The sequence below is a fragment of the Ptychodera flava genome, chromosome 7 (genome assembly GCF_041260155.1).
Source record: "Ptychodera flava strain L36383 chromosome 7, AS_Pfla_20210202, whole genome shotgun sequence".
Classification (NCBI taxonomy): Eukaryota; Metazoa; Hemichordata; class Enteropneusta; family Ptychoderidae; genus Ptychodera; species Ptychodera flava.
In genome coordinates, this window is record NC_091934.1 from 10,403,681 (window position 1) to 10,475,769 (window position 72,089).

Below are 72,089 nucleotides of genomic sequence, written 5' to 3' on the forward strand. Positions count from 1 at the left end.
AGGAAGACCGTACCAACAGATGCGACTCTCACATTTAGTTTCTTTGATGATAAGAGAGGTTGGCAGGTCAAGGGTTCTTTATTTTGAACTAGGTTCAGCATGGCTCATCCGTTCACACAAGGATCGCTATAAGTGATTGGTGATACGTGCCGAAAGTCAAAAGTTAAACATGTTTCCCCACCGCTGCATTTCCTTTGTGAAATAAGCTGTAACACATACAATGACACAGGGTATAGCTCATAGGCCAATTATAGATTTTTTCCGAAGGGGCCAATATTCAGAGAGTAGTTTTTGTTGACAATAATTACATGAGTGATTTGAGTCCCGAAAGAAATATGAGTCAGACATTCCCAACAGATTTGAATATATGCCATTTTGACATTAATGTAGGTTAAACGGCTGGATATGTAATCTTTAGCATATTGTACATTACTGGGTAAATAATGGCACGCATTATGTATTCTACGGTAGACATATTCGTCGTTTAGTAACACATGCCCAGTCTTACGTCAAATGTAGCAATTTTTATCTTTGGGCCTATAAGCCTTCCGTTTGAGGATCGTGTATCGATGCTCCTCTGTTTGGAATGTCTTTGAATTTTATGGAATCACTTTGTTCTTCGTGACTTATTCTCTCAGACCTCGCGTTCATTTCGCATAAGGATACACACATCAGCAGAAGCCTTCTATCCTTACATTCAGGTCGATGCAGTTTCTTTGGATGTTTTGAAAAGGTTTTATACTATTCAGCATATCGTAAAATGGACTGTTGCAGGTTCAAAGCTTCTTTCGAGTTTGCTTATTAAGTACGTTAAAACATTTAGCTTACAACATTCACAACTTAATCCCATTGTTGAATTAAAACAAGACGACACGATATTACTCAGTCAACAAGGTATTTCCTCAACACACTGTCAGATGATGTGTCCTCAAATACGGCGAAAACCGAATGAGTGTGTACAAAAGTAAAATAAACTCGTTAATGCCTACATCTATGAGTGACGCAAGCTTTTAATTGTTTGCGTTGGTTGGAGCTAACAGTGCATGGGTCTAAGGTATAGTAATAGAAGAAATGCTTGTACATTTCGTAGCATTTTCAGAAAGATAACATGTGTGGTTTGATAACGTAAAGATGGATTGTAGTACACTGATAAAAACTGAAACCAAAGTCCCATTATCTTATACATTTTATGCATTCATTCCTAGTTCTATTTTCGAGAAAAGACATAAAAAGACTGATCGTGACTATTTTATCTTGAATAATTAGTGCCACTGTAATGTAGCTTTCAATACATTGTAAGATCATCACGTTCATCATCATCGAAGGTGATATGTCGTCAGTTCCTGTTATTAACTTCATGCTATAAATCACCATTAGAAGCGTAGTAAAATTCTAGTGACTGACCGGCAGCTGCCCAAAACTGTCCGACATACTGACGGACAGACTAACAGAAATACACAAGCAGCAAGAATAGGGCAAATAATTTCAGATGTAGACATGTAAGTTCAAAGACAGAAAATGTATCTTCATGTATTTATTTGTTGCATTCTGGACTGCTGTCTAAGCTCAGTGATAAGTGATGGATATATAGAATTACCATCAATGCTCACTGCAAAGTCATTTCGTTTCAGATAAACTGATATCGGTCGCTGCGTTCAGTCTTGCAAATTCTGACTTCTGCTTTCAGACCATGGTTGTCATGGTTTCACATTACTCTTTATCTAGAAATCTCGAATTACGAAGAAAAGGGTTTTTAGCAAGAGTCACGGAAAGCATATTTTCGTTACAGCTCCGCGGGCCCGTTCATGAAAACTGAGTTGAAAATAAATGTTTTGGTTGAAAAGCCTGCGGGAGTGTGGATGAATGATTTGCATGCACTGCTTCTGAAAATCTAAAGACACGATAAAAAATACGATCATCCCTTGTCAAATAACACGTATTCACTCGCTTATCTCAGGAACTCTTAGCGAGTGTGAAATCATCAAATGAAAAATCCAGAGTCCTGCCGACGATGTAGTTAAATGGAAGGTCTAGACCCCACAGCTACTTGGTTAGACTGTTCAAGTTTTGTAACAGATCTTGCACGATGCCTGCATATATGTAGATGATTACTGTGGGCTATAGTTATCCCAATTTCTTGAATAATTTTTTAGAACTATTTATAGAGTGCGCAGAAAATTTCTCATGACCTTTTCATGATGTTATAGTCTTTTTTATGAAAGGTAAAACCAAAATATCTTGTAGTGATAGAAAACATCAGTGTAATATTCTTACTATATGCCAAATGCTAGTGCGCACAAATTAGAAGACACGAAAACCCTGAAATATATAAAACCTCATAAGGGCGATATTCTCTCACTTATAGTGTACGTAGTAACACTTGGGCATGAATGCTAATATTCGAGGTATAGTCATTATAAGACTTCTCTTGGACGAATTTAATTTAACCCTTTGAGCGCTGTAATTTTTCCCATAAAAAATTTTTCTGCGACATTTTACCAATTTTATGAATTTTCATGTCATTTTTTTCATAATTTTAGACCAAATGGACACCATATTTCATTTACTACAGAATTTTATAAACGTTTTAGCAAAGATTAGGAAAATATTGACTGGTTTTCATATGATAAAGGCAACAAAATTTGACTTTGGCGCTTATAGAGTTAATACCTAAATTACCACAATGACTTTTTTCTTCTTAAATCATTACTTGTCCAATTTTGTTTTGGAAAGTTTTGCACTATATGGGACAATATGTTTAAGACGGGGTATCTTATTGCTGTAGAACACCGTGTTTTCAAGAATGAATAATTTTGTGCTTGAATACGTGGAATAAACTCATTGATTAATACTTTGTCTATCGTTGTTCGTGCGAAAGTTTGACACAGGTGAATGATTTTTTACTATGAGTACTTTCACAACATGTGACAAATGGCTTTCCTGTTCGCGTCATGAAGGTCATAAGTAACACGTTTCCGCAAACCAATTTTTTACAGCTCTTTACAAAGGATCCTGACAATTGAACAATGAAAACATCTGCCTTCAGCGCTTGTTAAGTATTCATAAAAGCGATGTGTCCAGGAAGAAGACTGTCACTTAAAGAGTCATTCAGAAAATAGAAAAATAGCACAAAATGTCCCTGAACCCACATGCGACATGAGACACAGTGAAAAACGCACGTCAATGTATGCAATCCCCACCTATCACCATATATTTACAGAAACATGCTTATATGCGTACTTTGCATGCCATGAAGTGTAATCGAAAGACAAGCGTGTCAGAACTTGAGTATCGGTACTGAACAGTGAACCCGACGAACACCGAGTCAATGGGGTCCCCACTTACTTATTTTAATGGATAAACGTGTGCGATAAAGCCATTTCTATTTTGAATTGGTTTTGAGGGGAGAATAATACTCTGAAAGACCACTTGTAAGTCTATTATATTTACAAGCCTGTAATTGCACTTTGGCATTCGACATTTTTTGAGCAGGCGCCTTTTCAAAGTATTGGTGGTCACGTGGTTAACAAGCTTATGAATGGCTTCGTTTCTTCACTCGCTATGGCTTTATGGGCTTTGATAATGTCCAATGACTACAGTCGCCAGCGTGTTGTGGTTTACTATGGCTTAGGTTTCTACTATACCCGTGGGAATACGGTACCACAACCTAAGCTGACACACCTATCATCCGTGAGACTGTATTTTAATATAAACGGGGTAATGATAGTAAAATATGAGTGCTTGTTTAGGAGTTTGGAACGAATTTGTTTCTATGGTTATCTCAGTGTATTCATAAATCGATAGGCAATCGAGCCAAAATGGTACTGTGACATTTGAAGTTTGGCAGTCTCTAACACAATTTGTTGCACTGAGCACGGCGACGACAACGACGACGATGACGATGATTTGAATCATTATCATCGTCATGATTGAAAAGATCATTATCGTCGTCATCAGTGTGGTCAAATTTAATGAAACTACTTATACACCTGTCGTAAATGTTTATAAAAGGCGGTGGTGATATCAGAATTGTATCTTGCATGACAATGTTTTAGTCTATTTCTCCTTCAAGCTCTTCAAAGCTGAGGTGGGCGATCAAATTTGTTAATGTGACGAGATTTTTCAAACACGTGTAATGTATTTCTACTTTAAAACAAACTAGATAGGAAAACATGGCTCGTAAGGGAACGATGATGCAGCAGCGGCTAACCAAGTGAACTGCGGCTGATCTGTGTTTTTGGAATTGGGAAGGACCGCCCTCTATCCTCGTGCACTTAGTCTATCTACGTGTGGAGAATTCATTGATTTTATTGCTTTCAACTGTGTTTACATTTGGCTGTCTGTGCCTCACTCTTACTTTCCGTCTCAATTTGTCGTTCTCTAATTGATGTCTTCAGTTAATATCTAGAGCTAGACTACTCGTCTTTAAGTACTTTTAGAGGCAATAAATACCCGACTTGTTTCCTTACAGGCAGTCTACGTCGCCCTTTCAGCGAATCGAGAGGTCATTCACCATTGGTTGATTGATGACAACAAATTAACATATTTGAATATTCATACGTCGCCGCTGAATGCTAACTTGTGTCGATGAAAGGTGATATTCAGTATTCGCGGGACGTGTTCATCCCGTCTGTACAGCTCCGTACACTGTCTGTAGGCACATTTACGTAATTATCAAGCCTGGTGTATCCAAACGAAGCCGTGAGTTCATTGGCCATTCATGCTGCTGGGTGTCTGCAACAGATTAAGGTAAATCGATATTTCTGATAAACAGTTCTCATTGATAGTACGACATAAACAGTTCATGATAAACTCGGTAGTGAGTGTTCGTGCTGCTCATTCGTCGTGATAAAAGCGCTGGGGTCCTAACGTTTGCAATAGAGACCTAAGACAAACGTACACCGTGCACACAACGGAGATACAAATATTGGAACACGGACATCGGAAGGGATATTCCAACTCAATGTGTTTGTATTGCATTCAAATGGTAGACAACTAGCCACGACGTGTCAATAGTTACAACATACGTACGTAAACAAGGAATGGATTCAAAGAATGAAAAATCAATGCTGCCTCGGTTCAACAAAGCATTTTTGGAAAATCAAATATGTACTTTTTATGTCTGAAGCTCAGCAAGACCTTTCTAAGTTTCGTATGTATTCTTGGTTGCTATTTACGTGACAGTGCGTGCTTTTCATTAAGCAAGCCATACATACTATCTATGTTATAAATACGTAATGTACTGCCTCCGCTGATATTGTATTCCGATGTGTAAATTTTATCTCTGTGTGACAATATTATTGCATGCAGTACATCACATTGTATACAATATTAATGATGTCGCGGCAAATAACGTACAACCACATCATATCTCGCAGATTACGTATTCCGAAGACGTTCTCGGACCTCCGAGTAATGATACTTTAAGATCGGTCTCCCGAGAACTCTATTCAATCCTAAGAACAATTATTATAACGAATTTGTCTGGTCTGTAATTGCGATATCCTGGGTGATTGCAGAGGGTAATCGTGTGTGGTTTAGCCGCTGACGTCACGGAAAAATGCATTCGATGTCTATCTAAGACGAAAACAGAGAGTGTCGGGAGGCATACGAGGATGGTACTTCAGATGTGTGAAAATATACGGCGGAGCCTACACAAACATTATCCGCTGTTCACTGGCAGTTTTCTGGATACTGCTATTTTATATTATCCAAAATCAGCAACGGCAAAGTTACGTTTTCTTAAGGTAGTGCATGCCTTGACATTGAAAGACTTAAACCTTTGCTCAGCTTTCCATGAGGAAACTTTAGACCATTACTTTTCAAAAATGAACATCAGGGTCATCATGAAAGATTGTGTACTGAAGAAACGAACCACTCAATATTTACTGACATTGAAATTCAAAATGGCCGCCATACCTATTTTAAATCGATGGTAAATATTTACATTTTCGATTTTCACAAAAAAATTAACCAGTGATAATTATATACTTCATAATCTTTAAAAGAGCGCACACAATTTGTACACCAAGAAGAGCCTGAAAAAAGTTTTAGAGTCAGAATACCTGTCCAGAAGCGATTCTACCTGAAAACTTTTTGAAATATCAATAACATTTTCTACATCTGGCTGAGTACAATTCTTTCGTATAGTGTACGAATATAACCTTTAATATTGAGGGAAACGAAATTTACAGCTTCACTATCGTTTTCGGACAAAAGCTCCTGAGCAATTTGAAATTATTCATCGATCAAAGCTTTTGAAATTTAGTAGACATCACCCTCTCAGGTTCTTAAATTTTTACAGCTACTTACCATTGCGGAAATGCCAGCTTTTCGAAAGGTTTCATAAGATGAGTTTAAGGAGCGAGGAAAATTAGCCCATTAGGCTGAGAATAGAAAACGTGTCTTGGATGAGTAGACGTAACTTTGTAAGTGAAACCAGGAGCTAGCATAGTTCTAACTGGGTATGATAATAATGTTATTGAGACGTTCTGACGAGTTAAAGCCCCTTCTCTTGGTTTAAGAACATCCATTCTCAGGATAGACAGTGTTATCCATCCTTGAACAGGGATAAGTAATAATTCTCGTCCGTTGCATCTACCGAACTGTTGGTTTTTCTGAGTCCTTGTAGCTTTTCGTTCTTAGACTTGTAGAGTAAATTTTAAAAAATGTTTTCTTAAATGATGTTTCAAATGTAAATTTTATAACGTCCTACGTACAGCTTGTTTTGGCTGTCGTAACAGAGGTAAATGATATTTGCTGGTCTAGTCAAAATATACTCAGAATGCTTGTTTCGTCTTGTCATGCAAATTTCAGAATATTCCTTATTGATCGCCTTAAGTAGTAGTCAGACTCGCTCTACGCATATTAAACATTCTACCTTTTATATAATCATTGACTGTTTGCCGAAGGTGACGATGAGTCAGATTGTCATTGATCTGAGGATGACCTTACAATCAACAGCAGACTTCACCTGATGATGTTCTTTCAAGTGTCATCTAAAGGTCTTCTTACCTTCACACAGAAGCAGACATCTACTTCAGTAAGAGTCAGTCATGAAAAGTTTATCCCGTGGGCGTCAGCTCCCTTCCCAGTAACTTCACTTCAACGTTTAGAAATCCAATCTTTTTTCTACGCACTGTTTAGACTTTACCGAATCTCGGTAATTTACTGAAAATTGACTTAGTTCAAAATTCGGTTTATTTCTGACCTTAATACTATCTAGCAATAGCTAGGAAAGCCTCATTATAAAGATCCCATGTACTGTATATATTTTCCAATAATTAGATCGTAGTCCGAAATAATAGTGTAAAGCTGATGCTTTTTAAAAGGTAGAGTCATGAAAAATGAGCCTCAACTAAGTGCTGCTTGCCAAATTACTGTTGATTCTCCCCTCAGAGTTTAAAGTGGTCACATTCGCCCTGACATATGCCTGATATTGCATTTGCGAAAAAGACCACATGGAAACTTGTATTCACTAGAGGAACCAGCCTGCCCTTTTGTCGATTCTGTTTTTATCAGCGATCGAACTTACCATCATTGATGCCAGGGACAGACAGCACAATATACTTGTGTAGGTTTAATGTTCACGAATTTGCACGATACCGCAGGATGCAGTGTCGGCCCTGTTCCAAATCGCTGCTCTTGCTTTCCGCTTTCTCCTGAATAACATAATTTCTGCTTCTTTTCTGTTAACATCGCTATGTACCAATATCCCATTGGCATGCATCAAAGTATATCATGCTTAAAGAGATGAATATTTTATTTCAGATACCGGAGACTTTTTAGTGTTCGTGTTGTGAAACAAAGTACAGAGGTCACATGTTGATGAAATGCGTTTAGCTAGTCTACTCAAAACTAGACAATGTAGCGGTTATAGTCTACTGCAAACTAATCAGCCCGCCTCCGTCTATATCGATGAATCAAATGGCTTAACTTTCTGCCATCATCTTCCTACTCCTTTTCACACTTCAAAAGTTCCTGCCATATGATTGAGTGTGGCCCTAGGTCCTACTGTCAGCCGGGTGTAAGAAGTATGTACCACCGGGTCGTGTATGTTGTCTCTTCAGAAACTCAACCTATTATTACGGAAATTACAGCCCACACGAATCACACAATTCATTACGTGTATCTTTTTGTATGCAATGATTGACAGAAATATGCCACCTGTGAAAGTTGTTTCACGTGAGAAAAATGCCAGGCAACCGAAAAATTATTCCTAAATGATCAATTTATAAAGGAAACTATGAATATTTCATTGGACCTGAAGATCGCGTTAAATTATGTAAAAACACTTATCATGTAGATGTGCAAGCTCTGCCTTAGTGGATTACTGTAACAGTCAGCTGAACAAGAGGGCGTAAAGAGGGTTACGCCCGGGTATTTTCCGCCCAGCAATTGGAACTTGGGTTTGGGTTAGGTTATAAGTGTCACGTGGGTAAATAGCCAGGGAGTAAGTGTCCTAAAGCGGAACAGGAATGGAGCTGAACAGAATGGAGCCTCATAATGCTATTCAAGGTCGAGCATTTCACATTGAAGCTTCCTTCAGCTTTCAGATAATGTACCATATAACTGTGTTTAAGTCAGATATGGGAGAGTGGGACCAGTCATGCAAAGCGTGGTCGGTAGATTTTGTCTAGACTGACACAATTAATTTATGCAGTGAAAGGTTCATTAGCATATTACTATGCAAATATTTCACACTTGTTAACATCTTGATCAGCGTCCTTCAAAACCAGCTATCATCAATAAAACACCTGGCATTGTGAATGTATTTTTATTTTTACTTCAAGCAGAGACCATACAAATCTTTCGGCAGGTTTGATGAGATGTGATGATCAAATTTTGTCTAGTATGGTGAATCATTTGGATAGATACATTTTCACTCTTATCAAATAACTGAATATCAACTCAATTAGATTTCAAAGAATTTCCATTTTGTGAAGTTTCTATGAATTGTTTCTGAGAGAGTGTTGTCTTTTTTCTAGGTGCGTTATTGCAATTAATAAACAAAACTTCCCCATATCGAACTGACAAGTTGCAGATGTTTATAAGTACGAATTTGTAAGTTTGAAATAATTCCTCACTTTCCCACTAAAAAGCTGACTGACATAACGGTTGAAAGACTTACGCGGACTGCCTTTGCCGCTGGTAAGATCTGATGAAGCCAATTATAACACAAGCTTTTCAACGCATACTGAAAGACATGTTAGCAGCACTCTAATTTGTCGGTCATATAGCCAAATATCATCGACAACTTCGTTGAAATTGAAGAAGTTTCAGTCGCTGAGCGATAATTGTCTGGCATTGAAAAAATCGCTTGATTCCCTTTGAAAAGTCTATTTCTATGACGCAGTACCGTTTAAGACATAGATACGTACGTGACAGATTGGCTAAATTGTGCATACTCAAACTATTCACACTAAGATGAACAATATCTGAACACTTCAGAAATAAGTCTGAAAGTGCAAGTCAAAATACACCAATCAGCTTTGCAGTAGACTGTCTGATAAATTGGTGTCCGCACAGATTAATCTCTAGTCGAATATTCTCCCTTGATAGTTCAAAGTTAAACTTCAAAGACACATTAGAAAAGGGAAATATATACCATTACAATAGGGAAATATATAGTAGACTTGAGTTTGTATAACCGGCTTATCAGTACACCTCACTATATTGTCGCTATAGTAAAACTAATATCAAAGATGTTCACTTGAACCATTTCCGTCCCAATTATCAAATTTTCCACTCTACGACATGTTGGAGGAAATCAAAGCTTACGCTACAAAGATTATGACCTATGCGGCATTGCGGCTGACGACGTAAAAGATGTATGGAGCTATTCATTACGTTGACAACTATTACAAGTAAAAGCACAGAAACACGTTACTTTTCCATGTAAGAAGTGAACCTCATCTATAGATTCTTTCCAATGCGTGTATTAAACCCTATAGAGGATTGTAAATCACAAAGTCCTGACACAATATAATTAAATTGTCGTTTCTACACCGGGTCATGTTAACAAACCGTGACAAGGAATAAATGGGTTATTAATCTTCAGTCCGTTCCTTACAAAATTATACGTCTTTCCCTGAAGCAACATTGTTTGCTTTGAATTAGTTGGTATGACACGTATAACCGATGTAACTAGTGTATCATTAGTCTTGTTGATTAGGGAAATTGAATCCTGGAAAACAATCTCCCTGACTTGCATACTGCCTGCAGTAAATCCACAAGGCAGAAATGAACGAAGTGAAACCTCAAATTATCACGATAACTCACCGAAATAGTATTTCATATCTATAACATCGTGTCTAATATTCAATCAAACAACAACACTAAGGTAATTTTTTAGATAAGCCTGTAGAGCTATGAATACTTTTAGTTCTACCTGAAGATTGCAGGATGAATGAAACTTCAGTAACAGAGATTGTACTTGAAGTAATTTGTGTTTTATATATATATATATATATATATATATATATATATATATATATATATATATATATATATATATATAATATAGATAGATAGATAGATAGATAGATAGATAGATAGATAGATAGATAGATAGATAGATAGATAGATAGATGCATATATATGTATATATTTTGTGTGTGTTTATATGAGAAATCGTATATATATGCATATATATATATATTTATATATAACCGGGAGGGCACATTGTATACATTTGTGTATACATATATATATATATATATATATATATATATATATATATATATATATATATATATATATATATATATATATATGAGAAATCGTAGATGCTTTTTGTAAATTGCTTATTTGATTTGTAAAGTCCATCCACAAAGATGTTTTACATATAGTTCACGCAGTGTGCCACCTTTCAAATACCAAAATGATATCATTTACCTGATATTTCGAGATTGAGACAAAAAAAAAGTTTCACCATTGATCACATACACAGACTTCATTTGCCATGAGTAAATGACTATTTCAAAATATCCAATGGTCAAAAAGTAAAATAAAGGGATACCTACTTTGAATAACACTTAAAAAATTCCACTAAATAATGAAACGACAGTCTTTCCAGCCGAGAATCAACTACACTTTATTACTTAGACTGTAGCTATAGGCAGTATGCTGACTACGGCGTCGGCTAAGATAGTAACATTTATCAGCCACAAATTTTAGTGTTCCGTCAAGCAGAATCGAATATCGTCATTTTACGACTAAAATAGTTCTTATAGATTGAAAAGTACCGGCAACGATAAAAACATGTTTTCTTCGAATTCTTGTTGATGAAAAAGTCATCGCGATTTTGGTACAGGTGTGTGTTTCTATGTTTCTCGTGACTCAAGTGTCTCTTCATGATGTAAGCTTAGGATATGGGAAATCCCACAAGGTATTGCAACGCCCTGTGCCTTCAGCATTATAACGAGTGGCACCGCGATTCCAAAGAGATACTGTAAAAATCCCACGCCTGTGGTAAACTTGTTGTAATCAGGCAATGGAATCTAATGTACAAAACATCAGGTATACACTGACGTTTTGTGAAAGGCTTCAAGGAAAGTTAGGTCACTTTTGAAACGCATTTATAGTTTTAAGAGCTACTTGCAGATTTACTTCACAATCCGATATCGATCTGCACCTGCTTCGGAATAAGAAATCATTTCCTTCAGACGCGTGTCTTCTAATATGATAAATTACGAATTGCGTTTACTTAAACAAATTATTTCCTGTAATGAAAATATAATTACCGATATATCACCGACAAGTGCATCATTCTCTAACCAATTTACATACCAAATTAGGTTTTTTCTCTGGGGTTGTGTTTATTCAAATGGCATTGCTCATCATATATTCCGGAGTTCTTCATATCGCATTACAGTTTTATGACATCGTGCAATTAACAATCCAATTTTGAAGCACAAATGACGAATGTGTACCCACGGACGGGAAACTAGAGAAAAGCCGACGGCAAAATTATGTCAATATAACATATGTATTTATAGCAGTAAAACACGATTATGCAGATGATCAAAAATCGTATAATTCTCTAAAATCTGAACTAAAGAACATTTTAATATATTGATTTCTTGTTCTACGCAGTGTATTAAGTCATCGTACATACTAGGATCCGAGTCTTACATTACTGTTGTTATAAGATTATTTCAATGATATGAAGCCGAGTAATGGCCATTTCACTCCCAGTGTAACTCAATAAAAGTAATAAAACCATATAGACACAGGTATATTTAGCCATAAAGATGTTACTAGTGTTTCGCATGGTTAGTTCTATTTGGTTTTGTATGCGCAACGCAATGCCCACATCAGCTATAAATGTTATCTTTGCGTAAATAAGTTTCCCCGGAAAGTCCCTAGAATGACTCATGCTACCTTAATATTTTCATGTCGTTTCGCCAGGGTACTTTTAGGTTGAAATCACGATGATTTTATACCGATTTATAGATAAAGAATTCCTGTTTAAGCACTGATTATTCATTAACTTGATGTTCGTTCAAAGTGTTAAAATTATATCATATTTTCTGAATTGCTTCGATAAGATATGGCACGAAACGTTCAATGAAGTTGAGAATAAGTTTCCGCAAATTTCAGGGTAGCGACTGAATCATACCGAATCTCTTACTTCAAATTACTGCAAATACTTTGTTTTCCAGTGTATTGAGTTGTCTTTATTCTGTATTGTAATGGCTTAGCGGTAGCGTCCCACAGACAAATGTAACGATAGAAGTTTCTAAGGTATGCATTTAATATATCTGTCACTGGTATGATTGACTGTCATGGGATTTCAGAAATTATACAGGACGGTTGATTAGACGGCCTTGAAGCCATTCACAAAGACAAGTGGTTGTTTTCGGTTCATGAACATCTTGATCCAGTACTTGACGTAGTTGTTTTAAAATCTACCACAAACTATAGCAACGTTTCTTGAAATTTCACTACATTAAAAACAGTGAAATTGTAAGCTAGAATACGATAAGGTATGATATTTATGTGTCAAGTCATTGATGAAATATGCTGTTACTCGTGTGAATTGATCTGAATTGCAATTATTTCGTTTAACAGGGACTTTGTAGATCCGCGGGTTGCCTTGAAGGCAGCTGTTAATTACACTAACTTTATTTAAAAAGTTTGATTAACTCCGTCGACTTATTCCACAGCCATAATCGGATGCAGGCACTAGTTCGCGACCGTCATCTACATCTGTAGTCCTTCTATGGATGCCTTCTTCTCTTACAAAGTTTTGAGTCGATAAATGGCTAAAGGCACAGTGTCACGTGATGTCAATCAGCTTGTTGTCAAGGTTACTACACACGCAAGAGTGTTGCAGAACTGAGAAACAACAACTTTAATGCACTTCTAATGTTCTTTTCATCAATTATCGCACACCGTCGTCACGGTTCCATTCACAGTACTGTGATTGCAAAAATAATGGAAAGAGTAAATTCCATGTCGATAGGAAAGGTTCTTATGTCACGCCAAGTTCACAATTTCATTAACCGATCTCAAAAATCTATGTAGCTGATGAATTCCTGTGGGATTCTAATCACTCTCTCGTACACCAGAGAGCTGGCAACGGGTCTCTACTATCGTCTAGACATTTGTTATCAAAATTAATGATTGTATGTGATAACAAAATACAATGTAATTTTGTGTTTACTATGGTGACCGTCATAAGGTAGTGTCCTAAAGATACCTAAATTGTGTTACGTTAATGTCTCTGAAACTCATTGAACATCATGTTAATATGCATATCGAGCATACACTTTGATATGACTACAATCCAAGAAAACGTTTAGTACAGCGATAAACTTTGGTGCTCCACCACTGTTATAATAGCGTAAACATCGCCAATACCACGGAGTTTGCTGCATTGCTTATGTGAGAATTGACCGTGTAGCTTCATATCGTTCGGTCGAAACGTCGATTTTTATCTGCCCGAAGCAACTTCCGCGGGATATTAAAAATACTTAATTGTACATCGGGCTTTCTAAATATAAATCCTAAGAACTCCTATCAATTGCCAGCATTTGGTCGCCTTGGCTACGACCTTTACTTACGCATCATTAAAAAGGACAAATTATTCTTTAAAATTTCACAAACATTAAAGTACATGAAGAAATAAGACCTCATACAAATACGTCCTGTAGTATGGCCATGTTACTTCTAAAAGGAAAAGACAAGAATCTCAAATCTACTATCTATAACATTAACTTGAAAGCGTCAACATATAAATGCCACCCGGCTCAAGCATTTATTCTTTGGAAATCTCATTGTGTCTCCGTTTCTTGGCTGAAATGAATCTTCTTTATATCCAAAACTTCTCTTCTTTATTCCAGTATGTACTTTTCTTCGAGTTTTCTATAAATCAGCAATACGTTTTCTCTTTGTTTTGTACAATAATGAACTGTGCTAATATTTAATCATGCATTATTTTACATAATCCTCTGTGTATATTCGCTGGAGGCTCTAAAATGCAAAGTAAAATTCATCGCATCACTCTGTTGCAATCGCTTGTTTTAATATCACCCGACAAATGACTGACTTATTCTTCCTTTTTGTAAAACATTAATTTTCAACGCTGCCCAAGGGATGCAGTACAGACAGGATGCACGTGGACAACCTAAATGAAATGCACAGGCAATATAAGTCATTTCACTATTCGCCATATATATCGTGTTTCCTGTCGCATTTATCAGTAATTTGGTCTCACGAATAAGTTTCATGGCCGTCGCTATGAGGAGTGAAAGCCTCCCAGTATGGCACATTATATGCCTTTTAAAATGCACCATTTTCTTTCACAGCGACTCGTTCTCCTACTTTTGTCCAAGATCATGTTTGATTAATGTTACCTTTCGAAGATGCAAATGGTAAAACATGTCATTGATCCTATATCATGTCAATAATAAAAGACAAATTATTGTTTTTACTCGCTGAAATTACCTAAATAAAATTCGGGTATGCGGATTAGAACTTTTAAAGTTAACACGATTGGAACTATTTTGGGATAATTGGATCTTCATAATATTCAAATTTCTCAAAAATCTTAGGTGCCCTATAGCTGAATGTTTCAATATTACTTATAAAAACAAGTAGTGTATAATGTAAAAAAAAAGGCAGATGAGCCTACATTGCAGATTTTAAAGACATCACTTCACCATCCAATTATCCTAAATTAGTTCCAATCGTGTTTGTTGGAAACGGTTGTTACGTTATGTACAAACTTGTCCATTTGTGTAAATTGGTAAATTATTTCGCTGGCATTTGTATTCGGAGTCTTTCACACAGCATCTACTTTAATACTCTCCTGTATCTTCAATAGATTTTATCACTATATAGAACACGTGCTAAGACACACGACAATAAAGGTACTATGCGCCTCAAAAGTAAAAAAAAATAGACTTTTGCTCAAACTTTCCCCAGTGAAAATTTCAACCATTCTCTTACAAAAGCAGGAATAGAAATTAGGGATCGCGCCGTGCAAAGTTTGGAACTACAGGAACAAATTTCCTAACTACATCCGAAATGGCAGCCATCCCTGTATTAACTCTACGGGAAAAAAATAAAATTTCTGATTTTCCTAAAAGTATTGAAAAAAAACGAAAGTCTAAATATTTATTCCTCAGGCGTGTAGTGTTTTTTCATTAAAAACGCGACTTTCAAACTTCAAACGGAAAACTCACAAATCATTTGCCGATGGTATGATCTCTCGAAGAGAATGAGTTTCTTTTTCGATAGGCAGGCAAAAACATCGCCTGTGCATGACATTTTGTCTTCATAGCAAGAGCACGCTATTTCGATTGGGTTGACTCTCATTGAAGTCAAATATCGACTGTCATCATGTGCATAAAAGAATGACAGCACCGAAACCAAATAATAGACTTATATTATCAAGAACACTCGATGGCAATACGTCAAATGCAGTGTATGACAAAATAATGTAAAACGCACTGTGTTATTCATGAACGACATGTTGTTGCTAGGTAACTCGATAGATTACTATTCATGTGAATTTGCAAGGCTATTATCTGCCAGAGTGGTATTTGATGAATGACAGTTCAGCCTATAGTATTGATAATGATGATGATTATTATTGGTTTTGTTGTTGTTGTTATTATTGTTGTTGTTGTTCTCGTTATCGTTACCATTAGAGTTATTGTTATTATTTTTATTGTTGCAATTTTTCGCTGCTGTTGTCATAAGTATTTTCATTATTGTTGTTGTTGTTTGATCTGTATACACGTTTGATAGAGACTCTGTTACGAAGATATACATTATGGTAGTCATAATATACCTTAGAATAGACGAAAGTTGAAGGCAGATATATGTATAAATATCAACTAATACATAGATAATGAAAATCAACTTGAATTGTTGACATATTCGGGGTGCAATATCGCTGTTCTGGGTCCATTACTCTTATTAAAGAGTCGTTGCTTGGGATCGCCCCGTCTACGTTTGCAAAAGTTGATTTCTTTTCTTAAATGATTTCCAAATTGAAAGTCATTGTTTTTTCGTCATGATATTCCAGCTGGGACTGGGACTTCATTATCGCAAAACTCTGGAGGAGGTTAACTGTTGCATGAATCAAATTACACTCGCTGCCTTCTTTCAATAGGAATATTTAAGCAACAGTGTATTTTGTTGGATATACGAAGGATAAAGTAAATGTAATAAAAATCACATTCTACTCTCATAAAGTAAATGCAAACATAGTGGTTCAAGTACTAGGTAGTGAAGATTATTGTAGACGTCCCTCAAAAAATCTATAAACTTGCGCATGCGTATTATCAACATCGAATTCTTCCATATATTGGCGGATTCGTACTTAAGACAAGGCAGTCTATGTAACATCGTCTAGAGTTCTGCTGAAGATACCATAGAAGCGGTCACTGAGCATGTCTGTACGTTAATAATCCGCTGAGGTATGTTGGTTGCACGCTAAGTGTATGTAAGCTTGTGTTCAATTTATTTTAACATAACATCATTTGCACAATTTGTTTTTCTACAGGCCTACTGTAACATCATTTGTGCAGTTTCTAGCGACTGGGATCGCATCTGCCGCCAGTGTTGCAGTCGGATGTACGTGATGTGGCTTCTACAGTGAAACATTAGGTATGTGGTTTGATGTTTGTGCGATCAAAAACTTTTATAATATAATCGATCATTCTGGCGGCAAAGCAGGAACAAACGAAAGCTTCACGTCGACATGATTTCCTTGATGGATTGTACGTGCAAGTCTAAAACGCTTGGTCGACGCAATTTGACGATGAACTTCATTCGTTATGGCTAAAATGCATGTTTTGAAACATATTATGAAACTGGTATGGACCGTTCCAGTCTCGTCTTTCCCAATAGACCAGTGTTATCGTTTCAGATTATGATACAATGGTATCTTTTCACAGAACAAATGTTGTTTTGGATATGGAACAACACATTTTGATCGTCTGTCAAGTGCAGCACTAATGAAAATGCCCTTGAATTGAATTGAATTCACAGAGTAATGATTCTGTTGACAATGCCAATGTTTCAACGGTGAAGGAAACCTACTTTCATCGCTATGATATATTGATGAAACTTCTGGGTAATTCTAATCTACATTTCCACTTTTTTGATTTATTCTGAGATACCATGTCGCGTTGATAAAACATGCCGATAAAACTACCTGTATAGCTTTACCTGTACACATTGAACATGCAAGCACGTACCACGGTTAATTCGCTACTAAGAAATGGAATTCGTAAGTCCTGATTTATGATGAGAATGAATGTTCGTGGTGTTTTCTCTATCGTTGGTTGGTTTGTCATTCTTAAATTACAGTTTAAATGTTTGCCTGCTACGTAACTTCATTTGCGTTATGGGACATAATGTACTTATCAAAATATTGGATTAATTAAACTAAATTAAATCAAATAAAACAAATCCCTGCTCATTTAATAGTACATTTCGACCGTTGAATGAGAGAAGAAACCAAACATACAAGCTTGGCACATTATATGCAGCACGTAAATTATAAGCGACTGATGATTTTATATTCCCATGAGATCAATAAAAACCAGGACGAACCCTGTTTCATACATCTGCGCATGTCCAGATGAGCAAAATGATGGAAAGGCTTGCTATAAAGGAAGTGAGGTTGATCAAATTACTAAAATAAATAAATGAGATTCTGCTGATTAGCCCAGAATTCTTTTCTGAGAAGGATGAAATGAAATCAAATATACGTGTTCACATAAAGAGTGGTATATCCTGGTGAGATCAAACGGAACGCAAATTTTTTTTTAACGGATGTAAAAGTTTATTGAATCTAGTGTTTTGCAAGGTGTGAATCAGATAGGTATACAGTCATATATAACAATAGATATAGCAAATCAAGGAACGTGCCGCTGTAAGCAGCAAGTTGGACCTATAGAGTCACATAGGATCACTTTGCATTGAGCAGACACAGTTTTATTGCCTGGGCATTGCAATCCCTGGATATGCCTTCTGAGATTAACAGATCAACTAGTGACTGTAAACAGATAGTTATCATTTTTCCTTCAGCCTTGAGTTTTTGTAAAGCGCGGTGATAGGCTGAAGATTGTTATTTCACCGAAGCATACATCATGCCCTGACCATGTTTTATTGCTTGGAGGATATTGCCCTATAAATCGCTATTCCAATTGCATGAAGCATGATTAATCAACTATTACACTTAATTAATCATGCTCAAAATGATTACGTATGTGTTAATGAGAAAATAAAGGTCCCCTGTATCATTAAACAGTGATACAATAGCCGGACAATTTATTAGTGAATAAATTAAATTTTGCATCGACGCAAACCCAAGCTCATATTATCCCGTATTATTGAAAGAACACTAGAAGCATAATGGAGTGTGTTACTTTTGTTTTACAGCAGTGACCATACTTGTAAATTTGCACACTCTCATAAGAAGCATGAACGCGATGAAGCAGTTTAAAATCGTCACATAATGAAAGCCAGCACACTGATACTATTGTTTGTGAAGTATGCAATTGTACAAATCAAGGAAATCTAGTCAGGCGAATGAATGTTGTAATACACATCTGATTCCAACACGCTGCTTTCAGTATAAAAAAGAAAACAAAATATCGCTGCAGCAAGTACCCCAAGGCATAAATCTAAGGTAACATGACGGCAATGATATGCCAATATGGGGATGCTTTTAGCTTTAAAGGCTGAATACTAAATAGAATATTTTCATTTTGCGTCAGTTTCGACCACAATAATGTCGATATCAAGGTAGTTTGCGCCTCGAAAATCAGAAACTTAAACTCTTGCTCAAACTTGCCTTAAGGAATATTTCAACCATTCTCTTTCAAAATCAAGAATAAAAATTGGGAGTCACCGTGCACATTTTGGTACTAGAGAAACAAATTACCCAAGATTTACCGATATTTGACATTCAAAATGGCCGCCATGCCTGTGTTAATTCTATGGAGGAAAAATAAAATTTTCGATTTTCGAGTTAAAAAGAACCCCCTCAAGTAGTTTATCAGAAAAGAATTGTAAAAGTTTGTGTGTCCGAATATCTGTCCCAGAGGCGCATTCTACCTTAATGCCTAAATGTCACTGATTACGAAAGAACTGGTACTCATATTGACTGTTTCTTAGAAATATTATCTGCCATATGCAACAAAAGACGGTGACATGCCAGAAGACGTAACGTTGAATAGACAGACATATAGGAGAAGAGAAAGAACCAAAGATATGGCCGGACCACATCCACAAAGTAGCTCACAAATTAAAAAGCAAACGTCGACCGAACGCAGTTTCATTACTTCCTGATTCAGAATAGCATGAATATCTCTGATATATCTGAAATTGAGTATATCATATTCGGATCTGATCCATTACTTTTTGAAATTATAATGATACTTATTAATATTACATCGGAATCAAATATTAAAATGAAAAAATAATCTCGCAAATGTATGCTGCTGTCCGTATTTATAGCATGCAGCACATAAACACAACGCCGTCTGCATTGGTCTGAAAATCCTTCATGACTATGGCAAGTAAAAGATGAATGGCTAAGCAGTGTAGTGATAAGGAAATGAGCTTCGTCTTATCACTTTCATTGTCGTCTGAAGACTTTATTTTCTTGACTCTAAGATTAGCAAACCCTTTACCGATACTCATTACTAACATTAAGTTGTTAAATCGTATTAGTCGTTATAAATGGTTCTAGTCGTGATCTTGCAGATAGTAAGGATGTGTTTACTAGACTTAAAACATATTATATGACCATGAAACCTCTTATTATCGTTAGAGCGTTAAAGTGGAATGCGCCTCGCTCGGTGACAGGTATTTAGACTGTCATTGTTTTCATTTTTCTTCTGGTCTACCGTTTGTGGGAGCTCATTTTAAAGCCCTTGTAGTAAGAACAATGTTCACCGTCTTAGTTTTTCGAAAATCGAAAATTTCATTTTTCCCTCAGAGTTAAACAAGGATGGCGGCCATTTTGAATTTCAAATACTGTACAGGTAAAAGTCAGGTAATTTGCACGGTGGCCCCTGATTTTTATTCTTTATTTGGTGAGAGAATGATTGGCAGTGCCATTTGCAAAGTTTGAGCAAAAGTTATGTCTTTTACTTTCAAGGCGTATGCTACCTTAAGATAAGCTTTAACTTTTACGTCTATGATCTGTGCTTGGATGGAACTGTGCGTAATTGTTTGATTCATTTTTTTCTCCTCAGGACTCCATTGCTGGTGATGGTTGGTATTGACCTTCAGCAACATGCCTGGATTGATCGATCGCCTTACCAGGAACAATCTACCTCTACAAAACTGTAGAGTCACGGGCTGTGTGAACGGCTACTCATCCGGCATCACAGCTACACTAACATATCTGAGTACTGAGGATCACCTTGTAGATGGGATTTACGTCTTACCTTTAAATGATTTGAACACGGTTGTCAGCTTTGAAGCCGAGGTATATGGTAGGGCTTATGCAGTACATATAAAGCCTAAGAGCGTGTACACTCACTCATCCTTTGAGAGCACGAGTTTACCCGGCAACCAGGTCTGTTTGAACCAGGGTAAGTTTGTCGTGAACGAGTTCGATGAGGCTTCTGTGTTTTCAGCGACTGTTGGGACGATCCCGCCTTACGGCACGGTGCGGTTGTTGGTGAGTATTGTATCTGAACTTGAAATCACAAAAGATGGGGCTTTGTTGTTCAGTTTGCCGTCAACATTTACACCGAGGTACAACCCGGTCGTTGGACCAACCCAGACTAGTTTATCAAGCATATCTTACTTCACACAAGATGACCATCCTCATAAAAACACACCTGGTAGCCTGTTAGACGTAGCCAATGACATCTCGATCAACTCCACCGAGTACGAATTTACTTTTCATTTGGAGGTTAAAGCACCGGGGCTGCTTGCAGGTGTTTCGAGCTGTTCACATGCCATAAGAGTGGATGCCGATCCGTGTGCCAACGACGCCTCGGAGGTATTCGTCAGTCTGGCTGAGCCCCACCATTACAAAAGCGATTTGCAGGTGCTCATCTATCTAGCAAAACCCCATGAACCATCAGTTGTGATAGAGCACGGGGATATGTCGCCATCGGCGTATGAGGAACATTTGAAATCGACGGAGGAATTCTCTGAATTCGAAAACAGGGCTTGCTTGCTCGAGGACAACGTCAAAATCCCTCTCCTCCGTTCAAGAGTTCACAAGGATGTCATGCACAACCCTGTCATCATGCTCAACTATTCCCCAGACTTCAAAGGTTTGGGAGATACGCTGAACAAGAAATTTGAAGTTCCCGGTGAATTTATCTTTGTGGTGGATCGCAGTGGAAGCATGAGTGGTGCTAATATCGCCAACGCAAGAGAGACGTTAATGCTCTTTCTGAAAAGTTTACCTGTAAGTTGTCAGTTTAACATAATCGGATTCGGTTCGGGCTTCAAGCCCCTCTTCGAGTCTAGTCGGCCTTACACACAAGTGACGGTTGACGAAGGCTGCCAATATGTGACCAAGATGAAGGCTGATATGGGCGGCACTAACCTGTATTCACCCTTGGAGTGGATCTTCAAGAAGCCGACATGCCGAGGTTTTCCTCGACACGTGTTCGTTCTCACCGATGGAACCGTCAACAACGTTCATCAAGTGGTGGAGCTTGTCAAGTACAATTCACACAATACAAGGTTAGCTGTGTCTTTGTCTTATGATCTACGCTTTCATATCTTAATTATCAGTTCCGTTCAAGAAATTTGAAGTCGAAATGCGTGGCAAATTCACGGACGTTCATCGGTTTTGTCGGTAACTTATAAGAGATTATTTCCTAAGGCATTATTCTGTTTTAAAAGCGTTTTTCAGCAACGTATTTTTCGTTTAAGCAGTAAACCACGTCAATGACGAGTATACTACGAGATTTTGACCAGTTCACCCCATATATGCACTCGCTATCACTCGTGCATATATGGAGTGAACTAGTCAAAACCGAGTGGTTTGCCCGTTGCTGAGGTAGTTTATTGCTATTATATCATGACATTATAATCAAATTCTGGCGTGAAACGACTTCAAACAAGGAATTTTTCTCAAGCTGAAAGCTCACGCGTGTTCCAACCGGGCTATATGGCGAATATAGCACGGTTGATTTTATGTCTCGACAAATCGGATCGCTGTATTTGCGCCATCAATATACCGACACAACATTTGTGATAGCGTGTATAAGTGAATAAAAGGAAACGAGCCCAAGCAAAAAGAATTCATGAATTTAAAAAAACTACAGAAACTTCATCACAACTTCCATGTATTGCGAAACCCCTTTGGCTAAACGAACGTTTGATATGAGGCGTAATTCAAGCAAATATATGAACTCAGTCTGGCGCATTCAAGTTAAAAACGCATGCTGCAGTGTCTGGCATTATATCTGAGCGTTAGAGTAGGAATTGTCGATAATCTTTGAAATACCCTGATGAGCGGATGTGGTTGCTCAGTTGCCATAGAAACAACGTCTCATTGCTTTCCATTATGTAACGTGCATTACTTTTATTAGTCTCAGATGGCAAAACTCTCGTACTCAACACCAATCAATGTAAATTGACATTTACAGCTTTACCAAGTCTTGTCGACTACGACAACTAAGGGCCAACCTTTTTAGTGACTACGACTATCAAAATTGCTAACTTCAGGCCGATAGTGATTCTTTCTACTTCATCCGAGATTTCAGGTTACGCCGCAGCCATTTTTGTATAGTGAACGTGGATGCAATCTTCATCGTTTGTAAGTTACAGTCAACCGCCAGGAAAACAAATGCTTTCTTAAAGCATGTTTCTTCCTTTGACAATAAAAACTGCTATAAAAGTTTGATTAATTTTCCAAACTTTCGAAAACACAAGAAATAAAATGTTAAAGTTATATTATTTCTATCTTCCTTTCATAGAAAATCAAACGCGGTTCCTTTAAGGTCCCTTTATCGCAAGCCTGATTTATTTTTTTACTACAATGTACACCGACCATTGTCATTTTTTAAATATTTAATGTATCGAGCTGGACTTGCCCCAGGACTTTCGACTTATTAATGTCTTAATTGAATACATTGAGGGAATAAATGTCTGCAAAATCTGTTGTGTTCTAATGCGTAAATGGAGTGAAGGCGTTGATAGTGATGCGACGACGTTGCAGTCCAGTGATCGCGAAAGCCATTTCCGAGTATACCAGGACGAGATAAAATACAAATGAAAGTTTACAGAGCGATAGCAATAAAACTGATCATACAAAGAGGACTTTTGAACAAGCGACTGACTCAGCCATTTCTATCGAACCATGATGTAGATAAGCTCAAGAAAAGGATCACCGGGCTAGTCTATGCCATCAAACGTCAATATGAAACATTTATTGAGGAGTCAGTTGCTTTTTTTTCAAAATGACAGGAAGTGTGGTAATATTGAGAATATAAACACCCTAATGTTGCGATATTGGTGCTTTGCAGTTGAAAATTCCCTATCGAATTTCGAAGCAATCCTGGTGCAAATCGAGGGATTTTTTTGCTTTGTTATCTTTGATTGGTTCATCAGGACTGCAAAATTGCTTCGTTTTGGAGACACAATTCAGCCTTCCTGGGTGATTCAATAAATCATTATATTGCTTCTGTTCGTAAAGAAGGCAAACAAAGATAAGCGCTGGCTTGCGCTGCTTGGAGAACCGACCTAGGTTTTTCTTGATAGAGTAAATAAGCAGCTCGGATGCCGATTCTTGATCAGCTTATTCTCTTGATGATGTAGTGTTTTGTAGTAATCATCTTGGGTAAGCCAGTTGCCAATGGAATCGATAGAGTGTAAGAGAAGGGCCAATGATGGTTGGCTTGGAGTGATCTCATACATGCCAAGACATATCACAGTTGCTGATCAATTCACAGTTCTCTACACCTGGCGCAGTTGTTACCCTTGTTCGACTAAATGTCGAGTTGTTAGCAGTTTGGAATCATTTTAAAGAAAAAACAATCGATGATTTTTTTCGACTGAAAAATACTGATTTTTAATCGTAAACCATGAATTTCAGATACAAATTGAGCGCATCGGCGATACATCGCAGATAGTATCCGTTCAACATCTTTAATCAATAGTTGGAATAGAAATAAAAAATTTTACCCAGCAGGAAACAATTATCAGAATGATAGTATTTATTTATTTATTCATTTATTTATTCTTATTTATTTATTTATTTATTTATTTATTTATTTATTTATTTATTTATTTATTTATTTATTTATTTATTTATATGTGTATTTCCTCTCCAGTTGCAAAGTAACGAGCGTTGGCAAAAATAAACCGAATGGGTTCTTTTTTTGCATTTGTTTGCAAACTGGAATTAAAATGCCAAACCACATTTCGGGAAAATTCTCAACAGGGCGTTGTTAGAAAGAAACGAAAGAAAATGCCAGTATGGATCTTCGAGACTGCTTCGACAACTGACTAGTGGCCAGACCGATGTTCTCAAGACACTTTGCATTCTTTCTGTCAAGTTATTAAATCAAACACACGATTTTCGTTATTAAGTAGTGGTACAGGTGCACATCCCAAGGCTTTTGAAATATCAAGGAATTTACATCTTTGGCAGCTCCTTGACTTTCTGTGTAAAGATGAGTAACATATTTTAGAAATAGTCTTTCCAAGACGTTACAACAGACGCGTAATCAAGAACCCACCAGTTCACCCGGCGCTTTGTTTGGTGGCATCGTATGGCTCCAGCTGGCTGTCTAAGGGTTTCAAGTGTTGAATGGTGAGTTTAAAGTACAGACATGTTGTCTAGCTCTTTATTCGACAACTCAACGTAGAAGTTCAATCGAGGCGCAGATGGCTTTGGTAATGCCAAGGCCTCATTACAGTTTTCGAAACTTCGTCCTTGTGACCAGAATATCACTGAATCATCTGTGACCAAAGATAGAAAGTATTATTTATTATTTATTATTAATTAGAGAAAAAGATAAATGATTATGATGACTAATATTTAGGTCATTACCCATCTAAGTTACAAATTATCTCATGAAGCGATTAAAAAGTACTGTGTCATAAGTGACAGAAGCTGTGAATCTAATCAACGATATATTATCTCAACATTATTGGGATTTTCATTTTTTAATAAATACTTGAAAAATCCATTCTAATAATGCTAAGAACAGAGAGACAGCAATACAGCGATCCCGTCATATTAATTTAGTTCAAGATAGCGACTGAAATAGACATGGTAATGTGTAATCTCTAATTCGATACACTTACATAAATAAAAATTAAGTGTTTATTTCGCGATTCGAATATAAGTCGTATTTTATAAAGGAAACTGCGTCAAATTTGTGTTTAAATTCTTTTTGTGCATCTAAGCCTGTAAAAATGGACGATAAATATCAAACGTACAGTACGTCTTTTGGTTACACTTCTCAAGATGGTTTTTCAAGTAAGGTACATCACAGAGCAATAAAGCATGCTGCACCACGCACTTTCCCATCGCTGCAAATCAGAAACGTAGATGTGATAATGCTTATTTCCGAGAGCAATTCTGTCAGGGAAAACGAGATATTGTAGTGTCAAGACTAACTTGAATTAGATTAAGATCGTTGTCTTAATTATCTGATACACTTTTCGCATATAAAGTTGAGAGTCGTGTTCCTATCAGAGCTTTGTCGAGTTTTAAAAGACATTCAAGGTCTGCTTTACTGAACATGCAAGTGCTTGCCTCCATTCCTTGGGAAGGTAAATGATGTTTAGATAATGAGACCATGTTTCTTGCAACTGTTATAAATGTGAGAATGAGTCGACGTAACAACATAGGAAACCGATTATAGGACCGCAAACTGTTTCATCTATCAGACATAAATAAAGACTGCGTGTCACGTAAACATATGTAGGAAATAAGTAGTATTTTTTATTTCAAAGTATACTATGTAATAATTCTTTACTCCATTGATCTGATCAACGACCAGTTTTTTTCAGCAGGTTTGAGTTCGAAACTTTAACGTGTCTCACACATTGCTGAAAACATAATATTATGGTGACATTCTTTGTTTTGTTACTTTCAATTTTACATCACATAATAATCATAGCCACCGTAACAGCTATAGACAATAAGAAAACTTCCTCTCTATCATCAGATTTTGCAAGATCCTGAAAGCAATTGACAAATTAGGTCTATGGAGTGCAAGATTCACGGCAGAAGATAAGATTCTATTGTAACTGTAAACTTATCTATTTGGATTTTACCAGCTATTACGGTAGAACGCGCCTCGGGAACACAAATTTGGACTCTCAAATTTCTACAATTCTTTTCTGATATACCACTTGTTGGGGTTCATTTTAAAGCTCTTGGTGTAAGAAAACTTTTCATTGGCTTAGTTTTTCGAAATTCGAAACATTTTTTTTTCTCCATAGAGTTAACACAGGGATGGCGGCCATTTTGAATTTTAAATATCGGTAAACCCTGAGCTATTTGTTTCTCTAGTAGCAAACTTTGCACGGTGACCCCCGATTTTTATTTTTTGATTTTTAAAAAGAATGGTTGAAAGATTCATGAGGAAAGTTTTAGCAAAAGTTTAAGTCTATCACTTTCGAGGCGCATACTTCATTAAGGCAAATTATCCCTATCATGGATGAAAAAGGTTCAGAAAGTCATTCATTTATGTTGAATATTAAGTATATAATAATTTCTTATGGAGATTTCCTACATTGAACTATTCTAAAGTTCTTTACAACAGGTAGGCAAGTAAGAAATATACGATTACAATAGGCCTACAACTTAAAGAGCTCATAACATTTATAAATGTTTAAATCAATTGAATTGTATTTAGTCAGTCGATTGATAAAATAATTTACAAAGAAATGCTTTCAATTTGGATTTAAATGGTCGAATTTATATCATACATTTTAATTTGTATGTATGCGGGTTCCACAACTTTTGATCGCAGACAACAAAAGTAAAATGGACAGGCCATAAGATTCATACTGAAAGTTGTTTAAAGATTATAGTTATTAACGCTGACTCTTTACAATGCCACAAATATACTGTAATGCCAAACCATTTACAAATTTTAAAGAGGGTGTATATTATATTTTTCCTTAGTTTGTGCAATTTTAGTTTATCTATTTTTACGGGTATTGTATTTTATTAGAGTCGCCATTGCTGTGTAGTTAAATGGAGACCCGCATGCCATCAAGAAAATTATTGTATAGATTTTCAGATGGACTGCAGAGGTAAACTTGTTTACGATATTTTTATCAATCGTAGGCTATTAAACTCATGAAACCTGTAGGCGATTACGGAAACAAGTTACCTCAATACAAAAGATAAATATGAAACATTGATTGGGCGCCTTTTTTCTATAAACGCAAAATCGTTTGCCGCTATAGTTAACAAGTTCAACCGTTTATGCTGAGTATGTACGTCGTTGTACCAGATCGCATCTAGTTTGTGCAAATCATGAACGATGGGTATCAGCTAAAAAGTCGGTGCTTTGTGAGGCCGCTACTCTAAAGTGAAGTAATCAACATCCGTCAGGTACACTGGCGGTGACATTTACGGAAAGTGCTATCGTTCAGAGCCTACAATTTTCTTTAGTGAGCCGTACTGTCAAGGAACAAAATACTCGGGGCTCGTATCCTTCGATTCAACTTAATCGATTTCTCGGTTTACCTGCGCTTCCATAGACTATCCCTACAGCTTTCATCGTCATTTCATCGACGCTACAAACCAAGACGATCGTGAACTGAATTTAGCGAAGCTTTTTCAGTGATAAGGTGTCTTATGAAAGGCTGCTTTCGCTTTCTGCTTCCAATCGTTTAGGGAAGAACATGGTTCGTCCCTTGTCACCAACAGTAACCGCGAGGGATGAAAGAAACCATCGGATGGTGTTTATCTGCGGTATCATTCTTAGATGTGCCGAAGGGCCATACTTTTACAGTTGAAAAACTATTTTGAATCCAAATGTATATCAGACTGTAGAGAGACTGTCCATGAAGATAACGAAAAACATAGAACCATTGACAAGCCACGACAGAACTTCTATGTAATGTGTTTTATGATTTTTTTTATCCTATGGTTACTGCATTTCATGATAACAGTAAACAGTCTAGATATATTTAGAACATCCGTTCTGCTATCTATTGTGTTTGGTTACATTAACTGACGATATTGTTTGCACGTATTTTGCCGCCAAATTCACACATGTATTACATACATACATATACATACATACATACATACATACATACATACATACATACATACATACATACATACATACATACATACATACATACATACATACATACATACATACATACATACATACATACATACATACATACATACATACATACATACATACATACATACATACATATACAAACACACACACTTACACACACACTCGTGCATAAAATGGAAAATTGGTAATAATGACAAGGATATATTTGCGTGAGGAATGCCAAGTTACAAAGTTCTGTGTAAGGAATTTTTTTCACATACGTCTTAGTAATTATGTCATCGACATTTATTATAATCGTGTTGTTTTCGTAAACCAAAACGAGAACATTATGTTGATATTGTAAAATTTCAATAGAATGGCAAACGACAGTATGTAACTCAGGAGGAGTGTCATTTCCACCATGCTTGAGGTCGATTTAAAATCATTAGTAAAAATCTTTAAATGTCAAGAACATATAATTTTTTTTTGAAAGCGTATCGCCCACTGCGCTGCTAATATGTCATAGTTTGTGCATTTACTAATAACAATTTCGATTTGCGTCATCGAAGCAGATCGGATATTTCGCCTGGCTATCGAATAGCTTGGACCTTAAAAACATGAATTCCAAAAATAGCTAGTAACTCTCACGTTTTTTATTGATGCTCCTAACCGAAAGCTGCATGAATCTATATTATAGACGATCAGCATGGCCGATAGTGGGTTACGTGTTTTAATGATTTAGCACTCCACAGAAGCGAATTCAAACAAAACTGAACCTCATGTTTGAATAGGACATTTTAAGACGGCCTTTCGTGCATGCATAGATGAAATTCGTAAACATCTTGCGTTGTATATGTGTCAAGACTCCCATGGCCAAATAAATAGTTCCAAGTGATGACTCACTAACTGACTAACTGACTGACTAAATGAATAAATAGATGCGTATTTTAAGTTTCAATATTACGATTTATTTAAGCATTAAACCACTTAAGCAAAGGTGTTATCACAAGACAGATATACACAAACGATGAGCATATGCGGAGTGAACTAGTCAAAACCGATTGTTGAGATTGTCCATCGCTACCATGTTGACAGAGTATTGAACGTTCAACGTGAAACGTTAAAAAGAGAGATTTTACTCACAGTGTCACTACTGTATTATATCGCAAATATGGCACTGTTATTTTCACATCCCGACCAACCAGATCTTTGCATTTTCCCCATGGATGATATTCTCGTAAAGTAACAGATATGTCGCTGCTTTGGAAAACCGAATGTTATTGTCAAATATCAATCGAAGCTTAATAACCAACTTAATTTGCAAAATATCACACGAGATGCATTGATTAGCCGCTAGGCTAAGATCAGACAACTATAGCTCTCAAGTTTCATTATACTAAGTGTGACACAAATAGTGGCCGTTAAACAACAAGCATAGAGAGGCTTATAAATCATGCTTGTCAACTGTGTGTGAATGACGTGTAAACCTCGGGGTATTTCAACATAAAGAGCTGTGTCAGATGATGCGACAGGATGAATGAGTACTTCCTGTTTGTCCAGTATCTGACACTCGTAGAACGGCACCCTGTACGGTCATAAACGCCAGGCAGCCTCTCCTAGAAAACCATTAGCCTTGGAATATTGATATCGGGTCTTTTGTGATTTTTGTTTGTATAATACACTGTCCTCGTTGCATGGATAATAACATTTCTAAAAAAGTGAATCTAGAGAAAAAAGGTCGGCGAATAAATCTTTATTTTATGGTTTACAACCAACTTAAATATGCTACCTTAAAAGTTTGCCATATGTGTAACTCTGTCAGACATAGCGAATTAGCACTGAAATGTATACACCGTATGCTTCTGTGGAAAGAATATTGCACAAAGAAATAGAATTCACCAGCAGTAAATCACTGAGAGGTCTTGCAATATGCTCTGCCTGGCGATTGACAACTGAAATAAGATATATTAAGGTAGTATGCACCTCGAAAGTGAAAGACTTAAACTTTTGCTCTAACTTTCCTCAAGGGATCTTTCAATCATTCTCTTTCAAAATCAAGAATAAAAACAGGGGGTCACCGTGCAAATTTTTGTACTAGAGAAACAAATTACCCAAGATTTACCGATATTAGAAATTCAAAATGGCCGCCATCCCTGTGTTAACTCTATGGAGAAAAATAAAAATTTTCGAATTTCGAAAAACTAAGCCGGTGAAAAGTTATCTTTCACCAAGATCTTTAAAATGAACCCCCACATGTGGTATATCAGAAGAGAATTGTAAACGTTTGAGTGTCCGAATGTCTCTCCCCGAGGTGCGTTCTACCTTAATGTAAATATTCTATTTTATCCTTTATCACCGATTTACAGAGAGTTGACACCAGAATGATTCACTTTACTGTTGTGGATAAGGTGGAACATTATCGTCGTGTATGAAAGTGAAGATGACAGAGCTGGTTTTGTGTCTTTTTTATTCTGACTTTAACATACTATCACTTGGAGGGGTTTGACCCTGTAACAGTTCTGAAGACTCCGTAATCAGGCCTGGGCAAGTAGTCATCTATACTAGGGAAGCTAGGGTTTTATTAAAAATTATATGTGTGTTGGAAACGAAATGAGTCGATAGCGAAAACTTGAAAACCACTGTCAAATGCCATATTCAGAAAGTCATGCACTGTTTTGCTTTTGACAAACAATTTTTATAGCATAGTGCTATTTATGGCCCATGACAGGTGATTTGAATGATCAATGAATAATACATGGACCTTGCACAACATTTCATTTTATTAATGATACCTTGGTTTATTAGAGATCATGCTAAGAAGAGTCAAGGACTATGCTGACGTTGTAGGTGTATTGAAAGCGATCGAACCTTATTATTATTTAAAACCCTCTCTGAAATTTGGAAAAACATTCGCACTTAATTAATACTAATTCCAAAACGTTCTACAGTTCTGTGCGGGTTACCGAAAGAGCTTTTGTATCTCTGAGTCAGAGGTCGGACACTGGGGATTAGACAAAACCTCCTTAGATCAGTTCGAGGGCAATGAATTGTAGATTCAGTGAACAACCCTGGATATTATTTATACTTTCAGTGGGAATATCAACAAGAACTTTCAATGACTTGTAATTTTAAACGACATGCTACATTTTCGAATCTGACGGCATCAGTATCATGGAATTAAAATTTTATCGTGTGAATTCTCGAAACAGTTGAATTGTTGTGGATGTGACTGACCATAAACGGCTTGCAACTGTTTATAAAAGCCCACATTTATTCGCATTATGACACTTTTTGGAGTAGTTTTACGTAGAAATTCAAGCTTGAACCCAATACTCCAGTGTATGACAAAATAGGTTTAATTTTAAAAGGGTCAGTAGAGTTTTGTGAGTGTCTCAAAGGTTTTTCAAGTTTTGACAAGTGTTGCGTTAATTTCCAACAGAAGTGAATGTAGATTGCGCTCCTTGATACTAAAAACATAAACTTTTAGCCTCTTAAGGACGTAAAGGCCTTTGTACTTTCAGCTGTAATTTCTGATAATTTTTCACTATTTTTGTTTTGTTCCACTCCCCAAAGCATGTTGAAACAATTACTATAGTTTTTCAACACATCGGCTATACGTGCAAACTGTACTGTCATTGTGTACATTTTAATTCTAGCATGAACCAGAATTCAACTGTCAGCAGTAATAACAATGCAGTTTACGCAGGTACAAGCCAAGTTGAGCCGAATACTGTATATACAACATTGGCAGGAAGAAAAGAAACTATTGTTACCTTAAAAAGTTACAAAAATCATCAAAATTTAGAGCTACTAGCCCTATAAAAATGATAACCGACTTCTAATGAGAACATTTCACGGCTATATGAAGATGGTATGAAATTATAATCTGTGACGCTTCTATTCTTCTGCGACTGCTTTGATTTAAAAGGGCATGGGTTGTCGTGTTTACTCCGGTTTTCCTCTCTAATAAGCTGAGTAGTCACGTCATCAGACATCATCTGCGGGAAAAAGAATAGATTACCAGTTAATAAATGTCCCTTTTGCACTATTGCTTTTAACGAAACACTCTCTTTAATACATCTAAAATAGCAAGGAGCTAGACCCGGTCATGACGGCGCCGCTTTCGCTAGACATTACGGAGTAAGAACATGGGTTTCTTTCCGTCGTCGAAAATACCACTCTAATGAAACCAAATCCGGTCCAGTTGATAATTCTGCTTAAATATCACGACATCGTCGTCAGCAAATAATCTTCATGAATCTAAAATGCCATCTGCGGTTCATTTTTGAGACGTGCGCGGGACAGTATTAGAGACTTGTAAATCGCAAGAAGGCTATTCTATGACGTCAGAACCTCTGACTTTTTCATTCATTGTTAAAATGGTAAGATATGCCAAATTGTATGTTAAATTTTCTCATTTGTTCGATGGCTCAAAGAAATGTTCCGTGCCATTTGCCGAGCTGTGTGCTCTGTTTTTAGGAGCTCTAACTCAATATATACAGATGCGTTTGTTCACTGAACCGTAACGACTCTCCGAGTCGGTAGTGTTGTCTTCCAGATACAGAAAACCATTTTCGATCGAATTAAGAGTAAACAATATTACTTCGGTAAATATAACGAACAAATAAGATATTGATGTACAATTTCTCGAACATACAATTGCACATAATGCAATAAATTTGATAAATAATAATTCCACAAATAATAGACCCGCATTTTTGTAGGGTAATTTTATTCGTATACAGTATGTGATAAAACGCGTTAGCGTCTATTTTGTACAATGCACGCAAGAGAAAAATTATCTATCGTTTGCTGATCCTTTTTCAAAAAGGTTATCATTTGGTTCGGTTAATATTGCGTATCATGTGTATTTGCCATATCAGCTTAAAATTGTCAACGCTAATTACAAATGAAACGGCAAATATCCCCTGGTGTCAAAGGTCACCTTGAATAAGCACAGCCCACAACTCTACTTGATCTATTGTTAGTCAAATCTCTCCCAGTGGAGAGTTTGAACTCAGAGCAGACAAAACTCGCCAGGTTCATTTTGAGTCTGCTCCCGCGATGCCAAGAATATGTCAGTGATGTATGACTGATTTCGATTTGACCTTGATGCCAGATTTAGGCGAGTCAAATGTGCATACGGGTTATTACGGTGCCACTTGTCCCAAGAGTCGGTCATGTTTTTACGCCTTTACGCTTACTCATCGCCCCATTTCGCGCAGTTATTATTGTCGAAATGGGTGCCAATAAAGGTTTTCCCTAAACTAATTCGACAACATTTTCTGCTCATGTAATCTATTATTTATCCCGGCATATATAGTATCTGCTTTTTCTGGTGCTAGTGTAAATTATGTTATGGAAATGCATGCCCAATCTGCTGATATTATTTTAATAATTGATTTAATTCGACTGATGCATTTTCTTTCCCGAAGAATTTGCCTCATTCTTGGCCTCTGCAGCTTCGTTGCCCTACATACTTAGAGATTCATGCGTCTGCTGTAAAGCTTATCAATATTCAGTTATACCTGCCTCTACAGCTAGCAAGATACAGATCTATTTTTTATAACGGATGAAAATATCATGGTTGACAATTTGCAGTTTGCTTGAAATATAACCTAGAAACTTTGCGACAATGCTGGGGAGTGGGGTTACACAGGGGTCATGGAAATGGCTAGCCTTTTACGTCACTGTCGTTAACGTTGTAAAAAATCATCCTAGTTTAATACTTGTTGATAAGGGCATTGCTCTACTCAGCGCAGCGTTTTTTAATGATTCTGAAGGCTTGCTAATCAGTGTGTGAGCCAGGCTGTTCATCGATCATTATCTCCGGAGGAGCAGGTGCAGACATGGGGAAAGCAGGACAATGCAAACTCCACTGATTTGTCATCCACTTGGCAGCCGAGCGTAACGATTCTGTCAGCTTCAATTGATCTGTTTACATTTTATATCTCAACAAATCGACCCGTTTAGCCGGCACTATTATCTGGGCAGAAATCAATAGCTTCGAAGAGGCAACAACACGGGTTTTGATCCCTCCAAATGCTCACCTAATGAAAGCAAAGAGAACCATAACAACGGCAGCTTAGGCACAAATCAGCTCATCAAAGTTGTTTACGTCACTAAGTACTATCTTCAAGGTTGTACTTATTCGTTCAATCGCCCCTCCATCAACCCTTTCTTTATATACCCCGTTGTATGTGTGTCTGTAATGTGTGATCTCTAATTTTGATATGATCTTCTCACAAAGATTTTGCAGCAAGACCACTTGTTAAACTTTGTTATCCCACTTTCAACATCGAGAGGCTGAGATGTAATCTTATCCTGCTTCAAATCGTAAAACTTGGACATTGCATTCATCACTTAACAGATAATTTGGTGAGAATACTTCAGAGTCTGACGTATATTAGCGACTGATAACTGGATCAGTCCTGTACTAGAATTCAAATGTAAACAATTGCAGTGCATTTTTACAAGTATACACTCCGAGCCTGTGTTGACATGCTAAATGGTGGCTGGAGTCGACATGCTTCGGGAGTAGAACAAGAACTTGCGAAGTTGACATGAAAAACAGGACAGTCAAAAACCAGCAAAGGTTACTACTGGCCCTAACTATAATACAAATATAATTAAACAGAGGCGATATCACATGACCTATATGTTAAACGTTGGAGTTAACCCTCGCTCTGTACATTCGTGATCGGTGATAGTCATTTTCACATTCGTTTAACCCGATAGAAATTGTTGCGCGTGAAATGTTATTGGGTCAAATGTCTCGAATATTTCTTGGCTGTATAATTTAACTTTATACCGAGGAATTGTCCATGAAATATGTTCGAATATGCACAATGTATAGTATTTTTATGGATTAATCTACATGATGCGAGATTTAAGTCGATAAATTGATGACTCATTGCTTAATTCGCATGACAATCAATACACTGTGCATGAATGGATTCATCTATTTAGGAAATCGAGCATTACATGAAATAATTAGGTATAGTGATATCTTTTACATCGATTTCCACAGATATCTTTAAGTTCTCTGAATATGTAGTTAGTCAATTTTACGGTTTTATTGCAGGGTATTCTCATTTGGTGTTGGTCCAAGAGCATCCGTCCGATTGGTCAAAGGTATCGCTGCTGTCGGCAGAGGAACGGCTGAATTCATTGGCTTAGAAGAAAGAATGCAACGAAAGGTAAGATATATGGGATTGCACGTACAATCACCTGACTGTCAACAAGTTGGGAGGAAGCATTTCAAGCTGGCTGGTCGAACAGCAGCGTGCAGCAGAGATTAGAGTTATCTATCAACGTAAAGCTGCAGCCCAGCTATATTACGACAACTGCATAATAGTAGTCAATAAGCTTTGTGTGCAAGATTGCTTCAAATCTCTTTGCCATTCCCGACTATCTTGTCGGTAAATTTTATAAGATGGACTTCAGCCGTCTGACATTTTGATTCTCACGTCGACATAGTTTACTATGTCTGATAACAATAATGGCAGATTATATATCGCAGCCTCTATTTGTCATCATCGTAGCTTTCAATTAGCCGGCATATATAACGGATGATACAGCCAGATTGGAAATAAGAAGTAAATTTCCTTTATTTCTTGGTAACTTCAGCCAGTAAACTCTCCAAACATTTCTAGTTATTCAGTAGTAACCTTAGCTCGCGAGCTCTCAACTTCAAGTGTTATTTTAAGCTGACGACAACTCAAGTTTTCACAAACACGTATATTTCTCCTAGAAATAAATCACGCATTCTCAGGGGAAACTGATTATTCATTTCCTCTAATGAAATCGATTCATGGTTACCATGGGCACATACATTTATATAGAATTGACTTTCGTTTATCCTCATGGTAGCAGACACAGAATATTTGAACAGAATGGTACGCTTGATGCGCGAAGTCGGCAAGTGTTCCATTAAGCCCCCTTACACCTGAAAATCACTTAAATCGTGGACTTTCCTTGGAAGAAGCACATCAATTCAACTTTTGGAGGGGTTTAGGATTAGGGTTAGAGTTAGTTTTAGCGTTAGCATACTTAAAGGTGTTGTATATCCTACCTCTGAAAAAAATGGGAGTTTGGGGCCTTAAGGAACTCTTTCCGCAAATTTCATGTAAGCTGGTAGACATTGACGGGTGACATTTGATGGAATCTACGAGGTGTAGACTTAATATCATGCATACTTAAATACTAAAAAAAGATGATCCAGTATTGATATAGTTAAATGTCAGCAAAATATTTTTCTATTCAATTGCTTGATATACATATAGAGGTTGATCACTGTTTCCAGAAGTTGTGTGTTTGAAATGGACAAAATCAGTCAATAAAAAATAATGACGATCTGAAATTATTGATTAAACACCCTTTCGATGTAGCAATGAAAAATAAATTGCTTTCAATAATAAGTACCATATATTAGAGACAAAATGTCATCGAGAAATCCTGGCCAGCCTAGTCGACTGTTGAAATATTTGCTAGAGCTCCGGTGGGAAAAGTATTGAAATGTGAAAGAGTTTCGAAGGAGCACTAAGACATTTATAGGATTATCACTAGCACTGAGAGAACCAAGAGTTAAACTGAGCAGATAATTGCCCCTGTCTATGATTCAGCAAAGAATATGAGACGTCAGTTCATTTCCTGTTCAAATGTGAAACTCTTAACTGAAAGATTCAAATTAATGGCATAGACAGAAGAAATCTTGGTAAGGAACAATGATGGGTTATGGAGCTTTCTGGAAAGGAAAGGAAAGATGAATCTAAACACCACATCCCACAGAATTACAATTCATCATAAAACCGACAACCATTTTCAAAAAAAAAAATAGTTTAAACTACAGAAACTAAAAAGGAATTTATATTTATATTTAATATTGAATTATTTTGTACTATATTTTGAGTATTTTTTCTTCCTCTATATTTCTCTACCTAATGTGCTTTTTTATAGATCCCCTGGTTTAAAAGGGGCGTGATAAATAAATAAATGGATGAATATAAATAAATAAGGCATTTATTTCGTGTGATTTACTCCGATGAAAAATTCTTAGCTACTTTTCACCTATAAATGCCAAGTAATGCCTTTCTGATCAAGAATATTAATAATTTACTTCAGCTACCCTGGATTTCAATCCGATTTAATTTATTCTAGGAGTGATTGGAAACAATAAAGTGATTTAAATTTCGCATCTTGACATTTTCGCAATAAATCACATAAATTGTAGTCTCCGTACCCAATAGTTTTCTTGTTATTGCGTACAACCATAGAAAAATTCATATGAAATAGATTTACGTGACTCTGTCTTGTAAATTTAACAAAAAAAAAGTGAAGATCGTGAAGAATTCAAATTGTGGAAAGACGCCCCTCGGGGAAGCTTACCGAGATTGTGATTGGTGTGCCTTTGGTGTTCTGAGAAAGTCAAATTCTATACGGAATGAAGTTTCTCAAATTCACACAGTATACGTGTCAAATACTGTTTTATCGCATGCAAGAGTTGAAGATTTACCCCTGGGAACAAACGGCGTCTTTGAGCATCCTGAGTTTAATAGAGTGACGTTTTCTTTTGTCCTAGCGCCACGCGACAAGGCTGTAATGATGTACTGTATCCACGAGATTTAAAGAGATCGAGAGCCGTGCAAACTTCTTTCGTTCTTTTGAGACGAAAATAGTTGATGAAGCTAGTATCTTGATGATATCAAAAAAGTGCAAAGGGTGACATACTCGCACGGTTAAGTTGGCGCGTTATCGTAAACTTGATGAGTTCGTGACGTGTGAAACGATAAGCATTGAGTGCGTTTTAGGAACTGGGATGGCGTGATGGCGTCGTAATTTGCCAAATGTCCCCATGAGAATGTTTTATCTTTCCGTACATGGGCTGATTTCGAATCACCATTCACGCATGACTGGAACTTTCCAAACTTCAGCCCAAACAAATATTGCTCTTTATTCCGATACAGGCATTATCCATGGTTTAATCTGGACTGCACGGCCCCCATAACTCCCCATATATTCTAGCCTCCGAGTCAGAAACGATATGAACCAGAAATCCTGTTTTGTCATCGGATGTAATAGGAATTCATCGCTCACACAATAGTGGTTATTTCTTGGTTATATAAATGTCATTACAGGTAGTCTTCTGAAATTTTATTATCCTTCCCCCGCAGTATTCATGAAAGCTATAAATCTCGTCCTCCGTGACATTTTATTGAAATGAAATTACTTTTGTTTTGAACATTGACCGCGTCTAATATCATGATTTATAGAGCAAGCCAGAACCAATATTTTTAACACTGTCAGTGGCTTGTGCCAGATGCCTGGCAAAGAGTAATGTTCTCTGAAGGTAATTTGGTGAAAACACCGTGCGTATAAAATTGGCTGTCAGAAGTGTGTTCTCATCCGGCGCTAGGCGTTTGACAGTTCCGTAATGCAATGACATAAGATGGTTTGTGACGCAGGAAACTGCTTAAAGGAGAGCGTGACACACTGGGTGTAATCACAGTCAATTGGAAAATAATGCATGGTTGCTTAGTGATGGTGATAGCTCAACATTTTACCTGTCCAGACGTGTTCTACGGCATATTTTTTCACACACGTAACACTCATGTATCCCAGTGAAGTATCTAAATTTGCGCTACTGTATTTCCGGGGTACACCCTTCAAACATCGTCCATGTATGCCAAGTAATCCATAATCAGTCTTCCTACGTCTCTCTACAGCTTTTGCGTAATTGTTTAACCTGGCGAGTAGCCGCATTTTCTAACATTACGTCAGAGCCTGCCAAATCACCCGAGGACAGACGAGTACTTCAGTCATTTCACACCGACTTGGCACACAACATGCATCCACATACAAATTTATACCGTGCATAGACTGCAGCTGATGCCATACGTTCGGCTGAGCAATAGTTCACGTTGATCGGCGATGTCACAGAAAGGGAACTCGTGCCAGTCACATGATACCCTGTTTAATGCCTGATTCGAAGGACAAAAAAAACGTACACGTCACTTGAGATGAAGATTACTGAGTGTGTACCCCATCCGTCAAGAGAGTAAAACACATCTCGATGATTCTGTTTTGATAAAAATCCAAGGTCTGAGAAGACAGTCTTATCAGCCGAAGGCGTGTAAATGTGTTTGAAATGTGAATTCCTCGCGGGAACGCTGGAAATAGCATCGGTACACCTTCCGATTGCCTTATCAAATCTCATTAATATCGCCCTAATGCACTTTTGAGGTCGTTTTGAAATGCACGTCACCTTGCTTTTATATCTATTACCCTGCTCGAAGAGCCTGACATGGCATTTTACATCAAGGTACAGGCCGTTGACTGCTCTCCAATCACAAACCTGTCCACAGCGTACAACAGTTTGTCCACATTCAATCTACTCATTACATGTCGTACAGATTTATTTTCTTATAGCGCTTCTTCTACAAAGATTATGTAATACTGTTTTGTTTTGTCTCTGGGCTTTCAAATATCTATCATCAGTTGGTACTTACGATTTCGTCACGTAAATTACACATGTTTGGTCCGGCTTCATCTGACCAAAAGACGCTACGGACATATAATATTCTCAAGAATCCTTATTTAAATGACGTACCAATACATATTTTTGGTGACATGAAAACGTCTTGAAACACAAAAACGTTTGATACTGAAAGTACAGAACCATTCAAATTTCTTTTCAACCTGACAAGAACAAGTTCGTATTCATTGGCACTTTTACAAGCTTCAAAGCAAAATGTGCTTCGGATTCCAAAATTGTGTCAATACTTTCTGGTACACCGCTTCGCGTGGGTCCGTTTTAAAGTTGTAATAGGCTGTATTGAAAGAAACCAAATCTTTGTTTTTCACTCGCAGAGACACTCAAAACAGTGGGCCGTTGTATATTCTGAGGCTCCGTAACTAATATGGCTGATATTGCTGATATGCTTCCGTTATCATTTACATGTATGGTATACACAGATTTGGGATGACGTCAACACGGAAATAAAAAAAGGATAACATTACATCAGATCTACAACAGGTCTCATTGGTCAACAGAATATAGTTTGAAATTTTGTCTTTCGCATGCAAATCAAAATCCGTTTCCAGAATTACAAGTTATGGTTCGCCATTCACTTATAGCTGCGCCCTTCAAACAACTCTGAGTATATCTATCTTCACATACTAGATTAGTCTTAGGGAGAATGTTCAATTTTTTACTCTGTTATTCCATTTTCTGTTATCAGCTACATGTTAAAAAGCAACTATCAGTAGAGATCCATTGCGGTTATAAGTCCCTGCTGGCGAAGTCGGGAGAGGGGACCTGTACATTTGGCTTCATCCGTCCATTTGAGGGTACATCCATCCGTCAATCTAGAGTCATTTTAGATAAAATATATGCCATTCAAACCTAGCACAAAGACAATACCCAGTGGACACACATGCACACGTCACTTTCTCTGTCAATGCGTTACAATGTGGCCGCCTTTGCAACCATTTCGTCATGCCATTTTTTATGTCTAGAGCCATTACACAGGCACGCTCTTGCTCATGAGGCCCAAACTAGTAACATGTACAATGTACAGAAAACATACATGTGCATGGTTTGCATTGAAGTTCGAAACAGCTAACCGGAGGTCATTTTGTTATGAAATGTTTCTTGTCCAGCGCTACTTTACTAAACAATTTAACCGACTTTATTTAGTCTTATCGGCACAAGCACAAAACTTAATGATATTCACATCTTACTCAGTACTAACGCTAGGAATTTCATCCATTATCAGCAATCTCCTGGTAAGGTTGGTTCTAAACTCTTAGCCTTAGAAAATATTAAACACAGAATAATACATTTGGCGTCATGCCATAATTTGATTCAATTTTTCTGGGTTTATTTTTAATAATGCATTATTTCTGTCATCATATTATTGATTGATTCACTCCGAGTCGGTGGTTGGTTTGTTCATTGGTGCATTTGAGGAACGAGGCCAATGTGCATGAAGAATAAAGAACATCTGTCCTAAATTTAGAGCGTGGATTGTCATGATATATCACGACGTAGTGAATATTTGGCCTCTGTCTGATGCAAAACCTGAAAATACATCTGGTTTTCCTTCTTGGCTTATATATGTAAAATGTAATACACTATCATATGTGTCGGCGTACACACTTCAACCAGCCAATTTTGTGATCAATATAAAATTAATTTCTTTATCGTCATTATTCATGTCTTTACTCTGCTTACGATTCGACTCATCGCACTCACTGTTGGAAAAACGTCTGCTATTGTCAGTTCCGATGCGGAAATTACTGTAATCCGTGATCGAATTTAGCTTAGGGGAGTATTCACTCTTTCCCCCATTAAAAATTCCCTTTTGCGGAGAATGTTTGAACAGAAAAGGTGTCATGGAGATTACAGGTGTTGGACCAGATTTTCTGTCACGTGGTCACAAATTGTATATTGATATACCGCTTGCGGATAGATCAGTCGGTGCTGTTACAAAACTGCCGGGAGAAAAAGACGAGAGATTTGAGTAAAGATGGTTTTTTAACAAACCATGTACAGGTTCACTGACAAGCTGTTTGCTTACTGGTTTGCATCGTTTCATTGGTTTCATTGGTTGTAACAAAGTATCACAAAGTTACAAAATGTCCTAATTTTCCTAACTTTTGCCAAAAAAAATCAGAAAAATATTTTTGTTAGATATTAGTGATGGAACAACCATTCCATTTGTTAAGCGTCGACTGTTTCTGACGACACCTTGTACTTATAAGGATGAGTTCAGTACAACATTATTTAAAGGAGCTCTGTCGCCTGTAGTCAAAGTGCATGGTAATTGAGTGTTACTTGAATGACCACCAAGATACTCCACCAAATGACTGTATGGTACAACAGCAATACACGTTCCCATGAGTAAACGTTGCTGACAAGTCTCCTTTACCGTGTGTTCAGTGACGGCCGTATACCTTTATCAGTGATGACACGCACAATTTTGCTCTTCGTACGCCGTTCAAAAGCCCTTCTCTGCCGCTATATGAAACGCCGTGTCTTCCGAGTGATATAATCCATGTGCCTGTATGGTCGATTGATAATTCATTTGTTATAACCTCGCTGGAAACTCAATATTCAAACAAATAATACAATACTGACGGTGGCCCAAAACTACCTGTTCTCCGCATTCAAAGTCTGCGTCGCAATCAAATGTTTTTCTCTCACACATATGTCTCTGCATTCGAAGTGTGCGTCGCAATCAAATGTTTTTCTCACATATGTCTCTGCATTCAAAGTCTGCGTCGCAATCAATTGTTTTTCTCTCACATATGTCTCCGCATTCAAAGTCTGCGTCGCAATCAAATGTTTTTCTCTCACATAAGCTTATGTCTCCGCATTCAAAGTCTGCGTCGCAATCAATTGTTTTTCTCTCACATATGTCTCCGCATTCAAAGTCTGCGTCGCAATCAATGTTTTTCTCTCACATATGTCTCCGCATTCAAAGTCTGCGTCGCAATCAAATGTTTTTCTCTCACATATGTCTCCGCATTCAAAGTCTGCGTCGCAATCAAATATTTTTCTCTCACATATGTCTCCGCATTCAAAGTCTGCGTCGCAATCAATGTTTTTCTCTCACATATGTCTCCGCATTCAAAGTCTGCGTCGCAATCAAATTTTTTCTCTCACACGTCTCCGCATTCAAAGTCTGCGTCGCAATCAAATGTTTTTCTCTCACATATATCTCCGCATTCAAAGTCTGCGTCGCAATCAAATGTTTTTCTCTCACATATATCTCCGCATTCAAAGTCTGCGTCGCAATCAAATGTTTTTCTCTCACATATGTCTCCGCATTCAAAGTCTGCGTCGCATTCAATTGTTTTTCTCTCACATATGTCTCCGCATTCAAAGTCTGCGTCGCAATCAAATGTTTTTCTCTCACATAAGCTTATGTCTCCGCATTCAAAGTCTGCGTCGCAATCAAATGTTTTTCTCTCACATATGTCTCCGCATTCAAAGTCTGCGTCGCAATCAAATGTTTTTCTCTCACATATGTCTCCGCATTCCAAGTCTGCGTCGCATTCAATTGTTTTTCTCTCACATATGTCTCCGAGGTATGCCTCAGTGTACGTTATTCCGCGAAGCATAATTTCTATCGAACAGCGCTCTCAGACGGTCGCTATTGACAACGACGAACATTGTATCAAGTTATTTTCAATAGATTATCGATCGAAAATTTGTTGGGACGGGCCGGCGCTCGTGTGTTGAGGTCACGTCATAAACATTTCCACAATAACCCATATATTGACTTATACACTTAAATATCAACATTGAAGGTATCCGTTGGTTTCCTGTACTGAAATTAAATCGACGACAATTTTTTTAGTTTTGGTGATACTTTTACGTACGTTTCGGCACATTTTGGCGCACCTCGGCGTAGTTTGGCGCCATTGTGAACGGGGGGGACTACACGCGAGTGAGCGAGACAACAATGTATCAATTTCGGACAAAAGGATATCGATCGATAACGTTCACTGCACGATTACAGTGGAGACTCTACGCCCGTTCGCCTCTGTTCTGTGTTATTCTTGCAGTTTACTGGGATTTTCATAGTTAATATTCGCCAAAATTTGGTATAAATTACAACAACCTGACTGGTATTTGGTCTGTATAATTTAAGAGACGCTAACCGATTAAAATGGGTCAATATTAGACCCTGATTCTGCATATGCAAACGCTGTAAGATCGCCATTTTATTGAGGGCAGGAGCAAAAATTCAGCGATCGGAAAAATAAAATGCAACTAAAACAAGTTTCGTCGAGAAATTCAAAAAACTAAAACGACAGAAATTTTGTATATATATCAAGGAAACACCGTGCCACTTTTCACTATAATTGGTTCAGAATTGAGAAATTTGAACGAGCGATAGTTGTACGGTCTGTTCTGTACATTAAACGCAATTGTTTTCTATGGGAAATCGAGCAGAGTAGACACATCGTAAAATGAAAAATACATCTGAAAAAAACCGTTGGTTTAACTTTTTCATTTCGCTGTTATTTTTTATAATATTTGGTATGACACATATCATGAAGGGTAACTAAAACTCTATGGTTTTATTTTTTTAGTTTCCCTCTTTTTTTATGAAATGACGAGTTGAAGATCGTTTTGCTGTTGACTGTGTTTTTACTTGATTTTGCATATGTCTCTTATCGCTTACGTATTTTTGGAATTCCCTTGTGAAATTCTTCCCAAAATATTATAATTGTAAAGGCAGCATATACGGGAAATAGGACCTGTTGCTCTTCATTAATATTTAGATGTGCAGCAAGGAAATACGGCGAAATTTTCAACATGACGCGGGAGGTGAAATTGACTCTCCGAACGCGCACTCCACGTATGTGTGGCAAAAATTCGGGACGCTATATACCGTACAAAATTACCGTACAAAATTTGGGCCGTAGTGCACTACGGCCCAAAGGCGCCCCATTTTGTACGGTATATAGCGTCCCGAATTTTTGCCACACATACGTGGAGTGCGCGTTCGGAGAGTCAATTTCACCTCCCGCGTCATGTTGAAAATTTCGCCGTATTTCCTTGCTGCACATCTAAATATTAATGAAAGAGCAACAGGTCCTATTTCCCGTATATGCTGCCTTTACAATTATAATATTTTGGGAAGAATTTCACAAGGGAATTCCAAAAATACGTAAGCGATAAGAGACATATGCAAAATCAAGTAAAAACACAGTCAACAGCAAAACGATCTTCAACTCGTCATTTCATAAAAAAAGAGGGAAACTAAAAAAAATAAAACCATAGAGTTTTAGTTACCCTTCATGATATGTGTCATACCAAATATTATAAAAAATAACAGCGAAATGAAAAAGTTAAACCAACGGTTTTTTTCAGATGTATTTTTCATTTTACGATGTGTCTACTCTGCTCGATTTCCCATAGAAAACAATTGCGTTTAATGTACAGAACAGACCGTACAACTATCGCTCGTTCAAATTTCTCAATTCTGAACCAATTATAGTGAAAAGTGGCACGGTGTTTACTTGATATATATACAAAATTTCTGTCGTTTAGTTTTTTGAATTTCTCGACGAAACTTGTTTTAGTTGCATTTTATTTTTCCGATCGCTGAATTTTTGCTCCTGCCCTCAATAAAATGGCGATCTTACAGCGTTTGCATATAGCAGAATCAGGGTCTAATATTGACCCATTTTAATCGGTTAGCATCTCTTAAATTATACAGACCAAATACCAGTCAGGTTGTTGTAATTTATACCAAATTTTGGCGAATATTAACTATGAAAATCCCAGTAAACTGCAAGAATAACACAGAACAGAGGCGAACGGGCGTAGAGTCTCCACTGTAATCGTGCAGTGAACGTTATCGATCGATATCCTTTTGTCCGAAATTGATACATTGTTGTCTCGCTCACTCGCGTGTAGTCCCCCGTTCACAATGGCGCCAAACTACGCCGAGGTGCGCCAAAATGTGCCGAAACGTACGTAAAAGTATCACCAAAACTAAAAAAATTGTCGTCGATTTAATTTCAGTACAGGAAACCAACGGATACCTTCAATGTTGATATTTAAGTGTACAAGTCAATATATGGGTTATTGTGGAAATGTTTATGACGTGACCTCAACACACGGGCGCCCAGCACAAGCGGCGTCCCAACAAATTTTCGATCGATAATCTATTGAAAATAACTTGATACAATGTTCGTCGTTGTCAATAGCGACCGTCTGAGAGCGCTGTTCGATAGAAATATGCTTCGCGGAATAACGTACACTGAGGCATACCTCGGAGACATATGTGAGAGAAAAACAATTGAATGCGACGCAGACTTGGAATGCGGAGACATATGTGAGAGAAAAACATTTGATTGCGACGCAGACTTTGAATGCGGAGACATAAGCTTATGTGAGAGAAAAACATTTGATTGCGACGCAGACTTTGAATGCGGAGACATATGTGAGAGAAAAACAATTGAATGCGACGCAGACTTTGAATGCGGAGACATATGTGAGAGAAAAACATTGATTGCGACGCAGACTTTGAATGCGGAGATATATGTGAGAGAAAAACATTTGATTGCGACGCAGACTTTGAATGCGGAGACGTGTGAGAGAAAAACATTTGATTGCGACGCAGACTTTGAATGCGGAGACATATGTGAGAGAAAAACATTTGATTGCGACGCAGACTTTGAATGCGGAGACATATGGTGAGAGAAAAATATTTGATTGCGAGGCAGACTTTGAATGCGGAGACATATGTGAGAGAAAAACATTGATTGCGACGCAGACTTTGAATGCGGAGACATACGTGAGAGAAAAACAATTGATTGCGACGCAGACTTTGAATGCGGAGACATAACTTATGTGAGAGAAAAACATTTGATTGCGACGCAGACTTTGAATGCGGAGACATATGTGAGAGAAAAACAATTGATTGCGACGCAGACTTGAATGCAGAGACATATGTGAGAGAAAAGCATTTGATTGCGACGCAGACTTTGAATGCGGAGAACAGGTAGTTTTGGGCCACCGTACAATACTGACCTTCCGCCTTGCTTTGCAAGTACATGTGAACGCGATGGTCGTTATCCACTTTACGGTCACTTTTCAACACCTTATTTATAGGTCTTATCACACTCTTTAAAAAGAACTGACTTTAGCGTGGTCACATTTTCACAGACTAATAACTGAATTATGATTCAAATGTTTCATGAATCACTTTGATATAAATACTTCCTTCGTGAAAAATCAATGATAGCAAACACCTTTACGGATATTCAAGTTGGTTGTGGGGTCGCGACGATCCAGGTCATGCTGTCGAACAAACATCGCCATCAAGATGGTTTGCAAGTATCATTGTACACTTTTATATGGCACCTCAGAGGTAATGCATAAAATGCGAGCGAGATAACATAATATTTCATCTTGTTATCTTGGCGCGGCGTCTATTGCTTGATGTTTGCCGACGACCGAAAATGTATTTACTGTGAATGCGACCATGGCAATTTTAATAAACTTTGCGATGTTGATGTGCAGGGATACGCATACAGATGTAGTTACACACCTATGGCTGTCTTTCTGCTCTCACAAAGCTAACTACCATGTACAGTTCGGGTCAGAGCAAAATTCTCGATGTTTCAAGACGTACGAAGCGAAAATGCTACACCTCAAAATTTTAACATATTTCTTAGTTTAATAGTCGTAGTTTCTATTGTCCACTGTTATACGCTTGGCAATGAAATTTATCGCATACGTGTAGTTTTCAAGATGTGCGTTACAACGTCATAAAAACAGGAAAACTCTACGATTCTATCCAACATACCTAGAGTCACAGATGCGATGCCTTTTTATACAAACGGCCTTCTCTGGATACGATATCCAATCAGAGCCAATTGAAAGATCAAATAGGGTAACATGATTAAACCCTTGACCATTAAAGAGGTACACGACTTTCGTCATCCCTAGTGCAAAGTACATATTTATAGTTGAAAAGTTGCTGCATATTTATTTGATCAGATGACAAAAAGAATGACAAATAACAATATTTTGGGAAATTGAGAAAAAAGTGTTAGTAATTTAAATGGTTTATAGGAAATGTTTGAATAAGTGAACTAAGATAATTTTGACGAGGGTGGCATCGCTATCATTAACTTGTGATCAAGAAAGTTGACTTTTGACAAATTAAAACATTTAAAGCCATGTTAGGGATCTCGCTTTGGGTATCGGCTTCGGAATCTTCACAGAGGCGCGCTTCAAATAAGGACACTTTGTGGAAGCATACATTGACTTTCAATGTGCGCCATTTTAATTCAAATCTTTAGTGTATCTCTCTCGTTCGTCTTCTGTATATCATGCACTATACTAACATGGTAGTAATTGCTGTTTCGGATTAAGTTCGGCATTGTTTGTTTCATGTCGTGACCTGAATGCATGATAGATGACTCCAAAGTTGCCCATTCCAAAGTCTGATTCAAACACGATTTTACATGACTCGTAAAACACAAATGATGAACGGCTACTTTGGCAATTATTACCTTCAAATGGTAAATAGTAGCGGTACAATCTCATTTGAACTGCCTGCGCACCACGACAAAGGATTAGCGCTAATGGGTCTGCCTCATATGGACTTTCAGAAATAGACAGCGGAGTCATAAAATCGGATGATAGTGATGAGCTGTGTGTGCATTACGTGTCCTACAATGATTCGCTGTGTCGTCAGTACACGTTTTGTGTGTTAGCTCCACTGTCTGGAATATTACGGCCTTGGTAGACACTTATAAAGATACAATAATTTCATTTAACAAAACAAAATCAGCTTTCATCAGTGTCGAGGTCAAAGGTGAAAGATGATCATATGATTTTTCTGTCGAGAGAGTAAAACAATTCTATAATCTATTATCTCCTATATTTTGGCATATACCATAAAATATAAACGGTGCTATCTTTGAAAGGGCATACTACTGGCTTTAGATTAGTCTTGGAGGACTTTCTTTTTCAGTTTTCAATCGTTTCCCTGGTGACAACTCGATTGGTTGCATAAACACTTGCTGAAAGCCGAAAGCGTGTTTCAGACACAATGACGCTGTTGCCATACCAACGTGAAGCTTGGACAGCACTTCTGACCATATAAAGAAGGATTGAATGCGCGGAGATATTGTCTTATCCGCTTATCATGCGCAGTTTTATATTTTATGTCTAGAAAGTAGGAAATCTCTGTATAAACAAGCGAAATGCATAGTCAGCTCTATACCATGAAATAAAAATGGTCTTCAAACTGTGATACCGTCTCATGATATAACAGATTGAAGATTACTATACTCATAAGAAACGTTCTGCCCATCCACGGAAAAAGGTACGTAAGCTGGTAAAGGTTGTTCTGCCTTGGGCTAGACCTTGGTGAGATGGTTAGGGGGACTGTGGTTGGAAATGTCATATCTTGAGTAATCCCTTCACAGCTTCTTGTTATGGATTCATACTGCAGGTGATGATTTCACTTAAGAGGGCACTTCAGCCATTTGTGAGTGACGTGTCCATCAGCTGGTCATTGCCTACTGGCCTTGAAGTTCTGGAAACGCCTTACGATCTGCAAATCCTGACGCCCGGTGAAAGACTTGTTGTGTATGGTGTTTTGTACGACACTAAGGTCTTGAAAAGAAAGAACACCGAAAATGCAGAAAATGAGGCCGTGGAAAACAGTTGTAGAAAAAACCCTTTGGAAGAAAGGTCTAGAACGCCCTCTAAAGACAGGAATAGTAGTGTTGAAGACAGCAATATTACCAGTAAGCTTTATTTTTATCTTTGACGGTCTTTCAAAGAAATTTTAGTATGTGTAGTTTGCGATTTGACAGTCCGTGACATGTCATTTATAACCAGTCCAGAACATCCATATACGTCACTGCTACCAAAGCTTACATCACAAGGGTTAAACTATCCCCACTGATTAATCGTGGCAGGTTGTTGACCCAGCGAATAACGGGATTTAAGTATTTCGCGTTATGTGATACAGCTAGCAAACTATAGTAAATCTATGAAACATGTCTATGGACGTGTTCAAATTGGGCTACTTCTCCGGTTTCAATTACGGCTTTCCTCTTTCAAATCTTTTGTTGTGTGTAATACTAGCACAGCAACATGCATAGGTTAGGTTAAAGGCTATGATTGGGATTACTGTATGTTGCTTAGTAATGGTGTACGCTCTCTCAAGGTAATACTCTGGAGGAGCCGAAGCACGTACACGGCAAACACCTTGACAGCAGTGCGTTGGTGGCGCTACGACAGAAACTCTCCCGGGAAGAAGATGCAGATACGAAGAGTAGTGATGAGGGCATCGGCGACGAGCAGGTTTGTATGTGGAAAGGTCGAACAAACCATGAACTGCTGCATTTTGAGTGTCAGGCAGGGAAGATCTTATGGCTTTACCGCAGAGATTTATGGGAAAGACCTTCTCGCCTGCAGGCATGGTGACAATTTTAAGTCGTTTCCGTAGCGTATAATATTCAATACAAACGTACTTGCTGGCAGGATAGTGCCCAATTTATGCCCCTTTTTCGAACTATCAACGAAATAAAGATACGACAACCTTGAGTGTATAACAATTTTATTGTATTTATTCTGTCAAACAGGTCCAACAGCGTTACTTTGACATCATATCCCGCAATGGTAGAGCCCTGTCTAACCCCGAAACTGCTTTTGATTCGGCCCTTCTTCGGAAACTACTCGACAGTATTGCCGAAGAACAGAAGGCCAAAGCGGCCAGAAAGGAAGAACGAAGAGCCAAGTATCGCGAGAGAATGACAGATACAGGACCAAGACGAAAGATCAGCGACATTGTCCTCGCGCCATTCTCATCAGAATGGGATCATTACATGCAGCTCGGATTAGGCTCGAGTACATCAGACAGCTTCTTCCGATTCTCCTGGGACGAGGATGGGTTCTTACCACTGAAGGAAGGTAGTAACGAGGGCGTTGCCGTCCTGAGGGGCCTCTTCTGTGGCCGTCCATTTCATTGCCAGATATATTTTGATCTTTCTACCGTTATGGATGGCATCGTAAGACCCGCAAACACCGATGAATTCTGGGACGACACAGTACACAGACTTGCAGCCAAGTCCTTAATACAACATTATCAAAGCGTATACTACAAAATGGCAAGAGGAGGTAAGGCTAAAAAGGTTAGATTTCTGGTCATCGCGTGCATGACTTCGAGACGTGCGCACCGAGTCTTCTTTCCCTTTTCCGTTTGTTTTGAGCTTTGTCGTTTTTACCTTACCTTACTCCCTGAGTGTGTTGTCAAGCAAAAAGATGAAAAATCCTAAGTAATCATGGCTGCCGACAAACAGCTAACACACAAGCTAAGTGATCCGTAATATCGTATAAAAAGTAGCTGTTTTTTCTATATACGCATGAAAAGTTAAAAGAAAGAGAAACGTTTTGCAGAGAGAGAGAGAGACAGAGACATAGAGAGAGAGAGGGAGAGAGGGAGAGAGAGAGAGATGTCTTACGTTAAATGTCACAAAGCAGAAAGAAACCATCTTTTTATTTCTTCAAGTTGACTTATATGGTGATGTCAGTGTTTCGTAGGTTATCGGCGTAGTTATGTGAAAACCCACTATCTCCACCAGATTGCAAATGGATTTTATGGGGTTTTTTTGTCATTTGAATATAGCATTTTAATATTTCATACAAACTGATCGCTCTGCAAAGGAAAAAGGAAACTTTAGAATATAGGTCATAAATTAAAATTTCATACAACGCTGTACCATACAATAAGAGAAGCATTGCAATACCGTGACTGAGGAGAATCGAGAACAATGTATCTACCAAAAGGTTGCTATGCCAATGAATATCTGATAAATGCCGGAATGAAATTCGCAGAATTCGATTCATTCAACCCACGTCGTACATGGCGTGCGTGGCATCAGTTAATCATATTATATTTCAGTACAATAAAACCATCGACCATAAAAATGGTCATATGAAATTAAAATGTGCAAATTCGTTCCTTTTACTGCTTACAGTAGATTGAATGTTTAGGGAAATTCGTTACAGAAACAAGCTGGCTTTGTAATGTATACGTTATCGACCTGTATACACCATGACCTAAATAATTGAATGTACACATTATGACCGTATTTGCTATATAAACAAAACTGAAAGTACCTCAAGAACCTATCGCATGATTAACAATATGACCGAGTAATGTCGCCAAGGTGACCTCTATACGTTTCATAATTATGATGTTTATTACTGCCATAAAACACAAAGCTTATTTTGGTATATCCAAATGACGGTGTAGTCTTGTTGTTATCACTGTGTTCAGTATGTTATGATTCAGATTGTAAATTTCAGATAACGCCAGCGTCAGTGGTGAGATAAGCCCGGATGAAGTCTCCAAACACAGAGAAAAGATTATTGATGTGAGTCTCGCTAGTGGCGTGGTTTCCAGATATTCTACCTTCGTGACCGTCAATCAAGATACTAATGAGGAACAGCCCACTTACATACAGGTAGGTAGGTCCAACTTCCGTGAGCCATGTAACGTCATTAGAGATATCGGATAACGTTTGTTGACTTTGCACACCAATGAGGTAAAATAGGCAACTGAGTGATGACCAGTAACAGTTTCTATAAATTTTAATTTACTTTAAAAAATACAGATAGATAAATCAATGAACAAATAAAATCGTAGCATGGTGGTGAAAATGATGAATAATCAACAAGCAATATCAACTTTATTTATGAATTAGTTTATTGTCTATGTATGTATACCTGTATGTATATATATGTATTCATTCATTGTTTGTTTTTGTTCACCTGCATGCACGTTCAATTAGAGCATCCTATTCACAGATCTGGATTTCAAAGAGGAGACCAACGCCAATACCTGACATGAAAAAGTAAAGATTAAAGGGACAAAATTGTCAGTTTTAAAATCGTTTCGTTTAATACTTTTGTTTCATGTTGTCATTAAGTACACATTCTTAATGCTTCGATGAAAAGAATGACATTGAAGAATCGTACCTGTGGTAGACTTCGTGTAACAAACTGAACATTCCTCGTCGTCGCCTTTAGGTTCAACCAATAAATCGACGAAACCAGACGCCAAAGTTTCGACGCAGTTCGTATCGACGCAGTGGTTATACAACGGGTCTGGGCAGACGACCAGAAAGCTCATTTAATGATAACGATGAAGACTCCTATCTGTCGCCTGGTAAAATTACTAACTTTTCTAATATGCCTTAGATTCAATTGCCTTTTATTTACTTGGACGAAAGCAGTCACGTTATGCAATGCTCAGCCCAGACGTATTGACGGCCCTATCCCTTTGGGGAAGCCATCATTTGAAACATAAACAGTGGATTTGCCTTCCGAGTTTGGAAATTTATGAGTTGATTGAGTGCACAGATAGAAAACATGGACATCATTCATGATTATTGTGTAGTTTTAAGATGACATCGTTTATAGGGTTCTAATGTCACCTTGGTGACCTACCCACCGGGTTAGCGACTGTGCACTGATATGCGCATGTCAATCACCTTTCTGTGCACTGATATGCGCATGTCAATCACCTTTCTGCAGGGGCAAAAACTGTAATAACTTTTGATGATCGCTTTAAACCTTGGTATTGTCTTTAAGTTAGTATGCGAGTGAACTAAAACTTTTGCTCAAACTTTCCTCAGTGAACCTTTCAACCACTCTTTCACCAAATCAAGAATAAAAATCGGAGGTCACCTTGCAAAATTTTGAACTAAAAAAACAAATAACCTAACATTTACCGATATTTGAAATTTAAAACGATCACATCCCTGTGTTATCTATTGGGGAAAAACTAAGACGGTGAGAGGTTTTTGTTTCTTAAAGAGAAATTAAAATAATAAAGTTTAAAATAAACAAAAAAGTGGTAGATCAGAAAAGAATAATTGTAAAAATTTGAGAGTCCGAATATCTGTCCCTGTGGCGCATTCTATACCTAAGTTAATGGTAATTTTCATGACATTGAATCAAAGTATATGTTTTCTAAACAGAGGAAAAAAATTAAGTCGATGGCCAATGGCTAGTGTATTTAATAAGTGCATTATTGTAACTGATAAGTGCAGATTCAGACTCTAACAACTGATTACATAACGGTTGCAAAAAGCTATGAAAGCATTGATTTATTTCACTGTGTCTTGATTATTGTATTGCGCTATCGACACATCAAATATGAATTACAAGGAATACATAGAGAGTATCAGCTTGAATACTCAATTTTAAATCAAAGCTTTGTCATGTTTTGTGTAGCATGTAATATTTTGATGCCATGATATGCCCTAGTGTGCTTTATATGATGAATACTGAAACATCGTGGTGTGACTATTGCTATACCTTCCATAATGTTTCCTTATGAATTTCCTCCTGACTTTTCTCTCTCCAATTTTGAATTGGACAGGGTACTTGGATCCAATGATGAATTATGCGCTTGGTTCATACCCAGTAGAAGAGTACATGGAACCCACCAGTCCGACGCCAGGCTATCTTCGTATTTCAGACTCAGGTATCCCTGTCGCATACTGCTCACAAGTGAACTTGACTGTTGATAAATGGAAACTTTGTGTCTTGAAAATCAAACACACTGCTCACTCTTCTGCTGATGACGAGGTTTCATGTTAAAATTCTTGGCGAATTGATTTGTCAAAATGCTCCAGGGCAACATTTTATGGACGCAACTATTTATGAACACATAAAGTGCTGAGTAGCAAACTAGTGTTGTCGATATATGTTGTTTCTTCTCCGGAACAGAATGCCTTACTTCACACTATTAAAAGCCCCTCACGTGACAAAACACTTTTTCTCATTTTCAGACCGTCAGTATTCTCTTAATACAAATCCGTCTACAGGAGGGCATACTGGTTTAACAAGGTCAGCGTCGTTAAAAAAGAAGGCGAGCATAATAGGAGCAAAATTGATGCGTGCTAGGTTCGGTAACTCTCCATCAAAACAGCCAATCTATAAAGCTTTTATACCGGACAGAACGTTAAGTACAGAGATGGTAGAGCTGTTTTCATTAGTTGATTTACAATTAGCATGTGGAGCCTGGCACCTGAATCAGAAAATGGCAGATGCCATAGACCTACCGCTGGAAAGTTTGAAACGCTCCTCTCCACTATGCAACATGCGCCCTCCTGCGTGTACTTGTGGCCAGGAGATCCAGATTATGGTTGAAGATTTGTCGGAAGATGTCGACATAGCCGACAGTGGGGAGGAGTTGGACTTTGACGATCGGGGAAGCGGCAGTAGTAACGTCGGGGTGCTGCGTCGACAAGAACGAATCTCCGACGACGAGCCAACTACTGAGGAGCATGAAGAGAATTTACAGAGACAGGACAGCACGCCCCCACCGTGGGATGGAGAAATAACCGTCCCTGTACCGGTACTCAGTCGAAACTGCAGCACCGAGAGGCAATGCAGCATGGAGGAGGCTGACGGTGAGATTTCGTTCCCGGTACCAGTACTGAGTAGAAACTGCAGCACGGAGAGACAGTGTAGCGTTGACAACTCAACAAAACAGAAAGATTTCAAAAGAGATATTTCAAGTACTTTGCAGCCGATGTCAAACAGCTTGAAAAGGAAAAAATTCAGTTCGAGTAAGTCGTCAAAGGAATCGTATCAGTCAATGCAGAGTCAAGAATCATTCGACAGATCTCAGAAAGGTTATAAAGGTCGTTCGGGAAACATCACTGAAGTTTTCACGTTCCCGACGAGACGACGAGCGTTGCACCACTTTCCGTGTCGTTTCTCCACAACCGACGAAGACATATCTGTGTTCTCCGACAGCGTGTTTTCACCAACGTCACCTCCCGATTATGAACTGCCCATATTCCGCATCGAGGATGAAGAGACGAATCAACTTTGGGCGACTACACTGGCGCTGTCATGGCTGGAACACAAATGTTCCAACTTCTTCGAAGAGTGGGAGCTTATGGCCGCCAAAGCTGATCGCTGGCTGGCGGAGCAACACCTCCCGAACGGCTTTGATTTACCCGGTCTAAAAGCGGCAGCTTCCCAAGTTCTGGTGCTTCTGAACAGACCGAAATTACAAAGACAAGAGAGTGTGGCAAACTGATGACGTAATCACCAAATTACTAACTCCCTAGCCTAATACATGTATACCTCGCTGGCTCGATTTAAAACCATAGTTTCCAATGCAATCTAGTTTTCAATCCACTGAATCATTGTCTGAACAAATTTCTCGTGATACGCAATTTGCTTTCCAATGTGATCATTCTACACAAACGTCAGTTTTACAAATGTCCGTGTCGGTAGAATTCCGTGTTCTGTATCATTACCAGTTCATATTGATCTAAAACAAGTAAAATCACACCATTTTAGTATTAGGTCTTTTTATTAAACGTTAAATTTAATCAGCGTCTTATAATACTTGCTCTTGTCAATCCATTTAAGTTCGCTGTTTTGTAAAGGAAGAAATATCCGTTAAAGCCACTTGACTCACCCTTTATCTTGGTGTAGACATTAGATTTTATAGTGTTTTGGTTCTAGCCAATTTAGACGGTTGAGGAGATATTTAGGTATGCTTACCTAATGCATCCTAACTGAGCTGAACAACAAGGTCAAGGACTGGTGTCGCTCTTTCTACAGAATCACATAAACAAAGCCCCAAGGGTATGTGTTTGACAATTCTCAGAGTTTTTTGTAAAAGATGGATGTTCTCAGCACTTCTAAACATATCATTTGCCCATACAGGCTATGTGGCACAACCAAGAACGATGAAATAATGTTTACTTTGTGATAGTTGACATGTAATGTTTTGTACAAAATTTGTCATTTACAATTAATATTTTTTCAATACTGATTATGTATTTTATGTTTATTTTAAAAGGTGCAGCAACTGGTGAGTACGCAATGTAATACAGCCTAGCAATAGTTTAGTAAAACTTGGAAAAGCAAATCTACTGTTGAACGGTTAATGACTGTAAATGTATCACAAAAAATACAAGTATTGTGAGCAATATGTGTTTGATAGTTATTATTGCAACTTTGCTATTAAGATCTAAAAGATATAATTATACCTGTGTTTGTTCCTAAGATTGAACTTCTACATCATTTAATACTACTTATTCACAAGATTTTATGAATAATCGTTTAATCTTCGTTTTTGCCTGGTGCATGACGTTTACACACACATTTCTCAAATACTTTTATTATTTTGAAATCCATTAAATAGAGGAACACTAGAAGATTTTTTCACGATGGGGGATTTGGGAATAAAAAGAATGAACTTTATCTGAAAAGATAAGTATGATTTTCAATCAATCTCATTTAATAGTCAGTTTCATATTAAAATTTACCACGTGAACAGTTAATGAAATGATTGAGTAATTTTACAGTGATTGTGTCTTTTACACCTTTACCCTATATTTCAGTACACAATTTATGGTACATTTTGCAATTTACATTATAGTTTTTGTCCTTTCTAATATATTTCTGAACATATTTTACCTGCTATTTAATCTGTGTGTAAACTCATTCATGTAACACTTGAGAGCTATTCATCGGAATTCCGTTGTAAACTTTGCTTAGCTTATCCTCTCAATGGTGAGAAGAATCGCTCTACCCTTATTTCATTGTACACAATACCAACCATCGTGTGTGGAACAATACTACTGAAAGATTTGATGGTTTAGAGCATTAATTTTCCACATGAACGTCAAAAATAATTCAGACATCTTCTTTAAGAACGGTATCTGATATTTTGAAACAAACTATAATATTTAACACCATGCAAACAATGTGGCGGTGAAATTTTAATGATAATGATAATGACTGCTCAGGTATGTTAATGCATGGGCATAGGCTTACTTACATGTAAAATCAGTTTGAACATACTTTTTAATCAGACCTGGTCAGAAAATTGTGAAAATTGCCAAAAATATGTTTCGCAGTTGATTAAGTTGAAATTTATCATGATATATTACCTAAATCAGGTCACGTGACCAAAATCTGTTATTTTCCCGCCAAAATTGTATATTGCAAATAACTGAACATTCCAACCGCTAAACATCAAAATATTTAAAATATTATGACCAATTAATGAAAAATGGGATAGAAACTTGTGTTAAAATTACTGGCAGATGCAAAATTATTGAATTTTGGATAATATTTCTTCACAAAAAACAATAAATACAATATTTTTAACGTTTTACATGAATGTTTTGAATATCAGAAAGAAGTATAGATAGAGTTTCATGAGTGCCATGTATTTTTGAAAGAATATGATAGATGTTGCTTCCACAAGTGCAGAGAAAATCAAGAAAATTTAACGGGTTACGGTTAGAATATTAAAATTAATAAAGACGTAAATTTTGGCGGGAAAATATCAGATTTGGTCACGTGACTCAACTCGTCAAGATTAAGACAGACATTTTTTTAAAGAATTTAATAATTTCAATAATTAGGCCAAATATCAATCAAATCTGGTGGTTTTTAAAGATTATTGATCATTTTCTTACTTTTTGGCTTGATGGGTACAAGCACTCAATGATGCATTAACTTACTTGAGTGTTTATATTGATTTGTGGTCCTCTATACCTTATGTCCAAGAAATCAGCGTGTATTGCGTCCATCTTTTAGGGTAGGACATATGTGTAACCATAAGATATCAGTGGGAAAGTTTAGATGAAGGATTACAGTGGATCAAATTACGTGTTCGACTTCTCATGTGCAGTATTCAACAACATCATGCAACCGACAAAGCTTTCAAAGCAGTTTTTTCCAAACTGAAATAAACACGCGTTTTTACTCACTGAATATAGTGAAGCCATTGCGTCTGCATTTGAACGTTTAATGGTGCTCGATGGTATATGAACGTATAACCTATAGGGTTGTATTTTTGTGATAAAATCTTAATCCGATAAAAGATTTAAAATAGTGTTTCTGAGATCAACTCGGCTTTAGATGATAGCTACCCTTTTCTGATATGCAGGTATCCACTGATCACATCCTGGCAGCACTTAGACCGGCCGGCATCGTTTGTCCGGTACTGTTACATATCAAATTCTTTTCTCGTGAGATAACGGCTGACGAAATTGAAACTTTCATTTTATACATAAACCAAAGATTGTGAAAGTTGACAGAAATAAACATCTGAGTGCTACCAAGTATCGGATAGTCAAAGTAGTCACATTGTAAAGGCCAGACCAGGTACAACTACTTGATGACCACTTGACAAAAACGCCGGACAAAAACATACTCTGAAAAATGCTGGGGTCGGCGAAACAAAGGGAACTTCAAGAGTACTTTGAGAGTAATTTCTACGAGAGAGAAATGTTGCAGTGTCGATGTAAATATACTAATATGCAAAACAATTTTACGAAGAATCGCTTGATATAATTTCTATTCGCTTCACAACGGTCGAATGAACGGTTTGGGCGTGATATCTCCCAAATAGGTAACTCTAGAGGCAGATGTCTGTATTAGTTAAAAATTGAGTCAACTTGTGCCCTGATTTGAGATCGAGATAATGCATTCAAATACCGTGGTGAACTTTTATCTCAGATGCTAGCCATGTGATGAGATTTTGTTCGTAAATATTGAACAGAAACAAAATCACGACGTTTTTGATAATGTGTTGTATTTCGTGAATGTTAAATTTCCATTTTAATGGATTACTTATTTCACGCAGTCACATTAATGGCCACACGATTTTTAAAAAAATGACTGAGGATGTCAAAAAGTACCCTGTCTATACTGACCTTAACAACCGCTGCTTAGACATGTCACATCATCGAAAATTTATGAGTACGACTACTTAATATGTATATCTATGAAAATAGATGTTATATAATTGTCAATTAATATTAACATTTGTATGTATTTTAAATGGTCAACACTACTGTATTTATTGTATTAAGAATTTTGAAATGTTTCGAAGTACACGTTGTGTTACGCCATTGCCTTTACACTTGCAGAAATTTTAATGCAACCTACTTTTTACCACAGTGTTTTGTATTTTTCCACCGCACTTCCGGTATTTTTGGAATGTTTCCCGCCATCACTGCCTTATCACAAAAGAAATAAAGCAATTTTACTTAATTAGAGTCTAAAGAACTGTTTTATACTGGCAAGAATGTACCTAAGTAATCTTAGAATGGTTATGGTTGGTCTCAGTTTATGTGCAGTTCAAGATATGTTGAGAGAGAGAGAGAGAGAGAAGAGAGAGAGAGAGAGAGAGAGAGAGAGACAGACAGACAGACAGAGAACTCTGGAGAGGGAAGAATTGACGGGGAGATTTGGAAATATCAAGGGTATGTGTAGGAGCATTGAAAGGATTTGTGGACGTAAAGGAGGAAATCGAAACGAAACTACTTTGATATATGTGAAATATGTGTTGGGTTATCCTTGTTGCTAATTATTGGTGGTTGTGCTTCATGTATCTACTGCACGTTTCTTATTCTACTCCCTGAAGCGGGATGAACTGACCAGTTTTTAACTTCTCAACACAGCCATATGTAACAGTCATAACTTGTTTAAAATTGAATTCAAGTCCGGACTAGAATTCATTTGTCATCAATAACAATGATTATAGTCTTTACACATACAGAGAGTATTTTTGCTGAATAGAATATTTGTTGTTCTAGCATGCTGTAGAGTTAAAAGAAGAAACTGCAGGTGATACACACAACAAGCGTACTGAAAAATTGGCCAAATGGAACAGCTAATTTCCCTTCCTATACAAATGGTTGAATTATATGTTCAAAACAGCGCCCTCCTTCCCCAGGTACAGAGGCACACACGTACACACACAATTACAAACACATGCACACAGAAAAATATCTGTAAATATTAAAATCAGGCCAGTTATTTTATTTTGAGGAGGGGGGAATCAAAATTATAGCAAGACAGAAGGGAACACTTGAAAGTGATCTGAGTTTGTTACAGGGGAATTTGAAAAAATCCATGAGAGAAAATGCCGAGAGAGTTTGACCGGTTGACCTCGCTGTTAATTTTATGCAGGAAATTACAATAACAATGCTTGGTCGAATGACGCAGTGCCTTGAGGGTGGGATCACCAGTGGTATATGGGGAGGAGTACCTTCCCGATGGTGATAAGTGGTGCAGATTACCGTCGCCTAGGTGACTGGCGTATACGCGTGCCAAAAGACACCTATGGTTGATTTCCTGTTGACCAGTCGGATATCAGAGTTGCAAATACCTGGACTGAACCATTTGGTTTTTTGTGGGTGTCGGTGGTACTTTGACAATATAAGTAAAGATGCACATATATTGAGTTTATTGTCTTGTTTATGAGCGGCCAGTATTTCAAACAGCATAAATTATGTGCATTTGCCCTTGAAGGAATAAATAATTTTCGAAATAAACATCGCGAATGAATGTAACGACGTACACTTAAGTGCCCCAAAGAACCATGAAATCGCCCGACTTTCGATTGAAGAGATGAGTTTTGCCAAACCGCGTATACAGAAAAAGTGGCAGATGACTTTATTTTTAGAATCATAGACAGTATAGCGAGATGTAAAAATGTGAAACAGGCTCCCCACCTATAGTATCCTAAATGTTTTTTGTGTCGAGTTTGTGTTTGATTCGTTTCGAAAATGTGTTCCTACATTCTTATCCGATTGTTTGTGTTAATGAAATGTTTGTTTCGCTTTGGATATTTGTAGAGAAGTTTGGATTAGTGTGTACGGTAATGTTTTGTTTGTGTGGGGAAAGCTTATGGCGAGACGCAGCCGGACCTATGTTGTCACAAAAGTTGATAGAGTCGCCCTTTGACGCTTGCGTTTCGAAACCCGAGTGTGGTTTCTCATCAGTCGCAGTGTAGATTCTTCCTTAGTTTGTGTTTGTGAAAATTTATTTTAATGCATTTTAGTGGTCTTGCTTTCGGATTAGCAGGGCAAGTATATTAATTTTGGTCACGTTGTGAGTCCGTTTGGTGGTTCGGTTTGTTTGTTCTATATTTCTTTACTTCGGTAAATTTTGTTTTGACTGGTGTGTCTTTTAGATTTTTGCGGAGGTTTGTGAATTTTTAGGCAATAAGTACCACTGCGGGTAGTGATGTGCTTGTTCTCGTACATTTTAATTAATAGTTCGTTTACTTTGTTTACTGTTTGTTCTGGCTTGTTGTGTATAATACTGAGTGTTACGTAATTGCCTTTCGCATTCGAGTACGTAATCGTTTGTGTTGACAATAACGAAAAACCGACCCTTGTCGAAGAGTTATTTTCCCAAAATTTGTCCAATGTTTGCAAGCTGGTTTATCGCGATTCTTTTGGCACGCGACATGTTTTGTTTCCTTGTTTGAAAGGGTATCTCTAGAAGTGCGAGTTTAGAAGCTTCAGATAGCTTTCAAGTTTTTGTTTTTTTGTTGTTCGTGGAGTCCAATTTGACTTTTCTTTGAATTGGTGTTGTTGCGATTGTTTGTGTCTCACGATGTAGCGTAGTCACATTATACGACTTTATTTGTTGAAATCCTGAGGTGGTTTTATTCTGTTTGGTTTTGTTGGTGTCCGAATGAATTTTAAGGCTTTTGCCTAGTACTATTTTTCGGAGTTTCATAGTTTGAGCGATGATAGGTTGTTGTTGAATTTCATGTTGTTGTCGGCTTTTCTTTTGAAATAGCTGATTTATTTCCACGGCCATGTTTTCTGTTACGTTACTGTGATTGTTTATTTTGTATTTAATGTTCTGTTTCAGTTGTTTGTTATGTGTACGATTTTGTTATTTCTTTAAGTGTTTGTATGTTCTATGTCATTTTATCGTATTTTTTGGTAGTTCCCTTTTAGGAGTATTTGGTGGCCCTAAAAAGGGCCGCTTGGTATGGGTTTTTGTTAGCGCTTGGCGCGTTTGTTTTGGCGATGAGCCTAGCTTTTATGCTTCTTTTCGCCGATTCGATGTGCTTGGTGAGTAGGTGTTTGCCGCCTTCTTGTCACTGTGTGTGCGTACATGGACAGTCTGCATAGCCCTTGAATGTGGTCTCGATTTTGATCAAACTTACAATTTAGGAGTATATATCAAAACTGATAAATGATTTATGTGATTACTGTAGCTATAGATAGGCTACATTCGAGGGCAGCCCGGGGGCAGCGACGGGCAGTAATTAGTAGGCAAAACAGGTGGTTTTCACCGTGGGCAGAACTCGGTGCAATGATACTGAACTAAGCCTGTCACCTTGAAGGTGAAACAAGGACTTCAAACACACGACGGTACAAACAACACCACAAGTGAACGTACACATAGAAATACACGCGTTCCTATGTTGTGCCATGGAGGTAGTAGGAGCTCCTACTACCTCCATGGTTGTGCCCACCCGGGCCACGCGATTAAAATATGACTGATACTGCTGGATAGTGTTATTGGGTCGGTAAACAGTCAATTAATAGTTTAATCGACTACCTGGGTGATTGGCAGGTCGTGTCCAACGACGCATATGCAAAGCAGGCCATAAGACAAAGTCCCAAAGTTATTGACAGCTGGCTAGGGGTCACCATGAATACGTAATGAAGCTTCACTACGCAGAAACTGCGTAGTCAAGCCCTTCTTAACCGGTCAAACTCTCTCGGCATTTTCCGGCATGAGATTTTTTTTTTTTTTGCTTCTCCGACAACCCCTCTGGTGAAAGCAGGCAACTTTTATCTCTCACACAACACCAAGTATCCTACTGATGTCCCCTTTAATTGTATGCATGGCAGTATGTAACTTCGTCTTCTATCATTCTCACGCAGGGAATGAATTAAGTGAACATGGCATTTCATAGCAGTAACTTTAGTAGAAAACATCACTGGTCATCTACGCGGACACTGTCCAACACTTGAACCAAACACAGATGTGCATCCTCCTATCCAGAAATCTCTTAGAATAACTGAAAAGCTCTACACTTGTGTAAAATTAACTACAATACTTTTTAATGAAAATTCAAGGACACAGTGTACAACACAAAATAAACCCGAAACATGGTAAATTACTGTTGTTGTGAAGTGTGCAATTGAATTAAAATACATGAATTGATGTCGGTTGCAACCGGCAAACATTAAAAGCGGCAAGTATTTGATGACTGTGTCCAAAAATGTCTCTTTCTATCATATCATTCTGGGAACTTCTTCTGGTAATTACATTCTCCCGTAGAGGGCAGTTTTTCGGTGTTCTGGTACAAGAACTTCAGAACAGTGGAGGCTTCACCCAGCTTTGCGAGAAGAATGTCGACATTCCGAGAAATATCAAAGATTATTGGCAATTCATCAGATCCCTGCAAAAATTTAACCAGATGTGAATAAAAAAGTGAATTGTTACAGTTTGACAACTTGTAGTCGGATGTGTATTCTGATTAAATTAAAGCAGCCTGCCTGGAACTAGAATGAAAAATCCGCCGCTCGAGGGCGCACTCTATGCTCCCTCCTCTGGGAGCGAGGAGAGCGCCTTTAAGCAGTAGATCTTGCGTGCATGCAGCTGTGAATATTTTAATCAGGTTTAATGCCGGGCAAACGACTTGTCATTTCGATAGAACCATTTTTCCTAACATCACTGAAACAAATCTTCATAGTTTCAAATACTAAAAGTACACCAATCGATGTGTTTTCCCCTTGCTGGAAAATTCTCTTCGTACTTTTGCTGTCTATTTTTCATCAAGACTATAGTGTGTAGGCTTTACGAACAATTTGTATAAATTTGGAATGACCCTCAATTTTATTTATACACTCCATATTTCACTTCACCTAAAGAAACGTTCTGTGTTTTGGAGGCGGCATCAACGTACTGTTCTTATTCTTTTTCTAAATGCTTTCCTTTGGCAAGATTCTAAAAGAATATGTGCACATGAAACGACATACCTTCATCACTCGTTGTCTGTATTCACTGACAATGATTTTCGTCTTAGTAAGACTTTTACGCATCCCCATCATTTTCTCCGTAAGAACATTGAAGTCATCCATATGTCCTATGGTGTGAACAGCACCTGGAATTGACAAGTAGTTGAATATATATCGACAGTTTCCAGCACAATTTGTAATTTTGAAAGAGAATGGTTTGAAGTCTCTGTGAGGATCGTTTGAATAAAAATTACGACTTTCAATTTCAAGGCGTATACCTGCCAGTTGACGAGCCCCCTCCAATAAAACTTTACAGAACGTTACACTTATACATATAGTATTTGTCAAAGATATAGAATAAACTTGTACACGGATGACTATCAATGTTGCTGCGTTCGATTCCTCCTCCTCTGTTTTCCTCGACCGTCTTCACCACGGTCTTATTATCCAATTGGGGTCGGCTGGAAATGACCTTCTCGTTTCCTTGGCAATCTTCAGTACAGGGCAATGTCTCAATGTAACAACTGGACAAAGCAGTGGTTGCAGCCTTCACACGGGAATGCAGAACATCAATGTGCCATGCTATATCACGCATCATTGGGAATTCAGCAGAGCCCTACGGGAATTTAGCCACATTAGGGGTTAAAGTTTATTGTCACAGTTTGATAATTTGTTATCGGATGTTGATTGTAATCATAAAAGAAAGCTACAGCATGCTGCCTTGAGTGTAATTAATTCATCCTGGGACAAAATCAAGTTCAATGCCTGTCACATCTCCAATGTAGTCTCGTGAAAGAACAAATTAACTTATCTCAAATGTTTTAGATTCCGAACAATATTTTTTAACCTTTTCATCTCCAATTTACTCAGTTTGTAAGTAGTTCCAACATCACCATTGAAAACAATGGGTTTGGGTCAAACCATGGTGGTGAAAGGGTTAACCTTATGACCCAAGTGTCACATTTTGTTCTTAGTATGTATTTTTTTTACTTTTTAGTAAGATCTTGGTGATAAGGATTTTTGAACACTAATATTTATCTACTGCCAGTGACTGGCTAAGTGTGCCCTTTACGATAGCGCCATCAAATCATGCATGCTTCCATTTTACAAAAACGTACTGCAGAATAATTATACGTCACGTACCTTTGCCACTTGTAGATGTTCATCAATTCTGTCTTCCAGCTTGATGATGATCCTAATCATCCCCTTCATTTTATCTTTTAGAAAGTTGAAGTTGTTCATGTATCCAACTGCATGAACAGTGACTGAACTCTTCTTTGTGATATGCTCAGGTTCGAATGCTCCTGAGGAGTAAGGATTATTTTATGAAGCAAGCGGAGTTGATTAGCTTGAAAAAGGTTCATAGCTTTTGAGAAGTTGAGTCATTTAAAAATAAATGAAAATCACAACGCTGTGGAAAGCAACGTGATAGAAATGCTTTTTTTAACAACGCGACGGTTCTAACTATCTAAACTGTAGGGCAAGTTTGCTTTATTATTTTCAGATCACAATCAACTACTTGCCGTGAGTTGTGTTTTAGAATTTAAACAAACAAAACAACAACAGTGTAGAATTTGGCAAACGCCTTGTTGCTTTAGGGCTATTGTTCCTTCTTGCTTATTTCGACAATAATTTGACAAGCAAGCATCATGGGAAGATACAACAAACATGCAAACAAATCATGGCTGTTGCTGGACAAACCATAATGAAAATATTCCACCTAAAAACCAAACCTGTAAGGATTAATACTGCCAACAGGATGAACTGACGGCAACCATTTCAGCAATAGAAAAAAGTAATAAACACTGAACATAAAGGAAAACCAGTTATTAATCTGTATGTTGTGAACAACATTGCCATCAACATTATTACTACATTATTATTATTAAAAGACATACTGTTGCTTCTGACGGGGCCAGTTCTTCCACCTCGGGCATTCTTCTTTCTGACAGAACCGCGTGACTTGCTGTCGTCCCGGAAGGATTTGTGTCTCACTTTCCTGTTATTCCAGACTGGCTTTGAAAATTTGCCTTTGACTTGGCATTCTCCTTTGTCAGCTTTGTCTGCAGGCGGAAGAAATACAAATAAATGTAAGGTGCAAACAGAAGATTTGCAATTTTTATAAAATTTTGAAAGGTTACGAAAAATGAAGGTACCTGTTTCTTTCTGAGATACTGAAAGTTCATCTAATATATTACCCGACACTTTCCTTTCTAAACTCCGGATCTTAAGGGCTGTGAAAAGTTTTTCCTCTGCTTAAAGGAATATTACAGTTGTATTAAGTCATGATCCATATACACATTAATGGATGCAATTCCTAACGTAAATACAATTATGTATCGTGCAGTGTCCTAGTAGCTACATCAAATTCAACATGATACAATTTTAATTATAATTTTTACCGAGAAACCATCTGTACATTTCAACAGAAGGTGGACAATCAAATATCAACTCCTTTACACTTGCAAATGGTCATGAACTTACCATCACACATTTTTTGCTTTGCATTCATATTTGTCGCTCCAGATTCAGACGATAGCTTCTCTTCGGATATCTGTTCTATTTTGATTTGGAGAACACGGTTTAACTCTGTGTTTCTCAGCAATTGGATCCCTATGCGCCGCATTAGAGTCGTTAGTTCGAACATGTCAACTCTAGAGAAAATTCCGGTAGAAAGGGCCTGTCTGGTTTTACCATCAGCTACAGAAACAAAATGAGTAACTATAGCGAGTAGTTACAGACAATTGCACTTTTTCAAAGCGAATTTCATTTTGAAGTCATTGAGAAACTATGTGACTGACTATGGGTCGATTTTTTTCACTCGGAATTTGAGTGTTTGTCACTGTGTGCTATAATTTGCCCTCACGGCAACACATTCAATATTCGAGTATACTCACAGGTACTAGTCTAATGTCGGAAATACTTCATCCGAGTTGTATGCATACTTTAACAAACACCAGTACAAAGTAAATTTATGCCAATCGTCACCACGCTAGCAGCACAAGTGTGGAGATCAGTAACTTTTTGTTGCAGTTGCCTTTTGGTATGTTTTGTCATGGCGAGTACAATTAAACACAAGTTTCATGTACTATTTTCATAACTGTCATCGAAGAGCAAATGACTGAGACAGTTATTTGACTTTGTCGTTTTAAATGAAAAAAAAATGTCATTTGATTATATACAATCAGCTGTTTTAGCTATCTTACCTTTGGAGTTTTTTGTCTCCGCTTCAACGCCACTTTTCATTTCTCTGAAATCAAAACGGGCGGTAGGCAAATTTTCTTCCTGGAAATCAGCGTATTTCATTGGACGCTGTGTCTTTGTGGAGCCAATGTGGACAGCTTCCTCTGTATCAGCACCTGTTTGTTGTGATGACATACCAACAGCTTTGTCGTGCTTCTGAGTTGCCCCGAATTCTCCACGTTTCACATTCATCAATGAGTAGATGGGTGAAGAAAACGTCACCAGTTTTCTTATCTGCTCGATGTTATTTAGTTTAGGAGCTGTATAAAATCAATTAGAACAGTAAATAAGTGAAATAAGTGATATACTGAAACATGATAAAAGTAATGAAGCAAAATAGTTTAATATTTTAGGGACGACATGCTACGTGTCTAAACTTTCAAGACCAGTCGCAATATTTTTATAACTCTGACCTTGCTTGAACTCAGTTTTGGATGGAAATACAAAACCATAGCACCACAGTCGGACAATAATGCCCAAGTTGAACAACTCTACAACAATACTACGGGGCAACATTGCCTCCCGGCTCTTGTCAAAGATTACCAGATACTTTCATGGTCGGGAGCTACGGGGTGGGTGGAGGGACTGTGGTTTAAATAAGGTACAAAAATGATGGCTGCGAAAGAACCTGCATAAGTACAAGCTTACATAGACATACAGGATAAAACAGACCAGCATTATAGAAGCATTGTAAAAGGAGCATCAATTGAAGATAAACTAATAACGATGTAAGACAAGACACAGATAATAACCAGCTATTACCTTGTCTGTTATTACTCTAATTCATCAAATTAGGAATCACAATATAATAATGGTAAGCTGCATCAAATCCAAAGTGATACCAAAGTGATTACATGATGTATGCCGATGTACATGTATAAAGTACAAACACTAACAAATTCATGTATGTCACTGTCTTGATATTAAAGACTAACAGGATACTTAACGTCAGTCTCAACAGTGCTATCTCTATGGGGACTATAAAATTTCTGATTTTCGCAATTTTGCAAAACTAAGCAGGCGAAAACTTTATTTGATCCATAAGCATAAACAATGAGCTGCCACAAATGGTATGTCGATAGAACACTGCAAAAATGAAGAGTCCGACTATCTGTCCCCGAGGCGCATTCTACCTTAACACATAATTGTTAACTTACCATCGAATAGATGTTTTTGATTCTCTCCGGATGTTATGGTGGTCATTTCTGATCTCAGTCTCTTTACTGATATCAGTCCTATTTAATTCTCAGAGCAATGTTCGAATCAGTATTTCGGGCCAATCGCACACCAAGAACTCGAATTTCACCCATCAGTTGGCTCATTTGTAAACTGAAGTTTACAATCCCTGCATCACTATTTACTCTTGTTTCTTCACCAACTGACGAATCAAATTGAGTAGTAAAGAATTAATTGCATTAATTAACAGACAATTCCATTTTTACACTATAAGCTTAATTTCTAATGTAGCTATAGCCAGCAACTAGTTGACTGTCTATTGTCCTGTTTTCAGTGTTTTGTTAACCTCTGCTACCTGATGAGCTATTAGAACAGACGTTGAGCAAAAATTTTAAATTCCTTGGTGATTTTTTGAACTAAAGAATAAAATTTGTTATAAGTTTATCCCAGGAGAATTACACATCAGAGAAACGTTTTACCTTTTTTAACTTGCTACAGTGCCTGATTTGATTTCTTACAAGCAGAAACACCAAGTGTGCATGAATGTTCACCCTTATCAGACACAGAGAACCTAGCTTTTATATCGCAGCGGAGCTGTGGCTATCGATCGTGCTCGCGTCAAGGGTCATCGCGATGACCCTTGAACCGAGCGCGATTGATTGATCGATCGATCGCGATCAAAAGCACCGCCGCGCTATCACAGCTACGAAGATTCAAGACTGTGTTAAAAATAACAAAAATGCTCCTTTACACTTTTGGAGTTTACTTGCTTCAACTTACCTTCTTCGCTTCTTTTAACAAGTTCAACGGATACGTCTTCTTTCTGAGAATGATTGGAAGATTTGGAGACTTCCTGTGTTTTATTGGAGTCAGCCTCAGCTCTCAGTGTAGGTAGTTCCGTTTTCATTTTCTCGTTTTCAGCAATTATCTCCTCCATCTTCCTGGAGATTTCATCTCTCTCTGACTTGGTCTTCATCATCTCCTGACTGGACTCGATGGCTGAGTTTTTTGCTGCATCAATGTCCTCGGAGAGTTTTTCATTTTCTTGTCTTATCTTATCCCTGGCTTCTTCAATGCGGGTTTTCTCCTCTCTAACATTTCTCAGCTCTGATGTAAGTTTGCTGATTTGATTGTGTGCCGAGGATGCTTTCTCTGACAAACGTACCTTTTCTTCGTAAATGACCTTGACGTCTTCCTGGAGTTTAGCATTCTCGTTGGTGACTTTCAGGATCTCAGTTTGGAGAAGTTGGTGTCCTTTTCTAAGGTGGTCCAACTCCAATTGCAGTGTACGCCTCTCCTCGATACCTGTGTCTAACTCTACCTGCAGCTTTTGTTTGGCTTTGCTGAGGTCTGTCAAATTACTTTTGATGGTATTGTTTTGCTTTGAAAGGAAATTCATCTCTGATGCCATTTGGCTTATTTGGTCCTGCGCGGTAAATCCATCATTCAACAGGCGTTGTGTTTCTTTCTTGAGCGCGCTGTTGTCTGCCACGATTTTAGTTTTTTCTTCAATGACTTGCCGCAGCTCAGCTTGAAGGACTTCGTTGTCTCTGCTGAGGTGATCAAAATCACTTTCTACTTTTCGCTTCTCTTTGCTGGCTGTGTCCAGCTCTTCTTCCACCTGTTGCTTGCTTTTACACAGGTCAGCAAGCTTACTGTTGATTTTGTTGTTCTGACTTGAGAGGGCAGTCAGTTCTGACTCCATTTTTATTATTTTTTTGCTGGCTGCCACCGCATCCATCGAGAGACGTTGTTTTTCTTCCTTTAAGACATTGTTGTCTGTTTGGATAATATTTTTCTGGTGGTTTAATTCAGAGACAGTCTCCTTGAGCTGACCAATTTTAGAAAATATGTCAGAACTTGCTCGTTGCATGTTGCACATATCATCAGCAAGTTTACTGTTCAGAATGGCGAGCTGCTCCTTTTTCGTGGCTTTGATACGCTGCTTTAGGCGGCAGGTTCGCTTTTTGGAGTCTGTTTGATTGTGAAGGAAATTATAGAAAGCACTCTCATTAGTTCAAATTAATCCACAGAGGAATACATGATAAAGTACCGTTTGTGAACAATTGGAAAATTTTGTCTGGTTGAACAGATTTTCGGTCGCATAACAATTTTCGATTCCGATTTTGCGAAAAAGATTTCTATCTTCATGCCTTGAGTTAGTAAATCGTGTAATTGCTTGGAAATCACAAAGATCCAATTTCACTGGTATAACGTTTCCTCGCTACTTTGTATCAAGGAACAAGTCAAAAACGCTCTACATTAAATATGACACTGGAAAATAGAGAAACATTCTTACACAATGTAGTCAAGACCACCACTGCAGAACTACAGCGTTAGCCGTGAAATATAACACAACTAATCGACAGATTAATTACAATAAACCAACTTTTACAAAATATTGACGTTTTCACTTACCACCACTTTTGCCTTCAAATTCAGGACCTAATTCGACTATGTCTTCACATAGTCCATCCTCTGCTTCATTTTGAGAACTGGTGTTCTCAACCGAGACATTTTGCTGTAGTTGTTTTATACAGAGGCGGATCTGTTTCTGGCTATCGCTGATTTTCTATTGAGGAATGAAAAAAATGAGATTTGAAAATTTGTTAAATCTCATGCAAT

General features: G+C 37.6%; 1 protein-coding gene across 1 annotated transcript; it reads left to right on the top strand.

Annotated features, from left to right (window-relative positions):
* The first annotated feature begins 4,613 nt into the window (after positions 1-4,613).
* Positions 4,614-56,442, top strand: LOC139136751 (von Willebrand factor A domain-containing protein 5B1-like). The gene is made up of 11 exons (XM_070704566.1): positions 4,614-4,749; positions 17,021-17,124; positions 20,730-22,185; positions 35,803-35,917; positions 49,712-50,009; positions 50,435-50,571; positions 50,853-51,387; positions 52,579-52,736; positions 53,302-53,440; positions 54,659-54,763; positions 55,071-56,442. The coding sequence occupies exons 3-11, from the start codon at positions 20,771-20,773 to the stop codon at positions 56,330-56,332; spliced, it is 4,164 nt and encodes a 1,387-aa protein (XP_070560667.1). The 5' UTR covers positions 4,614-4,749; positions 17,021-17,124; positions 20,730-20,770; the 3' UTR covers positions 56,333-56,442.
* Positions 56,443-72,089: the final 15,647 nt, after the last annotated feature.

Coding starts and splice junctions, on each gene's coding strand:
- LOC139136751 (XM_070704566.1), top strand. CDS start 20,771: ATGCCTGGATTGATCGATCGCCTTACCAGGAACAATCTACCTCTACAA. Junction 50,010..50,434: donor TGAAGACAGCAATATTACCA/GTAAGCTTTATT, acceptor CGCTCTCTCAAG/GTAATACTCTGGAGGAGCCG. Junction 50,572..50,852: donor AGGGCATCGGCGACGAGCAG/GTTTGTATGTGG, acceptor TCTGTCAAACAG/GTCCAACAGCGTTACTTTGA.